This window comes from Oncorhynchus gorbuscha, linkage group LG09, assembly GCF_021184085.1.
Source record: "Oncorhynchus gorbuscha isolate QuinsamMale2020 ecotype Even-year linkage group LG09, OgorEven_v1.0, whole genome shotgun sequence".
NCBI lineage: Eukaryota > Metazoa > Chordata > Actinopteri > Salmoniformes > Salmonidae > Oncorhynchus > Oncorhynchus gorbuscha.
The window spans coordinates 76,996,131-77,068,219 of NC_060181.1; the positions used below are offsets into that span (position 1 = coordinate 76,996,131).

General features: G+C 42.4%; 2 protein-coding genes across 4 annotated transcripts; both read left to right on the forward strand.

Moving 5' to 3' along the window:
• Positions 1–5,877: 5,877 nt before the first annotated feature.
• Positions 5,878–30,189, forward strand: wars2 (tryptophanyl tRNA synthetase 2, mitochondrial). Of its 2 annotated transcripts, none has more exons than XM_046361132.1 (6): positions 5,878–6,021; positions 13,922–14,179; positions 20,011–20,091; positions 20,708–20,790; positions 20,901–21,019; positions 29,525–30,189. In XM_046361132.1, exons 1-6 carry the CDS (start codon positions 5,887–5,889, stop codon positions 29,971–29,973), a joined length of 1,125 nt encoding a protein of 374 aa, XP_046217088.1. In that variant the 5' UTR covers positions 5,878–5,886; the 3' UTR covers positions 29,974–30,189. The 2 variants fall into 2 exon arrangements, with proteins under 2 accessions (XP_046217088.1, XP_046217089.1); XM_046361133.1 differs by lacking the exon at positions 5,878–6,021 and adding an exon at positions 10,264–10,363.
• Positions 30,190–42,774: 12,585 nt separating this feature from the next.
• Positions 42,775–64,873, forward strand: LOC124044106 (T-box transcription factor TBX15-like). 2 transcript variants are annotated; one of them, XM_046363558.1, is made up of 8 exons: positions 42,775–43,295; positions 50,649–50,856; positions 53,851–53,952; positions 58,447–58,630; positions 60,244–60,411; positions 60,731–60,795; positions 62,414–62,511; positions 63,960–64,873. In XM_046363558.1, exons 1-8 carry the CDS (start codon positions 43,094–43,096, stop codon positions 64,784–64,786), a joined length of 1,854 nt encoding a protein of 617 aa, XP_046219514.1. In that variant the 5' UTR covers positions 42,775–43,093; the 3' UTR covers positions 64,787–64,873. The 2 variants fall into 2 exon arrangements, with proteins under 2 accessions (XP_046219514.1, XP_046219515.1); XM_046363559.1 differs by having other exon boundaries at positions 58,447–58,618.
• Positions 64,874–72,089: the final 7,216 nt, after the last annotated feature.

Here is a 72,089-nt window from a genome sequence, read left to right on the forward strand (position 1 = left end):
AAGACATGGAGCACCTGTGACCTCTTTTAAATGGGGAAATCAGTAAATGTAATTATTGTTAACGTATTTGCTCAGGCTGCTGCGGGCAAGGTGGACAGTTAGCAGAGGCAGTCTGTTCTGAGCCTCGGGCCAGAGGGTTGTGGGTGTGTGAATCTCTTGTGAGCTGAGAAACTGTTGAACCTGAGGTATGGACCCAGCTGAACAAACGCCTGGAGGAATGTGGAAGATGTTTGAAATGCTAAGTCAATAGAGTCATTGGATAACATACAGATATAGGATCTTCTGTTGTTGCTGCACTGCAGGATTTACATAAATTCACTGAAAACCCGCACTAACACATGTTATATTAACAGTTTTGAACTTTTCTTGTAGCCTTATTTTGCCCAAGCAACATTACAGCGGTGGGTGGAAAAGTGTGAATATGGATTAAACATTGAAATCCTGTTGCAGCAGGATTATTTTGCTGCGACAATGCTGGTCAAATGAAGATCCTGCATCTGTACAGAGGATGTGGGTTACAAAGGCAGGCCGTTTGGAAGCGGCACTGCTTAGATCAGGCAGATGTGCAGGATCCATTTCTCTGTCTCGCTCTCTGTGAGAATACTATCCCCCTAACTGTCAGTCGCTTTGAAATGTAAAAAGGCTGGTCCCTTCCGCTAGAAGACACTTTCTTAGTTTCAAAGAGAGATATTGTGGCTAGTTATTATTGATATACTACTTATATAATCCAAATTATATAATTATTATAAAAATTATAAAAAGATTTTCATTGATTTATCTGAGACCATACTGTAGATGTGAATCAAGTAATTAGTAACAGAATAAATACTGCTAAGAGTATAACAATACCAATGGAGAAAAGAAAGGTGTGTTAGCATGCTTTTTATTAGACTATTACAGTTTATCTATATTTATTTTTGCACAAATAATTTCAGAAAATGGGAAAGAACAACAACCTGTTAATTGAAACAGCAACAACCTGTGAACTTGTGACTTTTAGCTGGCAACATGAACAACAACGTTTGCGTTGTTAACGACATTCCTGCCTTACAACCAGTAGATATTGCCTTTCATCCCGCCACTACACAGCCACTACTAATGATCGTGTAATGATCTGTCTGAAATGTTTGCGGTTTGTTTTTACGGTTTGTTGCAGTCATATTTAGGATTTCAGGATGAACTCCAACTGGGGCGGGTATGCCTGGGCTCCTCTACGCTTCATTATCCGAGAAAGAACCTTAAACTAAGCTACCTGTAAAAGCAGCCGACAGCTATTGTGTGCTGTAATTAAGCATCTAATTACATGCCAGTGCTGGAGGACTGTAGGATTGTTTCTGTTGGTGGCAGTGTTTGTTGGACCTAAGCATACTCATCTTCTAGGAGAGTTTTAGGAGTGATTGGGCACATCAGTACCTTGAGAGAGAGAAGTAGAGGAAGATGCAGAGAGAGGCTGATGATGCAGAGAGAGACAATGTTATTTGCACGCGAGAATGTTAGATTAGTCCACCAACTTATAATTGAAGGTGGTGGTTACTACTGGTTTCAGATCCGAGGCAAGAGAAATTGTCTGCCATGTTTTGTGTTTTGGTCTCGGAGTGATGTCAAGCTCCCAAGAAGCCTCCCAAGAAGCCTCAACCCAACAGATATGAATGACTTTGCCTCCGGGTCTCCTACGAAAGGAAATGTTGCTTACTGTTCAGCACCGAGTTCCAATTTAGGTGCTTATCAGTGCCCAAATCTGCCATTTTCAACCCATACACGGGTACAAGTGTAAAGAACTACAACAGTCTACATCTTGATTTGTGCTTACTCATGTCTGATCCATGAACCAGGTGATGCCAGACTTTGCACCAGGTGAGCCTGGAGCAGGAACATTCTTCCGACCAAACAGTCTTATTCATATAGATCTTGTTAAAGGCCCAGTGCAGTCAAAAATGTGATTTTCTGTGTTTTATTTGTATAAAGTGATGCTCTGGAATGTTAGTATGATTTCAGCTGGGTTTGAAATCCCAATTCTTTTGTGTACATTTGTGTACATTTCGTGTGCTACGTTACGTCCTACAAAAAAAGTATATATATATATATTTGGTATTATATGTTATGAATCCAGTTCGTACAATATGTTAAGATTTTTTGTGCTTAAGATCTCAGACTGCATCTTTCATTAATCATCAATTAACGATCACTAATTCATCTAGATAATTCCAGCTGAAACTTTGCTGTAAATTGATGTGTTTTGAACATCTGTACAGTGAAAAAAACGTCTGACCTTTCCTTCACCCCTTCTCTGGCTTTAAAACTGGAGAAATTAGGTGTTTTTAGCAACCCTTGAAAATACCCACACTCCCGCTAGTACACACTAGATGACTGACACTTAAGCGAACAGTGTGTGCACTGTTCTGACGCTTCATCAGTCATTAGGTTGTGAGAGAGGCGGGCGACGCCTACGTCATTGCCGCCCTCCACCATGTGTTAATGCAGGGTAATTATAGCCTGAAACAATGAATTATTTAATCATCAAAGGCTTATAGGCCGAGCAAAAGTAAACCCCCTTCCATAGCTGGGCTTGACCACACTCCCTCGCTCCATGGAGAGTCTATTCGGTGTGTGTGTATGTGTGTGTGTGTGTACCAATCCACACAGTAAGCCAAGCAGGGCTGTTTGGCTACGATCTGGTAAACCCTCTTTTCTTTATTTTCCCTCCCTCTCTCCTCCCACATCACTGAATCCTTACTGAACCCCAAAACTAGCGAGACAAAAACAGAGGAAAATATGAGCAAGAAGATAGATCTTGGTAATCGGTCACATGGATGTAGTGAAACTACGAAGGGAAAAAAACTGTCAACAAAATTGAGTTTGGCTCTGTGGCACCCAGTCTCAGGGTGGATTCAGGAAGACCTCGCATCTAAAGAGACAGACATTATTTTAATGCATTCACACTAAATGAATAATGCCAGTCTGGCTAATGCTGGTCCTCAATTGTGGTAAAATCAGGAGAAGTCTTGATCTACTAGCGTCAGTCGTTTTCTGATAAACCCGAGCATTGATTTATGTAAGAAGCTGGCTTTGATTACACGCTAACTAACATGCAGTCATCCCCAGATCTTTGTTATTGTGGAGATGAGCAGCAAACACACCCCCTTGTGTGTTGTCTTAATCCGACATGATGACACTCTTGTAGAAATAGCTTTCATGGAAATTCAGATCTATTAAACAGACTTAAAATCCCACTAGAGAGAACTTACTGGACACAAACTGGTTCAATCAATGTTGTTTTCAAAATATTTCAACAAAGAAATATACATGATGACAATATATCATCGACAATATACCAAATGTTACCATCGCCATTTTTCAACCACAATGCAAAACATGCCTAAGGGTTTTGTAGGTTTCCTTTTTTGCTGTAGACATGCTAAAGTTACAGTACCCGCTCATTGTATACTATATACCTATCCATAGGAGATGCCAGCAAATCAGAGGCACACGAGAGAGAGATAGAGATAGAAAGAGAGACTGTGTGTAAGAAAGAAAAGAGAAACTCTGAGTGTCTGTCTTGCTCATGGTGGTTAGTTGATGTCCAGGCCCAGATGACCCCTGGTCGTGTGATTGGTGTTCTGGTGTCAGTCACATAAGATGCTGTGACAGAGACAACTCACTTAAAGCCCCTTTCTGTCAGGCCTAGGGGGTTCTGCCCAGCTGCTCTACCTGTCTGCTTGTCTCTCTGTGCTGCCTGCCTGCCTGCAGGCTACAACAGACAGACAAACACGCTGCTGCCTTAATGAAAGCCAGACCTTCCTCAGGGAAGCAAACATTGCTTTACACAAAATACTTTAGTGCAAAAAATGTTTATTATCCTTCCAGAGACTTTCACACTAAGAAAATAATAAAATGAGTTTGGGGAATGTTTCTGCAGGCCTTACACACTCACTCCATAGAGACACCTTCCATTAAATAACGCAGAGATTTTCATCTTCTCCAATTTTCTGACCCCCTCGGCCCCCTCTTTTTCCTCAATCCATCCACCCCTCCACTCATCTGTCCATCCACTTGGGTGGCGGACACCCCATGGTCTCAGCCGGCCGCTGTGTCAGAGGGGAGGGCCTGTCTTTCAGTGTCAGGATACAGCCGTGTCGGGGATCCGTTGATCCACACTGAGGCCCATACACAGTGCTGCAGAGCCCCAGGCTTCCCAGCCCAGGCCCACGGTGGGCCGCTGCCCCCTGCCTGTCTTTATTATCACAGGTGGGCCGTCGGTCGCCACCACCCTGCCCATTCTCTGTTCAGCTCAGGAGGGGCGGTCAATAGGTCTCGGGCCAAATACATATGTCTGGACAAGGGGTTTGGCCCAAATACATAGCCTATTGGAAGGGGAAAGGGCCCCAATGTTGCCTATTGAAGGGGTGGTGAAGGAAGGAGTCAAGTTGTGGAGGATCAAAGATAAATCCCCAAGATGGATGTGTGGGGAAAGGACAGACAATTAGTGATCTGTGGAGAGTGATGAAAGGGTGAGGCTGTCACTCAGCAAGCTGGCAGCTTCTCACCATTTCTCAGCAGGCTGCTGGACATGCAGGAGGGGCCTCAGGAGATCTGCTGACTTTGGCACAAAATGGCCCTCGTTGTTTCTCCCTCCATTTTCCACAGATGGACTGTCTGAAAAGTCTGCCAAAAGTCTGTAGATGGCAGTGTACACAGTCAATGAAGGAAGGCCCATTCTTAATACATTTACTTAAAAACTCTAATTTGACATGGGTGTTAATTTAACAAACCATGTGTGAAAAGAACAGAAGAGGACGATAACAAAAAGAGGGGATAAAACAAAACCCTCCTTCCCCGTACCAATAGAGATGAAGAGGAATAACCTGCAGACACACTTTGGTACTTTGAAACAAGGGTAGTAAATTCCTCTTGAGTGAGGGAGAGAAGGAGGAGAGGAGAGACAAACCTCAAGTGGGTGGCCAGGAAACGGGGCCAGAGGCTTCATTGGTGAAGCGGGAGAAACCAGCCAACACACACCAGGCCCATCACACACACACACACCAACCGCTAACTCAGATTGGAGAGGATCCCCACAGAGACCTGGTGCATTAGGAGCTCAGAGCCTCAGGAAATAATAATGAATATGGAATTATATTTGTGCAAATACAGCCAGATGTAAAGGTGGGAAAAACCAGGAGCAGATGTTGATTGGGGCAAAACAATGGGTCTGAACTCTGAGGACTTGGAGGATCGAGCGTGCCCTCCAAACGTGTGAAATCCAATCCACCTCAGCATATAATCATATATATCGCCTCTCGTAATTAGGGAGGTATGGAGCAGAGTTCTGCAGCTGCTGGGGAAGTTTTAGGAGCTGGCTAGTCACAACACCCACCAATTAGACATAGGTTTCAGACAGAGAGGAAACCACACATGTCTGTCACACAACTATACATATGTATACATATATATGCCGGGTCTACTATACTGTGCCTTCCCAATACATACTAAAAATACAAAGACAAACAATATCATAGGAATTGAACATGTATATAATATACATAATATATAATGTATATAATATAATATACAGAATCTTCACATTTGCACTATTATAACTTTTAACTTATGTATGTCTATTTGTTAAATCAAATACTATTTTCCCACTTAAAAAAGTAGCTACATGTTTCAGAAAGAGTTTATCTATAGTAAAAGGGCTCGATTAAAACAATTTTACTGTGAAAAATATCTTACATTAGAGTAAATATATTATAGTAAATATTATATATATAATATTATATTGAATATGCAGGCTCCCCAGCCATCTCATACAACTCAAATTAGTTCTCAAAAGGCACATTTCTGAGAGAAGCCGATATTGGAGTACATTATGAACGCGCTGTTTGGCCTATGTTAGCCACCGTAGTTCCTTATTCTAAGATGGCGCTCCCGATCAGGGGTAATATGAAATATCTCCTTCAATTCATTCAAAAGCGTCGTTCTCCAAAAAGACTATTCCGCGTTGGACAATGTGCGGACGGAAAGGTAGTGTGTTTCAAATGCACATGTACTGTATATTAATTTGTTATTGTCCACCTTGTATATTAGCCTCGTTATTTGTTTGTGTTACCATTTCCTTTTCCAAATTGATCTTATTGTTTTAACTCTGCATTGTTGGGAAATGGCTCGTAAGTGAACATTTCACAACGATCCTCTACATCTTTTCTATTCGGCGCATGTGACAAATCAAATTTGATTTGATATTATGTTTAGACCAGGGGATAACTGTAGGACGCTGTTTTTGACAGTTCATTTTCATGAAACAGTGCTAGTTGATGCAAGGCTTCCTGACATTATCTTGTTGGGAAAATGCATGGTTTATAAACGAAAACGATGTAGTTAATGTATTTAAATTTGTTCAAAAATCCCCCCGCCGCGTAGGCTGTATTAATTCAATGTTAGTGCTATAATAATGATGATTTCGATCGTTTGCATGAGTTCTATAATAGCAACTAGTAGTTGCCTACTATTATTTTCCTAGTGGTAAAATATTGAGATTCTGAGCAATGTGGCTGTGTAGTATTATCCTGCCATTTGTCATATTTGATACAAAACGCCATTCATCCCGAACTGCTTCAATCAACTTTTTAATCCATCACTCTTCAATTTCCTAAATCGAATTATTTCTTCAATTTCTTGTCTATCATGTAATTAAGCTTTTAGCTGTGAATGTGTACAATATCAAATAAACCTAACTACTAAAAACCTTACACTTAAATAGGCAATTAATGTAGTAGTTGTTCCTGGAATGGTGGTCACCAACTCTGGTCATGCAGGCTTTTGTTCTAACTCCCCACTAATGAATTCAATCAGACAAAAGTCTGCACACTGAGTAGGCTATTGAATAAGGCCATGTGTGAAAGGCTCAGCAGTTGATATAGTCTAGTGCTTTAGACTGCTGTTTCACGAGGAAATGTGTCCAAATCTAGAGGTCTATAATTATTACATATTTGATCTCCTTAAAATGCGTAATTTATTCTAGGATCGTTTACTATTTTGAGCTTGCGCTGCACCCTTGACTTGCAATGACACGAGCCCCCTTGGATAAATGAATATACTGTTAAATCCAACAACAATCCGCGAACAATAGTTTGCGTTTTGGCACAGTAAGGATGCTAATTATTGTGTTACGACCGAGTTATTTTTTTTTAAAACTGATGTATGAGCTGTGGGGCCTTAATGACTGGCCAGTGGTACTGAGGAACGGAATGCGCGCTCACCGCCGCTGCATCTGTGTTTTGTTAAGGCTAAGTCTCTCGAGATTTTGGAGAGGTGTGTGCGCGCCGAGGCGGAAGGCTAGATGGAAGTGGAGGAACCGAAAGCATCATCACAGCAGTGCTTCATTACCTGAAATAACATCAGAAATGAAGTGTTGGTTTTCATTTGTTTAAATCTTCTCCAAACGTCGACGGCAGTGCGCAAATCCGGACACAATGCCCCGAGGTGTGATGTGCGTCAAGACATTGAGCTCGAAAAAGTGTGTTAAATCACAGAACCTCTGCAGACCAATAGAGATGAACTATAAACGGTCACTGATCTAGAGCAGCCCATTACATTTGACTTGGCCTTTTATAAATCTGAGACTATTTAACACATTTTGTAGCCATATTTTCTTAGTAACCTATCCACACATACAATTTATAGTGAGATAGTTTAACTCTTGTGTTTACACAGCTCTGTCAGTCTACAAAGTCATGGAAAATTATGGAACCTTTAAATACTAAGGTCGTATTGTTGAAGTATAGGTGTAGATCTGTATTATAGCTCAATTGACATTTAAAGGCAATGTTCCCGCATTCACGGAGACTGCATCCATGGTAAACGGTGCATCTGTCTACTCGTTTGGAAATTACCTTTAACGTAAATGGTTAAATGCAATAACACATTTTCCTTAAATCTGCAATATGTACATTTTTGGGAGACTTGACCAAATTCACATAGAAATGTGAATTATAGATCTGTCAGGGTAGCCTAGTGGTTAGTGTTGAAATCCCCGAGCTGACAAGGTAAAAATCTGTCGTTCTTTCCCTGAACAGGCAGTTAACCCACTGTTCCTAGGCCGTCATTGAAAATAAGAATTTGTTCTTAACTGACTTGCCTAGTTAAATAAATGTAAAATAAAAAATAAAATTGAAAGCAAATCTAAAAAGCAGTAGATCTGTTCATTGTGCTATTCTATGCTTCCTGCTCTTAAATTTAGTTTTGCTTTGGATTTTGTACACTAGCTGAAGATACAATATTTTTGGTTATTGAAATGATATTTCACAGCAGTTTAGATGGTAGAATAATTCTCTACAATTGCTTGTTTTGTCACATAAAGTGAAATAAGGCGAACTATTCCAATTTTAGCAACCAGGAAATGGTGGAGCGATTTCTGCATATTATACCTTTTTGAAGTATTTTGCAGCATGAGAATGTGGGCAGTTGATGCACTTGAATGTACAGCTGGCCAGAGAAGACTATAATGGTGCATCTATTTTAGGCTAGGGTGTGGTGTAGCAGAACTGATATTACATTCGTTGTTAGGGGCAGAGAGCGAGTAACCTGAGTACAGACTTGTGGCAGCAGCTTTGGGCAGCCATGATTCCTCCTAGCATTGTGTAACATGGTATTCCCTCCCTTCCTCTCTGTCCGCTCCTTAACTCATCTGTGCTCCTAATGGCTGATATCAGTCATCTCAACCCCACGCTCCAGGAAGAAGGAAGTGACTTCTAATTCGCCTCTGCTCTGCTCAGTTCCAAGTTCACTCACTGTGGTGTCAGCTAAAACCATTAGAGCAGCTCCCTAGCCCCACACAACAGGGAAAGGGGAACAGGGAAACATCATGGACTTCAAGTTGAGTACATTCATTCATTGCTCTATTTATTTGAAACTGTCAGAAAAACCCACTAATTCTCACCAGTCTCCTCCATCCAGGATAATTAGGTGTGTCAAAAGCCTGCTAGGCCCACCAATGCTTTGCAAATCAGCCATTTGTCCAAACTCCCCCGAATGTCAGCATTTTTTAAAAACTTTGATGTACCTAAACTGAATTACAGAATAAGTCTGTCTCTAATATGTCTATGTTAATACCCTGGGAGCCTTAAAAGCTTTCCAATCCCATGTCTTAATCTGTGGAGACCCAGACGTTGGACAGAAGGTCTGATGGTTTTTAATTAAGATGTATCTGAAATCGTGCTTTTGGGCCGCACTCAAGTCAACAGACGCTGCGTGTGCGTGTGTTTCCTGGCAGAGGTTGGCCCTGGCCTCAGTGTTACCATCATTATAGATTGAATCATTTATGAAGTGTCTCCAGGTTTTTTTTGGTGTGTTTATGGTATTATTATTTCTAGTCTGTGGAGTAAAATTACACCACTCCATCATTAACTCATTCAGCAATCTTTTTATAGGCACATTTAAAACACTCATTACTTAATGCAAAGGCCTATTAATGGTATCAAATGCTGTTGACAAGGACCTAATTTATCCAATGTCTTGATTTGTCCATGGTGTGCCCAACAAAGCTGTAGCTGTATCGGCTTAGCTAGGCCAGGCTCGTAGCTGTATCGTCTTAGCTAGGCCAGGGCTTTATTGGGTAGGCATTAAGCTTGGTATGATATCCGACTGTAGCCATAGCTCTGTATTGGGGTAGTCCTGTGCTGGGCTGCCTCCTAGTTATTTTTGGAGTGCTGTCGGTCTCTGTCTGCAGGGAGCACTGTTTTTGAAGGGCCTCCAGTCCCATTAATCAGCCAGGGGACCCCATGGTCTGAGCAGGCCCTGTTCCCTGTCCCGCCTCACTGACACATTCTGTTCCTCTCTCCCTTCTCCTCCCCGCTTTCTGCACAGTATGAAGCACAGAGGAACCTCATCAATCTCACCTGTCCCACACGTCAACCACAGATTTAATCAAACGCTCTGTTTGGGCACCCCACTCCTCCATCCATACCCCTCACAACCCCTTTTTAGAGAACAAATAATCTCTCTTTCACCCAGACCTACCTTCTTTCCCTCTCTGGCTTCTACGTTGCTCTCCTTCACTTTGTTAAGTTCTCTCGGTTTTTTAATATCTTCCTTCTCGCTTTCATTCTACCCCTGTGTTTTCTCTGTGATCATTCACACTTTGTGATCTGATACAGGCTATACACACACACTGCCCTATCACCCTCTAAAAGTGAGGGTGTACATTAAACACCATTTCCTGCTCAATAGCTCACTGAAGTGGGACTCTGTTGGTCGCCTGCCTTAACAGGTCCCTATACGAGAGTGGGATGGAGAGAATAGAGGGATGATGGAGAGGGGGGAGACGAAGGAGGTGGTGGGAGCGGCAGGACCGAGGCCTGTTTTAGAGGTTGGTTCAGCATGGTTTCTGTGTTTAATGGGATGCCTGGGGTGAGGGTGAACACTGGACCCTGTGTGTCTGTCTCAGTGGGAGACCGAGAGGGACTAAGGCAAATGGACACAAGGACCAGAGAGCATCTAATCCCCACCGCTTAGGCCCAGCTTGAACCTTCCCATGCTGTGACGGATCTGGTCCCACGGAGGGGCTGACGGTACCCTGTGGAGGCGGCCGGTGCCCCCGGTGGAGACTGAGAAGTGTTGAAATTGGTATGGTGGATTTGTGGCCACTGCAGGGGCCGGTCCTCTGGAAGCCCTGTGAGGGGGATGTCAGTGAGCCACTCATATGATGTGTGAGGAGAAAAGTCCGGAAGAAAATCAGTTTCCCAGCATTTTGCCCAATGGCAATCAAGCTACTCCAGTGATTCATGGTGTTGGCTGGCTGGACACAGACTTATACAGACAGGCTGCAAGTCAGCAGCCAGTCAACTCAACTGAGATTGGAAGTCCACCTAGATGAAGTAGCTCAAGTGATGTAGACCTACACAACATGCTTGGAGGACTGTCAGGAAAGCAGACTTGTTTTTGTGGTAACTTGGAGGACTTCCCTTTGGAATGCCTTTGAGAGCACAATCCTTCATTCAATTAAAAATGATTTCTCTCTCCTGTTGTAAAGCAATATATTTGTCATCTTTTAAACATTCCAGTGGAAAGATGTCACAGCACTGTACTTTGCACACAATTAATAAGGATTTCTGGCATTCCTCTTTGCACATATGCTGTGATCCACATGTGGTCTGGGGGAAACTAGGAGGAAAATTTGGGGAGGAGAGTTGTGATGTTCTGTTGAATTTAGGCCACAGGTCTTCTCTGGTTAAATGAATCATAAAGAAAACAGTTTTTCTAATTAACTGAATCTTTTCCAAAACTTCCATCGATGATTGTTGATGTTTTTCTGCTTAATAGAAGCCGTGCGTTGCATTTCTGTAATGTCATTAGTGTGGTTTCAATGTCAGATGTGATTCACTTTTTCCATCTGTGATGAGTTCTGTCATATTCCTGCTGTGTGTGTGTGTGTGTGTGTGCACAACCTCCATCCCTCCCTCAGTTTATTTCCATCATTCTCTTACACACTCACACCTGTTATACGAACACGCATCCCGGAAAGTGTCTGATTGTGGAAACATGGCCTGAAAGTATACGTAACCCTTCTAGCTGTTGGCGTTAGTCACACTCGGTGTGTAATGTAATCACCATATGTTAGATGTGGATGAAGAAACCTTTCGTCACCTAGGCTACGCTGTGGTAGGACAGCATCGTACCCCTCATAGTAAAATATGAGTAGAGGTTACCGATTCTGCTACATGTCATCAACAGGCCCACAGCGGGTGGGAGAGAGGACGAGACGCACAGAGAGAGGGCGAGACAGGTTGGGGGGGGTTTGGTTACGAATGGGAGAGGTATTCTGCATCGTTGACTATTCACCTAGCATCTGGTCATTTCAGTTCCTCAAAGAACAGCCACTTTCATGTTCAATTTTTGCCTTAATTATCCCGATATTGTCGCGTTGTCAGCTTTTAGCATACTTTCCTACGTATCTTAATGTCTTTCCTCAACTGTAGTCGCACATGTTAAAGAAAGTTTTAGAATTTTCTCTGACCAAACGCTAAACTGAGCAGAGGTGTCAGGCAGGCGTCTGTGATGTGTGAGCCTGATTACCCAGTGGCTAGTTAGCAGTTAGCGTTTACTCTGTTAGTCTGCGATTGTCTCAAATAACACCATTACCATGTCTGCATGGCTAATAGCCTCCCCCAGGGTGAGAGTAGGGGGGTGCATTTGGCATGTCAACGCGAGGTGAGAACACATGAGCCATATTCAGGCCGTCCACACCCAAATCACTCCTGACACCTCTGAAGGGGCCCTCAGCATCAATGGCTCTCTGCTGAAATTACCGCCTCAGTAATAATGACATAAGCACCCAGTTCCTTCCTGCTGGTGCTGAGTGCTTGCCCCGTACTGACCTGGAATCTGATCCCAGAGGGCTGGTCTCAGAGCAGTTATCTGATCCCCTAGGCCGAACAGACAGAGACGACAAACAGGATGGGACTGGTCTAGGAACTGCTGTTATCTTATCCCAGAGGTTGTGGAAGGCTGTCTGTCCATCACAGAAACTGATTGGGATTCCGACTACTGCTGCTGTTTGCTAAACGTACAAGAAATCCTTTGAATGTTTTGGTTTTCTGATTAGTTATGATAACCCAAAATACTGTACAATTACCTGCACAATATCTGAGAGTAAGTTGCTAAAGATTTGTCAAGATAAAGAATTTCGGGCCTCCCGGGTGGCGCAGTGGTCTAGGGCACTCCATCGCAGTGCTAGCTGCGACCGGGAGGTGGGCCCTGTCGCGGCCTAGCATCGTCCGGGTGAGGGAGGGTTTGGCCGGTAGGGATACCCTTGTCTCATCCCGCACTAGCGACTCCTGTGGCGGGCCGGAAGCTGTGCACCCTAACCAGGTCGCTAACCAGGTCGCCAGGTGTTTCCTCCGACACATTGGTGCGGCTGGCTACCGGTTGGATGCGCGCTGTGTTAAGAAGCAGTGCGGCTTGGTTGGGTTGTGTTTCGGAGGACGCATGGCTTTCGACGTTTGTCTCTCCCAAGCCCGTACGGGAGTTGTGGCGATGAGACAAGATGGTAACTACCAATAAAAAAATAAAAATAATTTCAAAGATTGCAGCTCAAGCTACACAGCAAGAGATTTCAACCCAATTTTGTTTGCAAGGTATCCAGAATTGATTTTTATGACACCTGTTTTCGCTTGTGGTGTGAAGGGTAGTGCACCGATACAATTTCAAGCACTATGTATAACCAAAACTCAGACAGGCATAGCAGAGTCAGCAGACAGTCCCTCCTAACATACTAAAGCAAATTGTTTATGCTTTTCTGCTGAACAGCAATGCTGTATAATATATTTAGCCAAGAAACCCCTCAAGTCATAAGTGAAGTTCCAGGTCCCCTTCCATGCCATCTCCGTACCGCAGTATTTGGTGCAAGCCTGGCACAATGTCATATCTAGTAGGAATGGACTAAGGCCAGAACCTAGCAGACTTTATCGATGCCATGGATCAATGCAATAAGTCAAAGCCAGACCTGAGCATGACAGAACCCAGCAGAACCAGAAACACTATTTACCCACAGATCAGAAAGGGAAGAGTGATCTCTCTCTTTTAGAGGGGAAAGGGCCCATTCCATGGCTTTAAAATAAGGCCTTTGTTTCTGATACACTTTGGTTTATGGCGATCTTGAGTATGACCCCTCTCTCTCCCAAATTTGATTTGTGCTCTGACTATATACCTACACTAAATAGGAGGAGCATTTTCTAAATTACTCTTATTGGTTTTATAGCCTGCCCTGCTTTCATTGGCAGTTTGTAGTTGTTCATGCTCTGGCCTCATTGGCTCATTTCGTTGGCTGTTCTGTTCTCCCACTGACTGATAGAGGTGCTAGCTATGGAGATAATTCAGCATCTTAATAACAGCTATCAATGACAATCAAATCTCTCTTCCACCCCAGGAGCCTCCAGGTGGGCGTGTGTTCTCAGGAATCCAGCCCACGGGTGTGCCCCACCTGGGGAACTACCTTGGGGCTCTGGAGAGCTGGGTGTCCCTGCAGAACCAGTACCCCTCAGTGCTCTACAGCATAGTGGACCTGCACGCCATCACCCAGCCCCAGGACCAAGCCCTGCTGCGGGTTAACATACTGGACATGGCTGCCAGCCTGCTGGCCTGTGGCATCAACCCAGAGACATCTATCCTCTTCCAACAGTCACAGGTTAGTCAAGACACGCACAAACACAGACCACCATACACCTGCAATAGTGTTCACCCCCTGCCCCACACACACACTGCTCTATTAAGAGTTTGAACCTACAGTACCAGTCAAAAGTTTGGACACACCTACTCATTCAAGGGTTTTTCTTTATTTGTACTATTTTCAACATTGTAGAAAAATTGTGAAGACATCAAAACTATGAAATAACACATATGGAAACATGTAGTAATCAAAAGTGTTAAACAAATCAATATATATTTGAGATTCTTCAAACATACAAGTATTATACAGCATTTTCATTATAAACGTCTTGTTAATCCAACCAGTGTCTGATTTTAAGAAGGATTTACGGCAAAAGCCCACCATGCGATTTATGTTAGGACAGAGCCTAGCCACAAAAAACCATAGACATTTTCCATCCAAGGAGAGGGTTCACAAAAGTCAGAAATAGCAATTAACTAAATCGCTAACCTTTGATCTTCATCTGGTGACACTCCCAGGACTCCATGTTACACAATAAATGTTTGTTCTGTTTTCAATAAGTCCCTTTTTATGTCCAAAAACCTCAGTTTAAATTGGCGCGTTGTCTCAAATAACATCTGGTGAAATTGCAGAGAGCCAAATCAAATTACAGAAATACTCATCATAAATATTGATGAAAGATACAAGTGTTATACACGGGGTTAAAGAAACTTCTTGTTAATCCAGCCTCTGTGTCAGATTTCAAAAAGGCTTTACGGTGAAAGCAAACCATACCATTATCTGAGGATAGCACCCCATCAAACAAACACAGACAATCATATTTCATCCTGCCAGGCGCGACACAAAACTCAGAAATAACGATATAATACATGCCTTACCTTTGAAGATCTTCTTTTGTTGGCACTCCAATATGTCCCATAAACATCACAAATGGTCCTTTTGTTCGATTAATTCTGTCGTTATATCTCCAAAATGTCCATTTATTTGGTGCGTTTGATTCAGAAAAACACCGGTTCCAACTCCCGCAACATGACTACAAAATATCTAATAAGTTACCAGTAATCTTTGTCCAAAAATGTCAAACTTTCCTAATGCAACTTTAGGTATTTTACAATGTAAATAATCGATCAAATTTAAGATGGGATAAACTGCGTTCAATAGCGGATAAAAACTAAGTGGAGCGAGCTTTCGGGTCACGCGCCCCAACCACAACAGTACACTTCACTCGACCCTCGTTCTGAACAGGGCTGCTACTTAATTTCTCACAGGAAAAACATCAACCAATTTCTAAAGACTGTTGACATCCAGTAGAAGCGATAGGAATTGCAAGCAACTGCCTTAAAATTCTAGATTCCCATTGAAAAACTATTGAAAAGAGTGACCTCAAAAAACACATTTCCTGGTTGGTTTGTCCTCTGGGTTTCGCCTGCCAAATAAGTTCTGTTATACTTAGAGACATCATTCAAACAGTTTTAGAAACTTCTGTGTTTTCTATCCACATCTACTAATAATATGCATATCCTAGCTTCTGGGCCTGAGTAGCAGGCAGTTTACTTTGGGAGCGCTTTTCATTCGGACGTGAATATACTGCCCCCTAGCCTAGAGAGGTTAAAGTAGACACCCTTTGCCTTTGACAGCTTTGCACACCCTTGGCATTCTCTCAACCAGCTTCATGAGGTAGTCACCTGGAATGCATTTCAATTAACAGGTGTGCCTTAAGTTCATTTGTGGAATTTTGTTCCTCAATGCGTTTGAGCCAGTCAGTTGTGACAAGGTAGGGGTGGTATACCAAAGAAAGCCCTTTTTGGTTAAAGACCAAGTCCATATTATGGCAAGAACAGCTCAAATAAGCAAAGAGAAATTACAGTCCATTACTTTAAGATATGAAGGTCAGTCGATCTGGACAATTTCAAGAACTTTGCAAGTCTTCAAGTGCAGTCACAAAACCATCAAGCTCTATGATGAAACTGGCTCTCATGAGGACCGCCACAGGAAAGGAAGACCCAGAGTTACCTCTACTGCAGAGGATAAGCATGAATCAGGCCTTCATGGTCAAATTGCTGCAAAGAAACCACTACTAAAGGACACTAATAAGAAGAGACTTGCTTGGGCCAAGAAACACGAGCAATGCACATTAGACCGGTGGAAATCTGTCCTTTGGTCTGATGAGTCAATTTTAGACTTTTGGTTCCAACCGCTGTGTCTTTGTGAGATACAGAGTAGATGAACGGATGATCTCCGCATGTGTGGTAACCACCTGAAGCATGGAGGAGGTATGGGGGTGTTTTGCTGGTGACACTGTAAGTGATTTTATTTAGAATTCAAGGCACACTTAACTAGCATGGCTACCACAGTATTCTGCAGTGATACGCCGTCCCATCTGATTTGGCTTAGTGGGACTATCATTTGTTTTTCTACAGGACAATAACCCAACACACTTCCAGGCTGTATAAGGGCTATTTGACCAAGAAGGAGAGTGATGGAGTGCTGCCTCAGATGAGCTGGCCTCCACAATCATTCGACCTCTACCCAATTGAGATGAGTTGGACCTTAGCGAGAAGGACAAGCAGCCAACATGTGCTCAGCATATGTGGGAAGTCCTTCAAGACTGTTGGAAAAGCATTCCAGGTGAAGCTGGTTGAGAGAATTCCAAAGCTGTTAGCCACCCTTTGCCTTGATATTTGAAGAATCTCAAATATAAAATATATTTGGATTTCTTTAACACTTTTGGTTACTACATGATTCCATATGTGTTCGTAGTTTTGATGTCTTCACTATTATTCTACAATGTAGAAAATAGTAAAATTAAAGAAAAACCCTTGAATGAGTAGTTGTGTCAACTTTTGACTGGTACTCTACATTCTGTGGTTTACAAACTGGACTAAAAGCTGAGAGTGTTTTTGTGACTTGGCGGTCTGAGCAGGCTGCCTTGGATCTGTTTCCCAGCATGTCAACAAGAGACTGAGCTGGAGCAGCAGCCATTTTGGAACGTATGTTTTATCATGGCAAGCTCAATGTTTACGTAATGCAGCAGCTTTAAAACTCGTATTCTATCACTCTGATCTTTATCTTTGTGTGCTCTGCAAATTCACAGGGATTAGGAAAACGCATTCACAGAACACCATTTACTTCAGAGGAAACAACATGAAGGGGGGATAATGATAGATTAACCATATGCACCACTTCAACAGATCAGTTTCAGGGAGGTGTTAGGAATAGAAGTGAATCATGGCATTTTATTTTCCCTGGACAGCTAAATTGTGTGTTTGTGTGTCTATCTCTGGAAATGCCTTGTCTGTTTTGATAGTGTGATCATCTGTGATTTTCCTCACACACACACACAGCCCTATTTTTATTCCCGTTTTAGCTTCATGCCACATCTTGGCAGCGAAGGGGACCTCCCATCGAACACATGAGCCGGAGTCTGTTCCACATGTACAAATACCACTACCACCCAAAGAAAACACTTGACTTCATTGAAAAAGTGGTTACAAGCCGAAATCAATAGTGTCTTAAGGGAAGGGCCCTCATCTTGAGAATGGAAAAGTGTGTGTGTGTGTGTGTGTGTGTGTGTGTGTGTGTGTGTGTGTGTGTGTGTGTGTGTGTGTGTGTGTGTGTGTGTGTGTGTGTGTGTGTGTGTGTGAAAGACCATAGTAAAGTTAGACCCTTTCTTACTGGAATAACAGCAGCAGATCGACAAAGCTGTGAGTTTTATAGGAATATCTTGGCTCCCACCCGCTAATGAAATGAAAGAGCTGTTGATCTACTGTGTAATGACTAAATCAGTCGTCCTATAATGACATAGTCCATAACATTAATAGTAGGGTCTTTGTTTCAGCTACTATGAAAAAAGATCACATTCAATATGAATGCAGTTGTTGTTCATTGTGAACCTTCTAAAAAGTATTTTATTTAAACTAGAGCCGTGTCGGTGTGTCCCTCACTCTGCTGTCATCAACCTCTTATCTCACCTTCATCGTCTGGCTGGAATTCTCTACTTACATTCATTCAGTTTAAAGTCCTGGTTTAGTTCTGTGCTGTCCTAAATTTAAATCCGACTCTTTAGAATCCATTTTAAATGGAGAGGGATGGCAGCCACTTTGCCAGTGCCAATAAACTTTAATTCTCTGAAGCAGAATTTTTCTCACACCAATGAGTTGTTGGCCAGGCCCATTGATTTGAGAGAGGACCATGTCAGAAAGAGAGAAGCATAGGATGGTTGTTGCCTTGTGCAGAGAGGAAGTCATTAAACCAGCCCTGCTAAGGCTTAGGTTATTGGAGTTATTTAATGGCTCTAATGCCTTGATACCGATGTATAATAAAGTATGGCTATTGGCTATGGCCTCTAGGGCAAAAGAGCACCTGCTAAGGCGTGCAGACTCAGAGAGGGGGGGTGGGGGGAATCCAGTGTAGTTCCTATCTCTGCCACATGGTGGAGCTAGGCGTCACCCCCACCTGTCCCCAGAGAATCTGAAAGGTTTTTAGTTACAGTATGTTTTGTAGTGGTGGAGAAGTAGCCTGGCTGACTTGACCCATGGGGTCAACAAGACTAGTGGAGAAGAGACTTTGATTTTCATTTTACAGGTAGGCTTTGTCTAACCCCTTACACTTGGCCTATAGGGATGAATTGAAATATGTATTACAGAGGAAATATGGAGGCATATGCATAACCATGCTCTCCTAACTGTCCCAATGAGGAACTAGAGCAAGCACACTTTTGGAACACAGCCCTGCATCCCCGTCTTTACACAATTACTGTTGGCGCAATCCGAAAACAATCTATTATATAACGCAATCTGAGTCAGGTGGGCATAATTTGAAAGCTTGTTCTATTGCCAACATGACTAGCTAAGTTATAAAATACGATCTTAGTGTCAGGCTTTCGCAAGGCAATTCAGAGAAGCAGATCGTAATAGAATGCAGTCATGAGTCCATTCATATGTGTGATCCATGGCAAATTTTCTTAGCAAACAGGCTCGTTCTGTTCAGGACAACCCAGAGTATAACGGCATGTCATCTTGTAACTGTACATCAGACATAGTGATCATAAATGGTGACACTGTATATTACATGTGCTTTATGATTTGGAAATGTGAAGTGCGCATTTGGACTCATAGGTGTTTGGCATGTTTGTATGACATCAAAGCGGTATTTATTATAATCCTCAACTTATCTTTCAAAATATATAGAGCCCTTATAATTTACAGCATTTCCTTCACCCAGACCTAAGACAATGTTGCCAAATTAGCCGGAGGATGGGGGCAACTTCTTGATGTGTGCGGTACTCAAGTTCAGAAAGGCTGTCAGTCAAAACCCATACGGCGCTGTGAAGCGCAGAGCCTGGGGCGGCAGGGTAGCAGAGCCCGGGGCGGCAGGGTAGCAGAGCCCGGGGCGGCAGGGTAGCAGAGCCCGGGGCGGCAGGGTAGCAGAGCCCGGGGCGGCAGGGTAGCAGAGCCCGGGGCGGCAGGGTAGCCTAGTGGTTAGAGCGTTGAACTAGTAACTGGAAGGTTGCAAGTTCAAACCCCCGAGCTGACAAGATACAAATCTGTCGTTCTGCCCCTGAACAGGCAGTTAACCCACTGTTCCCAGGCCGTCATTGAAAATAATAATTTGTTCTTAACAGAATTGCCTAGTTAAATAAAGGTAAAATTTTTAAAAAATACAAATAAAAAATGTATAGCATATTACTGTACAGACACTGCGTTCCAATTCCTGTGCTTATCTATGTCCAAAGTCTTTCATTTTTCAACCAGTATACGGATACGATTGGAAAAGACTACAGACGAACAATATTTGGGCTTCAATTATGTTGACTGACTGGTTGTGATGTCTCTCCCCCTCTTCTACAGGTCTCTGAACACGCTGAACTGTCCTGGATCCTAGGCTGTCTTACCAGTATGCCCAGACTCAGACATCTGCCTCAGTGGAAGGTACAGAACGGCTTGGGAATGCTGTGGACTTTGAAATACAGTGGTAGAACCACTGAATGAGTTTACTTGGGGACAAATCATGAGTTTTTGTAAATTATACATTGATTTCAATGGGAGAATTGTGCTGCGCTCAGTAAATGGGAGAATTGTGCTGATACGTACAATTATTTAGTCAAGTTACAAATGGTGGAAAAGTCTATGCTTTTCTTCAATCTTCCTCCATTTTCAGCGTCCTGACTATTGTTTTAGTCCTGTTTGTTTCTCATACCTCACCTGCCAGATCTGTTTTATCGTTCTCATAATGACAGTGATTTCCCTGGCCACATGCAGTTTTACTAGGATGCCAGAGGGAAGGAAGGGACAGCCAGCAGTGTTCTGGTTCCACTCAGAAAACACCTTTTGTTTACTCAACAGATGAGTTCATGTCAAACGTGGCAGAAAATGTCCCTTGAATTCAGCCATGTTGGGTTTGTGGGAGCACTCTTCACTCGTAAAGAGAAAATGCCTTCTTAAAAATAACCCAACACGTTTTTCTTTTCTTGTTCCCTCTCTCCCCCTCCTTTTATTTCTCTTCCTGCTCTCTCTCTCCCCCTCTCTTTCTATCCCCTCTCCCCAGATGAAGAGTAAACAGAGGAATGAGGGGAGTGTGGGGCTGTACACTTACCCCGTCCTGCAGGCTGCAGATATTCTCCTCTACAAGTGAGCTCAGTCTCTACAGTACCACATTGTGTGTTGCTGCTGCCTCAAATGAATAAAATATTTAAGACAACGTTTAGTAAGTTTGAGTTTTCTCCTTTATGTTCTGACAGGTCCACTCACGTCCCAGTAGGAGAAGATCAGGTTCAACATCTGGAGCTGGCTCAGGACCTGGCACGCATCTTCAACAACACCTATGGAGACTTCTTCCCTGAGCCACGTGCTCTGCTCAGTAAGTCAGCACACTGTGTGATCATTGGTTATATTTGCAGGCAGAGTACTCAACATTTCTCTCGCTCTAGCTCTCTGTTTCTCATACACGTCCAGATGCAAATATATAAACATACAGAAAGACACATGGTCAGCATGTTCTACTGATGGAGACTGACAGAAAGACACATGGCCAGCATGTTCTACTGATGGAGACTGACAGAAAGACACATGGCCAGCATGTTCTACTGATGGAGGCTGACAAAGACACATGGCCAGCATGTTCTACTGATGGAGGCTGACACAGACACATGGCCAGCATGTTCTACGGATGGAGACTGACAGACACATGGCCAGCATGTTCTACTGATGGAGACTGACAAAGACACATGGCCAGCATGTTCTACTGATGGAGCATGATAGAAAGACACATGGCCAGCATGTTCTACTGATGGAGGCTGACAGAAAGACACATGGCCAGCATGTTCTACGGTTGGAGACTGACAAATACACATGGCCAGCATGTTCTACTGATGGAGGCTGACAAAGACACATGGCCAGCATGTTTTACTGATGGAGACTGACAAAGACACATGGCCAGCATGTTCTATGGATGGAGACTGACAGAAAGACACATGGCCAGCATGTTCTACTGATGGAGCATGTTATAAAGACACATGGCCAGCATGTTCTACTGATGGAGCATGTTATAAAGACACATGGCCAGCACGTTCTACGGATGGAGACTGACAGACACATGGCCAGCATGTTCTACTGATGGAGACTGACAACGACACATGGCCAGCATGTTCTACTGATGGAGACTGACAAAGACGCATGGCCAGCATGTTCTACTGATGGAGCATGATAGAAAGACACATGGCCAGCATGTTCTACTGATGGAGCATGTTAGAAAGACACATGGCCAGCGTGTTCTTCTGATGGAGACTGACAACGACACATGGCCAGCATGTTCTACTGATGGAGCATGTTATAAAGACACATGGCTAGCGTGTTCTTCTGATGGAGACTGACAGTAAGACACATGGCCAGCATGTTCTACTGATGGAGACTGACAGAAAGACACATGGCCAACATGTTCTACTGATGGAGACTGACAACGACACATGGCCAACATGTTCTATGGATGGAGACTGACAGAAAGACAACATGGCCAGCATGTTCTACTGATGGAGACTGACAAAGACACATGGCCAGCATGTTCTACTAATGGAGACTGACAAAGACACATGGCCAGCATGTTCTACTGATGGAGACTGACAAAGACACATGGCCAGCATGTTCTACTGATGGAGAATGATAGAAAGACACATGGCCAGCATGTTCTACTGATGGAGCATGATAGACACATGGCCAGCATGTTCTACTGATGGAGCATGTTATAAAGACACATGGCCAGCATGTTCTACTGATGGAGCATGTTATAAAGACACATGGCCAGCATATTCTACGGATGGAGGCTGACAGAAAGATACATGGCCAGCACGTTCTACGGATGGAGACTGACAGAAAGATACATGGCCAGCACGTTCTCGGATGGAGACTGATGGAGACACTGACAGAAAGATACATGGCCAGCATGTTCTACTGATGGAGACTGACAGAAAGACACATGGCCAGCATGTTCTGGACTGATGGAGACGGATGACAGAAAGACACATGGCCAGCATGTTCTACTGATGGAGACATGATAGAAAGACACATGGCCAGCATGTTCTACTGATGGAGACTGACAAAGACACATGGCCAGCATGTTCTGATGGAGGCTGACAGAAAGACACATGGCCAGCATGTTCTACTGATGGAGACTGACAAAGACACATGGCCAGCATGTTCTACTGTTGGAGACTGACAGAAAGACACATGGCCAGCACGTTCTATGGATGGAGACTGACAGAAAGACACAGGGCCAGCATGTTCTACTGATGGAGCATGATAGAAGGACACATGGCCAGCATGATCTACTGATGGAGCATGACAGAAAGACACATGGCCAGCATGTTCTACGGATGGAGACTGACAGAAAGACACATGGCCAGCACGTTCTACGGATGGAGACTGATAGAAAGACACATGGCCAGCATGTTCTACTGATGGAGACTGACAGAAAGACACATGGCCAGCATGTTCTATGGATGGAGACTGACAGAAAGACACATGGCCAGCATGTTCTACTGATGGAGCATGATAGAAAGACACATGGCCAGCATGATCTACTGATGGAGCTGACAGAAAGACACATGGCCAGCATGTTCTACGGATGGAGACTGACAGAAAGACACATGGCCAGCACGTTCTACGGATGGAGACTGGTAGAAAGACATGGCCAGCATGTTCTACTGATGGAGACTGACAGAAAGACACATGGCCAGCACGTTCTATGGATGGAGACTGACAGAAAGACACAGGGCCAGCATGTTCTACTGATGGAGCATGATAGAAGGACACATGGCCAGCATGATCTACTGATGGAGCATGACAAAGACACATGGCCAGCATGTTCTACGGATGGAGACTGATAGAAAGACACATGGCCAGCATGTTCTACTGATGGAGCATGACAGAAAGACACATGGCCAGCATGTTCTACGGATGGAGACTGACAGAAAGACACATGGCCAGCATGTTCTGATGGAGGCTGACAGAAAGACACATGGCCAGCATGTTCTACTGATGGAGACTGACAAAGACACATGGCCAGCATGTTCTACTGATGGAGACTGACAGAAAGACACATGGCCAGCATGTTCTGATGATGGAGACAGAAAGACACATGGCCAGCATGTTCTACTGGATGGAGACTGACAGAAAGACACATGGCCAGCATGTTCTATGGATGGAGACTGACAAAGTCACATGGCCAGCATGTTCTACTGATGGAGACTGACAGCAAGACACATGGCCAGCATGTTCTATGGATGGAGACTGACAAAGTCACATGGCCAACATGTTCTATGGATGGAGACTGACAAAGACACATGGCCAGCATGTTCTACTGATGGAGCATGATAGAAAGACACATGGCCAGCATGTTCTACTGATGGAGGCTGACAGAAAGACACATGGCCAGCATGTTCTACGGTTGGAGACTGACAAATACACATGGCCAGCATGTTCTACTGATGGAGACTGACAAAGACACATGGCCAGCATGTTCTATGGATGGAGACTGACAGAAAGACACATGGCCAGCATGTTCTATGGATGGAGACTGACAGAAAGACACATGGCCAGCATGTTCTACTGATGTAGACTGACAGAAAGACACATGGCCAGCATGTTCTACTGATGGAGACTGACAAAGACACATGGCCAGCATGTTCTATGGATGGAGACTGACAGAAAGACACATGGCCAGCATGTTCTATGGATGGAGACTGATAGAAAGACACATGGCCAGCATGTTCTACTGATGGAGACTGACAGAAAGACACATGGCCAGCACGTTCTATGGATGGAGACTGACAGAAAGACACAGGGCCAGCATGTTCTACTGATGGAGCATGATAGAAGGACACATGGCCAGCATGATCTACTGATGGAGCATGACAAAGACACATGGCCAGCATGTTCTACGGATGGAGACTGATAGAAAGACACATGGCCAGCATGTTCTACTGATGGAGCATGACAGAAAGACACATGGCCAGCATGTTCTACGGATGGAGACTGACAGAAAGACACATGGCCAGCATGTTCTGATGGAGGCTGACAGAAAGACACATGGCCAGCATGTTCTACTGATGGAGACTGACAAAGACACATGGCCAGCATGTTCTACTGATGGAGACTGACAGAAAGACACATGGCCAGCATGTTCTGATGGAGGCTGACAGAAAGACACATGGCCAGCATGTTCTACTGATGGAGACTGACAGAAAGACACATGGCCAGCATGTTCTACTGATGGAGACTGACAGAAAGACACATGGCCAGCATGTTCTATGGATGGAGACTGACAGCAAGACACATGGCCAGCATGTTCTATGGATGGAGACTGACAAAGTCACATGGCCAACATGTTCTATGGATGGAGACTGACAAAGACACATGGCCAGCATGTTCTACTGATGGAGCATGATAGAAAGACACATGGCCAGCATGTTCTACTGATGGAGGCTGACAGAAAGACACATGGCCAGCATGTTCTACGGTTGGAGACTGACAAATACACATGGCCAGCATGTTCTACTGATGGAGACTGACAAAGACACATGGCCAGCATGTTCTATGGATGGAGACTGACAGAAAGACACATGGCCAGCATGTTCTATGGATGGAGACTGACAGAAAGACACATGGCCAGCATGTTCTACTGATGGAGCATGTTATAAAGACACATGGCCAGCACGTTCTACGGATGGAGACTGACAACGACACATGGCCAGCATGTTCTACTGATGGAGCATGTTATAAAGACACATGGCTAGCGTGTTCTTCTGATGGAGACTGACAGTAAGACACATGGCCAGCATGTTCTACTGATGGAGACTGACAACGACACATGGCCAACATGTTCTATGGATGGAGACTGACAGAAAGACAAATGGCCAGCATGTTCTACTGATGGAGACTGACAGAAAGACACATGGCCAGCATGTTCTACTGATGGAGACTGACAAAGACACATGGCCAGCATGTTCTACTGATGGAGACTGACAAAGACACATGGCCAGCATGTTCTACTGATGGAGACTGACAAAGACACATGGCCAGCATGTTCTACTGATGGAGAATGATAGAAAGACACATGGCCAGCATGTTCTACTGATGGAGAATGATAGAAAGACACATGGCCAGCATGTTCTACTGATGGAGCATGTTATAAAGACACATGGCCAGCATGTTCTACTGATGGAGCATGTTATAAAGACACATGGCCAGCATGTTCTATGGATGGAGACTGACAGAAAGATACATGGCCAGCACGTTCTACGGATGGAGACTGACAGAAAGACACATGGCCAGCATGTTCTACTGATGGAGACTGACAACGACACATGGCCAGCATGTTCTACTGATGGAGCATGATAGAAAGACACATGGCCAGCGTGTTCTACTGATGGAGACTGACAAAGACACATGGCCAGCATGTTCTGATGGAGGCTGACAGAAAGACACATGGCCAGCATGTTCTACTGATGGAGCATGATAGAAAGACACATGGCCAGCATGTTCTACTGATGGAGACTGACATAAAGACACATGGCCAGCATGTTCTACTGTTGGAGACTGACAGAAAGACACATGGCCAGCACGTTCTATGGATGGAGACTGACAGAAAGACACAGGGCCAGCATGTTCTACTGATGGAGCATGATAGAAGGACACATGGCCAGCATGATCTACTGATGGAGCATGACAGAAAGACACATGGCCAGCATGTTCTACGGATTGAGACTGACAGGAAGACACATGGCCAGCACGTTCTACTGATGGAGACTGATAGAAAGACACATGGCCAGCATGTTCTACTGATGGAGACTGACAGAAAGACACATGGCCAGCATGTTCTATGGATGGATACTGACAGTAAGACACATGGCCAGCATGTTCTATGGATGGAGGCTGACAGTAAGACACATGGCCAGCATGTTCTACTGATGGAGACTGACAACGACACATGGCCAGCACGTTCTACGGATGGAGACTGACAACGGCACATGGCCAACATGTTCTGTGGATGGAGACTGACAAAGACACATGGCCAACATGTTCTATGGATGGAGACTGACAAAGACACATGGCCAGCATGTTCTACTGATGGAGCATGATAGAAATACATATGGCCAGCATGTTCTGATGGAGGCTGACAGAAAGACACATGGCCAGCATGTTCTACTGATGGAGGCTGACAGAAAGACACATGGCCAGCATGTTCTACTGATGGAGGCTGACAGAAAGACACATGGCCAGCATGTTCTACTGATGGAGACTGACAAAGACACATGGCCAGCATGTTCTGATGGAGGCTGACAGAAAGACACATGGCCAGCATGTTCTATGGATGGAGACTGACAGAAAGACACATGGCCAGCATGTTCTACGGATGGAGACTGACAGAAAGACACATGGCCAGCATGTTCTACTGATGGAGACTGACAGAAAGACACATGGCCAGCATGTTCTACTGATGGAGACTGACAGAAAGACACATGGCCAGCATGTTCTACTGATGGAGGCTGACAGAAAGACACATGGCCAGCATGTTCTACTGATGGAGACTGACAAAGACACATGGCCAGCATGTTCTTCTGATGGAGGCTGACAGAAAGACACATGGCCAGCATGTTCTACTGATGGAGGATGTTAGAAAGACACATGGCCAGCGTGTTCTTCTGATGGAGACTGACAGAAAGACACATGGCCAGCACGTTCTACGGATGGAGACTGACAAAGACACATGGACAGCATGTTCTACGGATGGAGACTGACAAAGACACATGGCCAGCATGTTCTACTGATGGAGGCTGACAGAAAAACACATGGCCAGCATGTTATACGGTTGGAGACTCTGACAGAAAGACACATGGCCAGCATGTTCTACTGATGGAGGCTGACAGACACATAGCCAGCATGATCTACTGATGGAGCATGATAGAAAGACACATGGCCAGCATGTTCTACTGATGGAGCATGACAGAAAGACACATGGCCAGCACGTTCTACTGATGGAGACTGACAACGACACATGGCCAGCACGTTCTACGGATGGAGACTGACAGAAAGACACATGGCCAGCATGTTCTACTGATGGAGACTAACAACGACACATGGCCAACATGTTCTATGGATGGAGGCTGACAAAGACACATGGCCAGCATGTTCTACTGATGTAGCATGACAGAAAGACACATGGCCAGCATGTTCTACTGATGGAGACTGACAGAAAGACACATGGCCAGCATGTTCTACTGATGGAGACTGACAAAGACACATGGCCAGCATGTTCTACTGATGGAGGCTGACAGAAAAACACATGGCCAGCATGTTATACGGTTGGAGTGTTCTTCCACTGGATGTCATAAGGTGAATGCACCAATTTGTAAGTCGCTCTGGATAAGAGCGTCTGCTAAATGACTTAAATGTAATGTAATGTAAATGGAGACTGACAGAAAGACACATGGCCAGCATGTTCTACTGATGGAGACTGACAGAAAGACACATGGCCAGCATGTTCTGATGGAGGCTGACAGAAAGGTACATGGCCAGCATGTTCTACGGATGGAGACTGACAGACACATGGCCAGCATGTTCTACTGATGGAGCATGTTAGAAAGACACATGGCCAGCGTGTTCTTCTGATGGAGACTGACAGTAAGAGACATGGCCAGCATGTTCTACTGATGGAGACTGACCGAAAGACACATGGCCAGCATGTTCTACTGATGGAGACTGACAATGACACATGGCCAGCATGTTCTACTGATGAAGACTCTGACAGAAAGACACATGGCCAGCATGTTCTACTGATGGAGACTCTGACAGAAAGACACATGGCCAGCATGTTCTACTGATGGAGACTGACAGAAAGACACATGGCCAGCATGTTCTACAGATGGAGACTGACAAAGACACATGGCCAGCATGTTCTACTGATGGAGCATGATAGAAAGACACATGGCCAGCATGTTCTACTGATGGAGCATGATAGAAAGACACATGGCCAGCATGTTCTACTGATGGAGACTGACAGAAAGACACATGGCCAGCATGTTCTACTGATGGACACTGACAGAAAGACACATGGCCAGCATCTTCTGCTGATGGATCCTGACACAAAGACACATGGCCAGCATGTTCTACGGATGGAGACTGACAGAAAGACATGGCCAGCATGTTCTACTGATGGAGCATGATAGAAAGACACATTGCCAGCATGTTCTACTGATGGAGCATGACAGAAAGACACATGGGCAGCATGTTCTACTGATGGAGACTGACAGAAAGACACATGGCCAGCATGTTCTCCATCCTTATGGCCTTCGTAAAAGTATAAGATGTAACCAACCATGTGTGTAATGGGGCTTTGATTAAAGGACTGTTCCTGTCATCTTATCTGAGAACTAGAGAGATAATCAAACATTTTTTGGGGGGGGTGCTCTGTCCTCAAGACTTGGTGTGTGTGTTTATTCTGTGTGTGTTGAGATGAATAGATGTGTGTGTATTACAGGGCTTGTCAGCAGTTTGACACCTGTCAATCATCAGCTGCTTCTTTGAAACCAAATCAAAGATGTCCTCTTAAATCACCCTGAAACTAAGAGCTTATCAGGATATGGACCCTCACACCCCCTCTTCACCCTCTATTACCACCCCCCATGCACACTGACTTCTCTGCTCACAGCATACTGCCAGGACCTGTTTCTTATAGTGACATGATTCAAAAGGGATTCATTTGAAGCAAGGATATTATGCATACATCCATTTTTAATAAGAGGCTATAGCCATATCGCTGCCTAAACACAACCCAGCCTTAACAAGACCTATTCTCTTTCATCCCAATCAGGCTCCACGCGGAAGGTGAAATCCCTCCGTGACCCCTCCTCCAAGATGTCCAAATCAGACCCCCAGAAGATGGCCACTGTCAACCTCACTGACTCTCCCGACGACATCGTCCTCAAGATCCGCCGCTCCGTCACAGACTTCACCTCTGAGGTGACATTTGACCCTGAGGTTCGTCCGGGCGTGTCCAACCTGGTGCTGATTCATGCGGCAGTGGCGGGGTGCACGGTAGAGGAGGCAGTAGGGTGGGCCAAGGGGCTGGACACGGGAAAGTACAAACAGCTGGTAGCGGATGCCGTGGTGCAGCGGCTCACACCAATCAGGGAGGAGATTGAGAGGCTGAGGGGGGACAGGGGGCACCTGGAGAGGCTGCTGGCCCACGGAGCCCAGAGGGCCAGGGAGCTGGCTGCACCTGTACTCAAGGAGGTCCGCCACAGAATAGGCTTCTGCTGAGGGGAAAAGGGGGGGATCAAATTGCCTGTTTTCTATGGTTTGTCAATTAATGAATTTAATTTACTTCTGAATAATCCCAATCCAGAATGTGTGTGTGTGTGTGACTGGAAGATTGGCTATGGTGCTTGACTATGGGTTGTCATTTATGAGGCTCTGTGCCTTGTTTCATATTGCTGATAATGCTTTTTTTTTTTAAGAATAAATATGTGCAGTATGCTCTGTGGGTTTCTCAAGCTCTATCACACACAACACACACACACCTTCCCTTCATGACCTTCGTCAGACAGTCTGGGTAGTGAGTAGGCTAATGCCCTGTCAATAGTAGGCATTCTGCCTGTTCAGTTATGGGGTCTGGTCTATAGAAGGAGATGGAACATGGAGAAGAGCTCAGCCTCACTGTGATACTTGGATAGACTAACCTGCGATCCGGACTGCGTAGGATAATATTTTTACACTCTGTGGTTTATCCTGATATTTTCTCCCACAGTCCTGGTGATGAAAAACAAACCCTCTGTGGGAGCTGGACAAATATGGCAGAAAATAGTCTATTCATAATAGCCAATAATAGCCTACAATGACTAAGGAGTAGGCTACCAAATTTAATTTAATACATGAAATATATTTATATATTCAAGGATCTTTCAGTATAAAACGTATAATATATTTTATAAGATCATTTTAATCTAATCTAGCATGAGAAATAAAAATGGGTTTATTCAAATTTCTAATGTTTTTACGAAGGAGGTCGACTTGATTTTGTATTTTTAGTTTACCTCTGCTGAATCTCCTCTCTGATTTATATTTGATCCAGATGTCATCTGTGCCCGGAATATGTCCTGGTTTGTAGGCCTATCCGATAGTTGTGTTAAATGGAGTGTATGCCCAATTTGTCCATAGGAAAAGCTGTATTGTATCTCGATGGTATAGGCTAAAAACTCATAGGAAAATAGCCTGAACCTCCAAAGCTGCTGAAATACTCTGAAAGGACGGAAAGGCACTTTAATCCGCAACATAAGTAGCCGGACTCAGGCTACTTTATGAAGTGTTAGATGAATTTCATTAAAATAGAAAACAGTAATGGAGGCAAATGCAGGTTCAAGTATTTAGTATTAATCGTATTTGACACTAAAAACAAACATTGAGGTTTTGTATTCTTGTTTTATTTTAAATTGTTTTACTTTTGTACTATAATAGTTGGCTAATTGATTTAGGCTACTCATAAGTACTGTTCCTAGGCAGTCATTGAAAATAAGAATTTGTTCTTAACTGACTTTCCTAAAGGTAAAATAAATAAATAAATACGCCAATGGGTTTCACAGCCCTATAATGATGATATATCACCTTAAAAGGGGTTTATTTTTACGGGGTATAACATGTTGTGCGAAGTGGTACAGGAGAGTCTGACATATAACCCCTAACTTGAGTTCAGTCTTTGCCAATGAGAACCAAGAGGGGGCTAGCTTTGTTCTTCATGAAATAAAGGTAAGATGACTTGGAAAGCCCTTGATTCTAGGCTGTAGAAAACCATCCATCCATCTCATCAGAACAGGATGGATCAACAGTGATTCAAATTACTGGTTTGCATCCTTAAAAGGATAGTTGTGTTTTGCTGCATAACACACATTATTTGTCTACCATTTGTCTACTCATTGTCAGGTTATTAGATACAGTATATAAGCTTCAGTAATAACAGAACACCATGGTTGTAATAACACTTAAAACCGGTAGTTTGTAAATGTGTAGAATGTGTTTGTTTTGGGTCCACACTGGTAAATTACCTTACAGTGCCTGGATTAAATTAGTTTTTTCCCCCTCATCAATCTACACACAATACCCAATAATGACAAAGCAAAAACAGGGTTTTAGATTTTCTTTGCTAATTTATATAAAATAACAAATGGAAATATTACACTTAGATAAGACTTCTCCCAAAGCCACTTTTGTGTTGTCTTTGCTGTATGCTTAGGGTCGTTGTGCTGTTGGAAGGCGAACCTTAGACTGGGGCAGACATCTTAAGCGCTCTGGAGCAGGATTTCAAGGATCTCTCTGAACTTTGCTCCGTTCATCTTTTCCTCAATCCTGACTAGTCCCCCATTCCCTGCCACTGAAAAAGATCCCCGCAGCATGATGCTGCCACCATGCTTCACCATACGGATGGTGCCACGTTACCTCCAGACGTGACGCTTGGCATTTAGGCCAAAGAGTTCAATCTTGGTTTAATCAGACCAGAAAATCTTGTTTCTCACGGTCATGAGTCTTTTTAGGTGCCTTTTGGCAAACTCTAAGTAGGCTGTCATGTGCCTTTTACTGAGGAATGGCTTCAGTCTGACCACTACCATAAAGTCCTGATTGGTGGAGTGCTGCAGAGATGGTTGTCCTTCTGGAAAGTTCTCCCATCTCCACAGAGGAACTCAGGAGCACTGTCAGATTGGCCATTGGGTTCTTGGTCACCTCCCTGACCCAAGACCCCTCTCCCCCGATTGTTCGGTTTGGCAGGGTGGCCAGCTCTAGGAATAGACTTTGTGTTTCCAACATCTTCCATTTAAGAATAATGGAGGCCACTGTGTTCTTGGGGACCTTCAAAACTAAAGACATTTTTTGGTACCCTTCCCCAGATCTGTGCCTCGAGAAAATTCTGTCTCGGAGCTCTACAGGCAATTCTTTCGACCTCATTGCTTGGTTTTTGCTCTGACATGCACGGTCAACAGTGAGACCTCATGTAGACCAGTGTGTACCTTTCCAAATCATGTCCAATCAACTGAATTCACCATAGGTGGACTCCAATCAATTTATAGAAACATGATGATCAATGGAAACAGGATGCACCTGAGTTCAATTTAGACTCATAGCAAAAGGTCTGAATAGTTTTTTGTTTGTTTGTTTTTTTCAATACATTTACTAACATTATCAAAAATGTTTTGTCATTACAGGGTATTGTGTGTAGATTGATTGAGGAAAACATTTACTTAATCCATTTTAGAATAAGTCTAACAATGTGGAAATATCAAGGGGTCTGAATACTTTCCGAAGGCCACTGTATGTAAATGATAGTTACAGAGGATTTTCTTCTGAATAACTGGTCAGGGCATAACACTTTCCATTCAGCTTCAGGCAACTTGGATGTAAAGGCTTGATCACACCTGCTGTGACTACCTCTATCTATCATGCCCATTGATTTATCTCGTAAGCACCAATGTAATTACACTCAACACAATGTTGAAAAACAGAATGCTTAACACCACTAGATCACATAATTGGAAATGAGCAGGGACCAGTGTAGCATAAGATAGTGAAAGCTGGGACTCTAACCAGGGCTCATACGTGGCAAAGTGAGCTCTAACGGCTGTTGCCATGAAAGCCTAGTAGGCCTCTGGGCAGAGGTGGTAGGACTACAATGCTGGCATATGCCTAAGTATATAACATGATTGACACAACTATAATAATCATCATGAAACAGCCTTGGAAGTGCCATAAGTGTAAGCTAACATAATTCATTATTTTACATTAACCTGTTTAACCCTTTGGTGCGTACGATCACATATTTGTGATCATTGTTGACTGGTCCCTGCAGCGTACCATCACAAATCTGATTTGAACAGTAGCAACAGAAGGTATAGTTGAAGTCGGAAGTTTACATACACCTTAGCTAAATACATTTAAACTCAATTTTTCACAATTCCTGACATTTAATCCTAGTAAAATTCCATGTCTTAGGTCAGTTAGGATCACCACTTAATTTTAAGAATGTGAAATGTCAGAATAATAGTGGAGAGAATTATTTATTTCAGCTTTTATTTCTTTCATCACATTCCCAGTGGGTCAGAAGTTTACATACTCAATTAGTATTTGGTAGCATTGCCTTTAAATTGTTTAACTTGGTTCAAATGTTTCGGGTAGCTTTCCACAAGCTTCCCACAATAAGTTGGGTGAATTTTAACCCATTCCTCCTGACAGAGCTGGTGTAACTGAGTCAGGTTTGTAGGCCTCCTTGCTCGCACACGCTTTTTTTTTGTTCTGCCCACAAAGTTTCTACAGGATTGAATTCAGGGCTTTGTGATGGCCACTCCAATGCCCTGACTTTGTTGTCCTTAAGCCATTTTGCCATGACTTTGGAAGTATGCTTGGGGTCATTGTCCATTTGGACATAACGATGGTCATTATGGCCAAACAGTTATATTTTGTTTCATCAGATTAGAGGACATTTCTCCAAAAAGTATGATCTTTTTCCCCATGTGCAGTTGCAAACCATAGTCTGGCTTTTTTATGGCGGTTTGAGAGCAGTTGCTTCTTCCTTGCGGCCTTTCAGGTTATGTCGATATAGGACTCGTTTTACTGTGGATATAGATACCTTTATACCTGTTTCCTCCAGCATCTTCACAAGGTCCTTTGCTGCTGTTCTGGGATTGATTTGTACTTTTCGCATCAAAGTACGTTAATCTCTAGGAGACAGAATGTGTCTATGTCCTGAGTGGTATGATGGCTGTGTGGTCCCATTGTGTTTATAGTTGCGTAATATTGTTTGTACAGATGAACATGGTACCTTCAGGTGTTTGGAAATTGCTCCCAAGGATGAACCAGACTTGTGGAGGTCTACAATTCTTCTTTTGATGTCTTGGCTGATTTCTTTTGATTTTCTCATGATGTCAAGCAAAGAGGTACTGAATTTGAAGATAGGCTTTGAAATACATCCACAGGTACACTTCCAGTTGACTCAAATTATGTCAATTAGCCTATCAGAAGCTTCTAAAGCCATGATATAATTTCTGGAATTTTCCAAGATGTTTAAAGGCACAGTCAACTTAGTGTATGTAAACTTCTGACCCACTGGAATTGTGATACAGTGAATTATAAGTGAAGTAATCTGTCTGTAAAAAATCGTTGGGTAGGGATATCCTTGTCTCCTCGCGCACCAGCGACTCCTGTGGCGGGCCGGGCGCAGTGCGCGCTAGCCAAGGTTACCAGGTTCACGGTGTTTCCTCCGACACATTGATGCAGCTGGCTTCCGGGTTGGATGCGCGCTGTGTTAAGAAGCAGTGCGGCTTGGTTGGGTTGTGTATCGGAGGACGCATGACTTTCAACCTTCGTCTCTCCCGAGCTCGTACGGGAGTTGTAGCGATGAGACAAGATAGTAGCTACTAAAACAATTGGATACCACGAAAAAGGGGTAAAGATAAAATATATATACTTTTTTTAAAGAGCCACTATAATGATGATTGACACTTGTGTTTTTCTGTTGCTCTTTAGAAAACTGATATTTCAGTCTTGGAGCTGTTTCCTGACCGATTTCACGTTTGGTTAATGATGTTTGTCCCCCATGAAACACTGTAAATGTGGATTTTACTTCCTCAAAATAACCCAAAAACTCAAGAAATCTGTAATTTTTACATTTTTGCCAAGGATGTTTTAGTTTCACAACTGTACATCTAACTAAGGTGTTTGGTGCGGTATTTCTCAAGTAAAAAAACGCTCAATGTCTTGTCTTATGTAAACAAAGTCGGAGCTGCTGGAAAGGACTGTCTCATTGTCTATGCACTTGGATAGAGCGCATCACTGCAGCTGTTCACCCCATGTTAGTGGTTAAATGGACATCGTCAAATCAAAACTCAACCTTAATTTATCCGTTGTGATGCATGGATGTTCCAAACTCAGTTTTAAACCAGACTGACTTCATGACAAATTATCCTATTTACACATTGTAGTCAATTATGACATTTGATTAACTGTTTCTGACTCAAATTGATGCCACAGGCATTCGTTGCTTTTTAAAGACAGTCCTCTTTAAGGCTAATTTCATCATCAGAACCTTCAAGTGGTGATTTTAGCATATAAATCTTGGTGGGGCAAAAAATAATTAAGTGGGATGCATGTTAGCAAAGCCACTACACCACACAACACTAAACAATACATTAATTGAACTATAATGGCGACAAACTGTGCCCACAAACTGTTAGGGCCTACATAAAGCTGTCCGAACATCTTCCTATCAGCGGAATCTTGTCTGGCAGCGAAACAGTTCATTCAGCCTCATTTACTGCCTCTTTAAAAACATAGCTGATATAGCTGACTTGCTTAAACAAATGTTGTTTCTAATGAAAATTGAGATGAAAAAACTATGGCATAAGGGGACTACAAGCGGATAAGAGGCAATCCATCATTTCGATTAAGAGATTAATGAGCAAGCTACGACGGACGTAGTCAATATAACTATTTGTTTAGCACTTTTGAAATGTACAGCGACAGAATTCAGAACATGGTTATTACAGTTTTCTCCCTGTACACCAAGTCAGAACTGTAGTATAAATGAAGGGGGCATATAAGCACACAATGAAAGCTCTTACATTATTCAATGATTACATTTCTCTAAAACTGGTTATAGGCTACATGTGCACCACCAAGTCAGAACAGTGGGCGAAATTAAGAGGGGTAAATAGACCAAATTATTAGGGTGAGGCCCATGGGCTACTAACATCTTACTACATAACATACCCTTATGTATACTGTAGCTAATAAAGTAATACTATCTCCCTGGCATATTACATCATTTATGCAGCAGCATACAATACATGTTTGGACTTACCTTGTTGTGCTGTGCTCACATGAAAGGAAGATGGTGCGCCGGTCCTTCGTGGGCAAAGTCTGGCATTCTCTGGATTTATGGGGCTTTCAAAACAACTGGGATGTCTGGGGGAAAAAACAAGGTTGAATCATGATGATGCCATTGATCTTCAGTTCGTAGCTCTAGAAAGAGGCTGGATTTACTATTCCGAGTTAGATGACCGTTCAAAACATATTTTCCCAGTCAGAGCTCGTTTATTGCGGCACAAATCATGCTTCATTGACAACATGGCCAATGTTGAATGTTTATGATTTTAAACTTGGAAAAGAGCCCCTTAATCCTAGATTTGGGACCACACAGCCACTGTCACTGATTCGTTCCAAACCACTCATTGTTGAATTTGCTATTTCCAACTTGTTGTGTAATTTTTATGTCCTTATGGTTGATGAGTACCGATATGTTCTATCTATAATTTCTCTTCAATATTTATCTTCATATGACAAGGATTAAAAAGGATTTTCCAATAGATTGTCGACTTGATTCATGATGACTGCTAGCTAAGATTTTGAAAGTATGATGTTGATATGATCAGTCCAATCAAAGCTACTGTACATATAACGTGGCCATTTTATCTGTGGCCAATGACCTTGAGCCTTCTTGGATGAGCACTTCTAACGTATATCTATGGCAGCACCAAAGGGGCTAGAATTTTGAGGTGTCCCCTTAGACTTCGAGGTGACGTTATATCCCCATGAGTGACAGAACACTGAGCCAATCACAGCGCAATGCTCCTTATTTTCTGCTGGCTTGCCCCACTACCACAGAAAGCACTGTGCCAGGCTGAAACCCCTGCATTTGTGTCGCCATAATCAAGAAAAAAAAATAGACCATGTTTGTATGCGGCCTTATTAACTCAATTACATATGTTTTTACATTATTTGCAAACTGATATGTGACATGTATTAATGCCAAAATAACATGCAAAACAGGCAAGCCCCCAAAAATTTGTGCAAAAAATTTGGGACTCAAAACAGGTGGAGCAGAGCTGAATGACGGGTCACCACCAGAACCTTCATAGGATCATCTTAAATCTCTGAGCTGTTTCGCAAAACCATCATTATTAATGTTGCACTTGAAAACACTCAATCTAACGCCTGCCTCAGAGCAGTCGTAGAACAGCAAGAACCAAGTGCTTCCTTATAGGTTCTTTCTTCACTGCTGCATCAATTTATACACAAACATCTCTGCTAAAAATAGAATCACATAGTTTATCCGTCTCTGTGTTACTGCTGATAACTTCAGAACTATGTTCACTACAAATACAAAGTTTCCAATGTCTTTGCAATTGATACAAACAAGCAATGTGCGAAAATATGATTCAAATGAGCAGAGATGACTGCATTAATATATTAACAGTCTGCTATGCATATTTCAATCATGTTGAAATACATTTTATGTTCAATCAACTGAGTTCTGTAATTTGTCTCAATATATTTCATGATGTGTAGCCTGGCATATGCGCAATGATGTGCCACATCTGTGATTTAGTGAATTGTTATTGGGTAAGCATTAGAATAAGCACCTCAATATTTAGTGGTAATACCAGACGCCCACTGGGCACAGACATCAGTTCAATGTCTGGTTTTGATTTACATTTGGTTGAGTTGTCAACTAACGTGTAATCAACAAAAAATGTACAATGTCATTGGACTTAGGTTAAAAGTTTTGGGGTAAAATACGAAATTCTCTTATTTGCAGGGAGATCCTTGAAGATTGATGTCGAAGTGGACTTCTATCCATGTCCAGAGGACATCGGAAAATGCCTTCAATACCGGCCACTAGGGGCAAAAGTGAGCGCTATTACCATCAAGTGGGCTTGGGTTTTGCTAGGATGTTGTGGATCGGATGGTGGATGGGCGTACACCCATGACTCCGGATCACTGGTTTTACTTTTTTGGTTTTAACCCTATCCCTATCACAATCTTTAACTCTTACCTTAACCATTCGGAATGAGTGCCTGAACTTAACCCTTAATTTAACTTTTACATTTGGATAAATGGAAGATACAAAGCAGCAGGAGCAACAAAAACTTCGAAATTTGACGTTTAGAGAATGTGGATGAATGTATAATTCTGCAGTGACTGAGAGCTTGTTGCTAGATGAGTTTTTACAAATCCAATTAGTTTTCTATGTAGTTTCAAAGTCATCATATTGATTTTTTGGGGTTGAAATTACATCATTCAACCAGTTGTGGCCCAGTGGGTGATCCGTCGTCAGTATTGTGAAATAATTATAATATTAAGGTAAGATTTTAATGGAAAAAGCTGATCTGAGAGCAGAGCTCGATTTCTTTCCTTAGCGACATTTCTCTGTGTGGTGTTTTGGGAAACGCATGTTACATCTTCGGCTGTTTAAAAAAATGTATTTCACCTTTATGTAACTAGGCAAGTCAGTTAATAACAAATTCTTATTTACAAAGGCAAAAGGCCTCCTGCGGGGACAGGGGCTGTGATAAAACACACATAACGACATGAGAGACACCACAACACTGCATAAAGAGAGACCTAAGACGACGACATAGCATGGCAGCAACACATGACAGCGCACAGTAGCAACACAACATGGTAGCAACACAACATGGTAGCAGCACAAAACATGGTACAACATTATTGGGCACAGTCAACAACACAAAGGGCAAGAAGGTCCACACATCACGCGAAGAAGCCACACGGTCAGTAAGAGTGTCAACGAAAGATGCATCATTAAAACAGTCCTAAGCCTAAATTCCATCGCTATCGGAAACCGGGTCCTGGGCCTCGTTTCCCAGTTGTGACGTAACTTAACCTGATGATCGTGCCAGATGCATCATTATTTATGAGCCAAGTTTTTATGTGTTTCCCAAACAAGCACATAGAAAGAACGTTTGCTAAGTGTGTCGTTAGACTGTCCATATTGATAGGATCGAACGAAAAGCAGCGCTCTCAGATCAGCTTTCTCCATTTAAATATTACCTTTACATTATAATTGTTACACAATAATGACGACATATCAACTCCTAGAGATATATTACCACCTATGGCTGCAAATAGGCTATTGAGGCGGATTATTATGCTTAAATTTGATTTATCCAATAATAATTTACTTAATCACAGACAGGGTACATAATAGCGCACGTCACACAAACATATTGAGGAAAAAATTACAGACCGTAGCCTAGTAGCAAATTACAACTCAATTAATTGAACATGAACTGTATTTAAATATGTTTGAAATGGCCTATATAGGCCCATGTATTCTATGTATCTATTAATGCAGTCATCTCTGTTTTCATTTGAAGCATCATTTTATCCTTCACTTGTTTGTAACAATTGCAAATAGACCTACTTTGGCAACTTTGTATTTGTAGTCAACTTCGTTCTGAAGTTATCGGCGGTCACAGTCACAGCCAAAACATCTTCATTCTATGTTTAGCAGATATCTTCTGTGAATAAAGTGATGCAGAAGGGCACAACATTTTCTGATGCACTTTGGCTGCTCTACACGTGGGTCGTCTATAGCTTGAACTGTCAGTTCATTTGGAAGTGTTATAACAGCCGATATGTTGTCATTTTGGATGGTTTAGCCTACTGCACCCCGACCTGTTTCCTCCGTTGCATGGCTTATTTCTCCGGGGTCACGGGGTCAAACAACTTATTGCACTAATTGAAGGTGAACGGTGGGTATTGAAGTCGTTAACCCTTTCATAATCAACAAAATTACATCCGGCTAGATAGTGGAAACTAAGAAGTAACCTATTTTATTTCACAGATTAGCTAAAAGGGCTGTCATGTAAAACCCTCATGATGATCATCTGAAATGGACAACCCTAATTGGGTAGATTAGTGACGATATTTTACATTTAACATTAACATAAATTCGTTTAACGTTATGCTTTTAGAATCGTCAACAGGGCTCGAGTATGTTATTATTATAGGCCCAATTCTTCCCTGAGGCTCTGAGACAGTGCTTGATTTAGGCAGCACCTCGTCGAGCTGAGTACCGACACCTCACATTTTCTACTGCTTGAGGTCCTGTTCCTCTTATAGAATATTAGCTCAAACGTATTGTGAAGCTCCTGCACCTAAATGTAAACAATACCGGATTCACACTATTTGTCCTGGAATATTGGACATTATGCACAAATGTTGCATTGCGCCATTTTAGGGCTATGTGGCCACGGCAGGGGGCACTCTAAAAATCCAGGCATTTTAAGTATTAACGTTTGCACATCGCATAATATTGTTCATAACCTTATATCAAAGTTTGTTTGATGTATCATTATAATATTGTTATATGGTTAACCATATTCATCACAATGTTCTGTTATATCGGCCATCGGTTCGTTAATAAACTCGATAACAAAACCATTCCTTGCAAATATTGGCTTTTATTCACCCAACCTTAGACTCTTTCCCGTTTTACGTTTTTAATTATGGTTGACAAGTATTTTAATTTAATATGTAGCCCAATAGGACTGTAACCTATGTGATACGTTCATCTTTATACGAGAAAGGAACACAATAATTGACTGTTTTTGTGGTGTTGTTGTTCACATTTGTGTTTAAATATTTTCAAAATGAATGCATTGTGAATTTAAGTTTCACATTGATAGGCCTTCAGCCATCACATCTTGAATTAAAGTGATCTTCTTTAACTTCTCCTATATTTTCTAAAGAATTTAACGATTAATTGACACGTTTAACCCTTGTTGTCCTTTAATTATTATTTACTCTGAATTGATGTATTATTAACGATTAATTCTCAGCTGGTGATTGATCGGCAGTTTATTTATCTAGATCCCAAGGAACGCAAGGAACATTTAGACTATAGGATCATTTCATCATGAAATTATAGACTAATATGCAACCACAATTTTGTAATTTTGTAGGTCTATGAAATTATAATTTTACCGCAACTCCAACACTATTGTTTATATTTTGATATTAGTTTTAGAAAAATTATTTTATAATTCATTTAATTTGTTATTCAGCGCTTTTAATTAGAGGATCCTCAGATCTGTAGGCAGAAACATACAACAATACATAGCCAACATTAATTATAATAATCAAATAAATGTTATTGCTTGTTTGAAAATGAATGGTTTACCAAGCGACTTTTTATTTTCTGTACATGGGGTTTCTTGGCCCAAGGAAACCTCGTTTGATTAGAGTCAAGGGGTCTCAAACTAAAAACGTTCCTAATTATAAAAGTGATATATAAGTAAGTTTATTCATGGGATGTTTTGTGTACTGTTGTTTTATCTCTGATATGAAACGTTTGCACAAATGCTTTTTTGCTGGCCCACATAACAATATATTACTGCTTCGTTCAACATTAACCCACCATATATACGACATATTTCATACGTGTTTGTCCCGTATCTTTTTTTCTAGTGGCACACTCAGGTTTTCTGAAGAATCCTGTAATGTAATGATTAGGCTATAGTCTAATAGAAAATATGATTAAGTCTACCATACAAACCTTGTAATAACTCAAGAATAACATTTCTATTATGTTTGTCGAATCTTCTCCATTTGGAAAGATAGGATAAGCCAACCACTTTTCCGTATGTTTTGAGTGTGTTAACGTTATTCATTAGATAGTCTATTTAGATGGTTTTGCTAAACAGTTTTAAACATTTGGCCTCCAACTTGCTCCCCGACTCTACCAACAACATGCGCGCTTTAGGATGAAAATAATAGAGGCAAATAAAACTTATCAAAGCCTTGTTTTCAGTGTCTTCTAGTACACAGTGCACAGCTATAGATACAAAGTTTCAATAACTTGGTAAGGATACATATTATCTTCTATATTCTCCCCTCAAACAAATAATCTTGCTTCTGACCAGGCCACCTGTCATGGTCTTTGAGCTCGCTCTGATTTTCAGCTGTTCATGAAGCTCTAACACAATTTAATTAAATCTGCTAAAAAAAAATATTAAATAAAGCCCTACTCGTGCAGTAGGTTATGATACGTTCTGAATGATATTTATCAAATAAATGTAGTACTATTTTTTCCATAAATCCCTGACGATGTTGATTTAGTGTTGGATGGTCAGTTACGAGAGTCCAGTTTCGGATTCCTCTTCCAGGAGTTGTTATTTCTCTCATCTGCAATTGGTTGACACATTTTGGCTCTCTCTCTTTCTAGGCTTCTCATTGGACGCGCGAGGTTTGACAGTGAGCGAGAGGGTTGCACTTAACGCTTCGGAAAAAAAGTTATCCAGAAGTGAGTATCAATCAGAGAGCGGGGAGAAGGACAAAAAGAGAAGAAGGAAGAGGCAGAAAAGCAGGACGGAGAGACAAAAGCGACAGATAACATTACTTTCGAGCAATCAAACGCGCCGTAGAGATGGCATATCATATCGTTAGAGGTTTGAAACATAATTTATAGTCATAGTTTTTGGATTACTTTCGTCATTGTCGACTCTTTGCACTGTTGTAAACATTGACGTGCGCATTTTCCTTGTGCTCACTGCTTGGACGGAGTTTTTGTTTTCCCTCTTGTGGATTTGCCTTGGGAGAAATGAGTGACAGGAGGCGATCTGCCGCTGCTCTGAGCTCGAGAGCGCACGCCTTTTCGGTGGAAGCCCTGATCGGGTCAAACAAGAAGAGAAAGCTCCGCGCCTGGGAGGAAAAGGAGCTGGAGTTGTCTATGGAGAGCCTCGCCACCAACGGACAATTAGGAGACGGCGACGACCCTGCACATTGTCTAGATATCGACCCCGGTCAGTGCGTAACCACCATTACTTCATATTTTGGGGTTGTTGAATATTGTTATGCTTCCATCACAAAACTACGGATTATATCTCATGGAAAAGAGGAATACAGAAAAGGCAACCATTTCATCACCATCTCAAAGTTTACGAGTCATTCTTTTTCCTCAGATAACTAATGTGGAATAATATAGTAGCCTACTACTGTAGGCTAATAGTGCCCGTAAATAATATATGTTTGTAGTTTAACATAACTATATACCGTTGGCCTAATAGTGGTGTATTAACATTGTGTAAATTGTCAAAGAAGTTAACCACAAAGTATTGATTTTGTATAAGAACCATTGCTTTAACAAATTAATTGTCATGTCAGTAGAAGCACGCAGAAAACGTAGTAGCCTCTCGTGGAAGGTCACGGTTAATTTTCTTATTGCGCTACTATATTCATTCATAACGTAAATGGTTACCTTAAAAGTTGTTTTACCAGTGTTTTACAAATGACTACATATTGGTACAACATACAGGTCGCATGTGAGGCCAGTGCTCCCTCTCTATTAGGCCTAGCTGGGTAAAATCTATTTCACGTGTGCCTTCCCACTGAGCACAGACATCAATTCAACGTCTATTACACATTGGTTCAATGTCATTTCATTGAAATGACGTGCAAACAACGTTGATTCAACCAGTGTGTGACCAGAGGGTCTCTATTGATACAATACAATTGGCCATACAGGTGACGCCAGTGGAGACATGATCAATTGTAATTAATATTTACATATTAAGATGGTCTTGAATTGAGAGAGATATTTGGCAGAGATGAGATAGGCCTACATTAGCAGCAAGGTTACACGAATTAGTGTAGTTTCTGTGGTTCAATGCAAATCATGCATTTTTTGCATTCAAGATATCGTAGAAATAAGCCAAATCTGGGGTTTTTATTTAAAAAAAATCGTGAGTCCAAATATAATATAAGACAATGTGTGTGAAGAGAGTGTGTGTGTTGTTTGCACATGGTTAGCCTGTGTGTATTTTCTATTCCAATTTCGTGCAGCATATACAGACCTAGTCTGACGCCATAATTGTTCATATTTGGGAAACAATAGGCCAATGAAACGTACGTTTAAACAATTTGTGTTATTATGTTGTATTGGTTTATTTGTCCAATAATATAAACTATTTCGCTATATGAAATGAAGGACACGCAACCCCCGTCTGCGTTTGACCTATAGGCCTACTCAAAATGTGTTCAGTGGATTACTTTAAGTCTAAGGAAAACATCAACACAGCTTTCAGTCAATTCTTGAGCCATAATATTATTTTGAAACGTTTTAAATATATTTATTTTTACAGTGTATTCGCTATAGGAAAAACGGCGATTATGTAGAGACTCGGGCCTCAATCTCCAAGTAGCACTCACCTATACGAGCAATGGTGGGTATACAGAATAGCTTAAAACAGAATTGGGACATCAATGTATATTTAATTCAAATGGATGATTATGAATTTTGTATGCCTAAATCCCAAAATTGAAATGCCCAGCCTAATTGTAATGGCCTGCTATGAATCACGTAGGCTTTTTATTACTGTCAAAACATTTCATATCCACAAATCGCAATTCTCAAAATCTTTTCAAAATCTTTTATCGTTTTTTATTTGTTGGAAATGTTGTAATAAGCAAAAGAAAGTAGCTTAGCCTATCAGGATTTTCAATAGGTCGAAGTTATTGCAGGCCTAGGCCTACAGTGCGCATGTCACATTATATTCAAGTTAGGATAGGCCTATCTATTATTTTAAATGCTAGAATGTTCTAAATTATTAACGAAGACAGCTAAATCTGTATGAAAAACTTTTATATGTCACAAATGTATCGTATTCTTTACGTTTTGTGGGATTTGGGACAGGATTGAATTGAAGAACACTGCATTGATCTTATCGGAGAGACTAATGTCAAAAGCAGACAACAATGACACAATCTTGAGGCTTCGAGCTTGAGTATCCTTGCTTTATTAACTACATGACGATGAAGATACTCCATACCCTGGCCTATTCTAACCTCCTCTGGCCTCAGATATGAATCGTAGGCCTAATATAAATTGATAAATATCCTCTCAGCTCATTATAGCCTACATTGAATTTCAACAGACACGTAAAACCAACAATCCCCATTACAACTGGATTCACAATAGGTCTTGTAGCCTATAGACAAAAGGCGAAGTCCCTCCTGCTTTTTCTCGAATATGTAGGCCTGCATTAATGATCTAAAATGGTCTAAAACGTTTTGCATTACAGGCTATATGCCCATATATTATTTGGTTCATTAAAATCACTGTAGACTGATTTAGCGTCACGTGCATGGCTTTATGATCTACATATTTATTTTTAATTTTACAATACATTGTTGAGGCCTGGTCAAGCTGCATGGTCGAGAAGCCTTCCGCAAAATGACTGGACCCCCGCGCACAGAGGTTGCTGACTGAAATACGCCAGCCGCCAAGCGTTGGGCATTTGGTGGATGCCTCACAAATGAGGAGAACCGAACTAAATTAGTTCACAGCTGAGATGCAGGGTATCGGTACTACCATTGACAATTGGACAGCGAGCCAGTCAGTCAAATACAGGTTATATATCCTCCACGGTTTCACATGAGCTGTTCCAGTTGGAGTCGTCGTTAATTGAAAAGTCACGTTGTCTCGACGAACTCCATGTCATTATGAGCCAGATTCCTGGCAGCGTTGCAGGCAGTGTGTGAGAGTATCCAGCCTTGACTAGCCTCCAATTGACGCGTAGACCAGCCATCATTGAAAACAGCTCGTCTCTGTGGTCAGTTTGTGCGGTTTCGGCTTTTTGCTTAATGATTTTGCCTCCATGTGAAGCTTTCAAACCGACATGGTCATATAACATTCTTATTGAAAGACACGTCTTGGAAGAATATATAAAAATAGTGAGAACACCACACAATAGCTTAAACTGAATGAATCCCAATGTGTTTTCCCAGAGAACCAACATGTATGACAAACATGACCTTAGTTTCAGATAAGCACATGTAGGCCTGTCTGCAGAATTTCCACTCCAAAGCAAGGACTATTATCAATATTAAATGACTTGCCTGAAATGTAAATATCAGCACTGTCAGGTGTGTGGAAGAGAGAACATACAAAACCTGTAATAATAAGACAGAGTACTGTCATTGTGGATTTACAAATACATATATATAACATATAGCAGATTGCCTTTAATCTCACTCTTAAAGAAAGCCTATTACTGGCCTATTACTAAATGGTTTGTATAGCATCTATGTCTCACACAGGGAATCGGTAATTATATTATGGATAATAATTTAGACTTGTAATTTGTATTTTCACAGTCTATGGGGTGACACTGGATCTTAAGAGACAGGCATAGGCTACTGTCACTGAACTGTTGAATCTTTATTTTAACCCATATATTTGTGATTTTGTGTTTACTCTGTCCGTACTTCATTTAACTCTGTGGTTTAAATATGTTTTCGTATTCTGTATAACTATATATTATATACTGTATGATATATAAATTGTCACTTGGTACTGATTATCCCAGAACCATTTTCTACATTAGAGACTCAAATGTAAAAATTCTGCCTCTGAAAAGAAAAGCCAAAATGTAAGACAACATATGTGTGCGCTATTAAAATGGTTAAATCTGTATTTTATTGCCTCTCCCTAACATGGGTCTGAATTAAATTCAGGCAGAAACAGGTGGTTCTGCTTCTTGTGGATTGGGTTACTCTTCAATTTCATGGTTGGTAGATTGCTACTTACCCACTCTGTTACAACTGTATTAAATGCATCTTCTATTCATAAACCTGTTTCCATAGGAAGGACTTTACCTTGTAAGGCAAATGTGTAATGATCACCAATGACCAGATCAGTCTTACTCTTTGAATAGTCCATTGTTCCAATTCAATAGTCACACACACATTTGTTAGTTTCTTAACATGCTTTTTTCCAAATTAGATCATTACATAGTGATTGAGTTTGTGTGTGAGAATAAGAAGCTAAAATCCATAATATTCTTTGTGTTATAAAAGTGTTATAATTCACATTCAAACTATCTAGACTTCTTGTTGTGACAAACCGAAGACATCATTATTGTTATTTTTTTCAAACTTGGTAGACGTACAGGGAAAATCAATGTTCTCTGTCTAATGAGGTTCAACACAAGTTGATTTCTCTGTGCCTAACCACAAGTTAGTTTATAGGGTTTTGAAAAAGTGAGTGCTGTTCTCCATAGTTTAGTAGAGTCTGGTGCAGTCTTTATTGGACAACTGTCTATGATTGTAGTTGGTCTGCATTAATCACGCAGTTGAGGTTAGCGCCAGATTTCTGACTCTGCTTCTACCCTTTTCTCTATTAGCTGCAGCGAGGTGCTACTTCCTTAAATATATGTATTTGTTCCTCTCTTCCTCTCACTACGTCTCATTCATTGTCTCCCCATTTCTCTCTCGATATGTTTCTTTTTACCCAGCAATATCCTGTGTAATGTGGGATAGATGTGTGTCGTTTCTCTCACTTGTGTTGCTCAGCTGTACTGACTAGTTATAGTGGGTGAGACAGAGCAGGCTGTCAGTGAGTAGGGGGACAGTGGGATAACTGTGGTGGACAGGGACTGGTCTGGTGACATATGAGGGACAACGGGGTGACTCATTGAGGGCTGGTAGACGTACACAGTGCAGCTTGATGACAGCAAAGGCCTGAGATGACAGCAGCAACCAGGCTGTCATGGTTGCTCTGAGCAGGCACAGATATCTGGTTTGGCCTCTTCCGCTGTGTGGCTGATGGCTGTGGGGCTGTATGGGCCAAATCAACAGCCACTCTGTCAGCCTTGTTCTTCGGCTCACACATGGTGTGAGAGAGAGGATCATCACCGCCAGCCAATACGCTGAAAGGATCTCTCAAGTGGAAGACGAAAAGTCTTTCCCTTAAATATCTCACTCCTTTTCTCTGCACCTCTCTCTCGCTCTCTTTCTTCCTCTCTCTTTCTTCCTCTCTCTCATTACTCTCTCACCCCCCTCTCACACTAATCTCTCTCTCTCTCTCTCTCTCTCTCTCTCTCTCTCTCTCTCTCTCTCTCTCTCTCTCTCTCTCTCTCTCTCTCTCTCTCTCTCTCTCTCTCTCTCTCTCTCACCCCCTCTCTCTCACCCCTCTCTCTCTCTCTCCCTCCCTCTCTCACCCCCCCCAATCTCTCTCTATCTCCCTCCCTCTCATCCACTCAATGCTCTTGTCTCTTGTTTTGGGGCTGGTGATCACTTGGTGGTTAGTCCTGGGCCACACTCCAGTCTTTAGCAGTCCTGCATCTGCATAACCCTGCTTACCTGGTGTGTCCTTCCAAAGAAACCTACTCATGTCAGGGCTCTCAATAAATAATACAATATTACATCCCTGGGACTAAACACCTCCCTCTGCAACTGGATCCTGGACTGTCTGACCAGGTTTTCCCCAGGTGGTAAGGGTAGGTAACAACACATCCGCCACACTGATCGTCAACACTGGGGCCCCTCAGGGGTGCGTGCTCAGTCCCCTCCTATACTCCCTGTTCAATATATAATATAATAATATATGCCATTTAGCAGACGCTTTTATCCAAAGCGACTTACAGTCATGTGTGCATGACTGCACGGCCAGACACGACTCCAACATCATCATTAAATTTGCCGATGACACAACAGTGGTTGGCCTGATCACAGACAACGACGAGATCGCCTATGGGGAGGAGGTCAGAGACCTGGCCGTGTGGCGCCAGGACAACAACTCTCCCTCCTTTGATCAAGACAAAGGAGATGATTGTGGACTACAGGAAAATAAGGACCAAGCATGCCCCCATTCTCATCGATGGGGCTACAATGGAGCAGTTTGAGAGCTTCAAGTTCCTTGGTGTCCACATCACCAACAAACTAACATGGTCCAAGCACACTAAGACAGTCGTGAAGAGGGCACACCAAAACCTATTCCCCCCCAGGAGACTGAAAAGATTTGGCATGGGTCCACAGATCCTCAAAAGGTGCTACAGCTGCACCATCGAGAGCATCCTGGTTGCATCACTGCCTGGTATGGCAACTGCTCGGCCTCCGACCACAAGGCACTACAGAGGGTAGTGTGAACGGCCCAGTACATCACTGGGGACAAGCTTCCTGCCATCCAGGACTTCTATACCAGGCGGTGTCAGAGGAAGGGCCTAAAAATTGTCAAAGACTCCAGCCTCCCTAGTCATAGACGGTTCTCTCTGCTACCGCACGGCAAGCGGTACCGGAGCGCCAAGTCTAGATTTAAGAGGCTTCTAAACAGCTTCTACACCCAAGCCGTAAGACTCCTGAACATCTAGTCAAATGACTACCCAGACTATCTACTCTTTAACTACTTGTTACTTTTATCTCTTATTCTTATCCTTATTTTTTAAACTGCATTGTTGGTTAGGGGCTCGTAAGTAAGCATTTCACTGTAAGGTCTACCCACACCTGTTGTATTCAGTGCATGTGACTAATAAAATTTGGTTTGATTTGAATTGATATTGGCACAAACAAAGGAGACAGTACATTAATAAAAAATAGAATGCATAACTTTACAGTAGACTGTATAGAACTCTACCTGGAACCAAACAATTGTTGTCCTATGGGGACAGCCAAAGAGCCATTTTGGAACCCTTTTGGAACCCTTTATATGGAAACTAAGATCTGGAACAGTTAATCTGGGAAATTTTGTCAATACATGTTGTTTATGTAGGTTGCACTTCTTTTTCCATTTTCATTGATGTTATTGTGTTGCCTCTATTAGAGATTTCATGGGAAAAAATATAAGAACTTTGTTATAACTTTGTCGTGGATCCTTTTCATATGGCGTAGTAATATATGACATAAGACTATATACATCGTAATATGAATTCAAGTGTGCAGTTCGTGAGTATGTTTATTTGAATAATACGTCTTAAATTCATATGGGCATGAGTCTGTTAGTCATACTTTATATTTGTATGCTCCCATTGACTGTGGCGTGGCATTCAATTGGGTTCATTTTTCATATTTTTTTATTTTGTTCGTGGGCGTTTTTTTTCTCCATGTAAAAATACCCATTTCGTTTGATGCATGCTTTATCCTTGTGCTTTTTTGTATACCCCTGGATACTTTATGACATTTCAAACGTAAGTGGAATAGTTTTCGTCAGATTTCAATTTTCTCCAGTTTTGGTGCTTTCTTTGAGTTCATGCTTGCAGGTGATTTGGCCTCAACGGGCAATACCAGAGACCATACAAAACAGGTCAATACTCAACGCTAATTTTCCTAAAGCCCCGGCTCTACTTCTGGCTGCATTTTCATAATCTTGATAATCTTCACAGATTCGGAGGCGAGCCCCGGATCAGACGGTGAGGGTTTGGCGGAGAGGACGTCGTGCTCCTTCGGCTCCCCCGCGGACCTGGCCCCGGCGGCCTGCGAGCCGTCTCCCGCTGCCTCCATGGAGGATATTCAGGTGGAGCTGCAGTGCGCAGACCTCTGGAAGCGCTTCCATGAAATTGGCACGGAGATGATCATCACTAAAGCGGGGAGGTAAAGCAACTGCTGCATATTTATGATTTATTAAGGGACTCATCTGATATTATATTTCCTTCTAGGAATAGGCTGCGCTGAACACATGTTCTGTGTTCGCCTACTATAGGATAGACTAGGCATATGACCTAGTTTTCTATAGGTTTTACGACTAGGTGCATTGCCTCTGAAGACGCAAAATTGTTTATGAAGTTCTGTGCAAAATTGATTATAATTGCTACATTTTCCACGCACGCACACGCACACAGACACACGCACACCGAGCCTAGTTTTGCGCAGAAGATGCCCGTCCTCTATGGGAATTAACCCTGTTTTTGAGGGGTGCTAATGTGTTGCACATGGGGGAAAGGGCTCCGGACGTGCGAGGGCCGCTCCAATCACAGGCCATACATGAAGTGTGAGGGTATTCCATGGCTGATGTCAGAGAATAGCCGGAGCAGAAAAGAACTGTTTCCAATTCATCTCTTTGAAACATGTTTTCGGTTTTCTTGCCCTTTTGGGTAGCAATTACAACCTAAACCGAGCATATAACTAAACCTACACTGTTCTCAGGAAGACCTTTCCCCTGCGCGCTCTCACCGGGAAGGCCATGTATTTCCCGTCCATTTTGAATTTTATGATCAAGCAATATGAGAAGGGAACTTATTGCTTGATTTATTTTTTTTTGCCGTTAAGGAAATTTATTAAGTCCACGTATTCACAAAGTAAGCCTAAAAATAAAGCGGTCCAGGGTATAACTATTCCCTCCTTCAAACAAATGAAAAACATTGGGAAAGAATGTTCCTCTGTAGGTCTATAGTTTGTAATACATTAACCTATTTACATATATGTTTATTAGGGTATTTGCAGATATTAGGGTATTTGCAGATAGAAGGTGAAGAGGTTTATCTAACCTAGGCATAAATGACTTTAGTTTCAAAAGCCACTTGATTTTACAGTTCAGTTTTCTTTAAACTACCACTGCAAACTTCAGCTAACCTTAGCCACCACAAGCCACCAATCAATTGAAGTGATGGAGAATCTGAGTATGTTTAATTTAAAAAAAATGTCCAAATCACCTGAAATCAATTCAACTCAACTCCATGTTTGGTTTGATGTTTCCTAAAGGTGATTTGGCCATAAAAAAAACATGCTCACATGCCCCCATCACTTCCATTGATTGTTAGCTTGTGGTGGCTAAAGTTAGCTGAAGTTTGTAGTGGTTTAACGATAACTGAACCATGGATTACAGTTTCTCTTATTTTCAGGGTGAGGAACCATCTAACATCAAGTTCTAAAATAATGACCTACTCCTTTAATTAATGCCATTTCAGCACCCTGTTTTGAGTTCAGAGGAGGGGGGGCGCATCTACCCTCTTTCTTTCTACATGTCTTTGTTTTGTATGTCATGTTTTGTATTATTTGTTCTGCACCCAGAACTCTGGGTCTTGTTGTTCCTGTATGCTCTTTTATGTTTAGATAAGAATTGTATACCTGTTTATACACCATTCTTGTGTGTGTTTAATAAAAACTATTTTAAACAAAATACATATATATAGATTTCATTTTTTTAATGGATCAGAAATATTACTTATGTGTTAGGCTACCATTTAATGTCAATTAAGGAGAAATAGAGGCCCAGTAAAAACATCAGCATCAAACCTTTAGATTTGTCCCCATCTAGTCTAGGCTAGTATAGGCTAATATAGACCTACTACTTTTAACAACAAAAATATTATGATATTAATCACATTTATTAAACATATGATAATTCCTCTGACTATGTAACATGCATCAGAGGAGAGCGAGGGCAGAGCGGAATGTTCTATGGCCTAACATATGGATGCGCATATTTCCCTTCTCATTTGAAAATGCTTTCCATTTTGTTAAACTAGATATTCACTGATTATTTTTGTCGAACTTAATTTATTTGAAGCTGGCCAATTAGTCTACATGTTTTTATGGAGAAATGTTAAGGACCACGTTGTTTGCGTGTTGAATTTTCTTTTGGTAGGCCTAGGCCAATATCAAATTGCATAATATATATAAGTTGTACTGTGAAGTTGTAAAGTTGTATTTTCCGGTTTGCTCTTATGTTAATAATATATGTACGCTAATTTGACAGCTAACCCGTAAATCAGATTTACCTAAACAATATATGATCAACGTTGTTTTTATGATATTCATGAATCAGATTTACGTTGTTAATCGCCCCATGAATAGAATCAGTCCCTGTTTCAATGCAGTAGGCCTAGAGTTTACAGGACTGGCTGCGTGTATTTCATGGCTCTGCTAATAATAAGCCTATAAATTCAGAGGAGGAAGGAAGTAAGAAAACAGCCCTCTTTTCTCATTATGAGGGAAAAGATGTATGGCGTTTAAATGAAATAAAAATGCTGCTTTTGAAGTGTACAACGAGGAATTAACTTGTAAATGTATCTGTGTATGCAGTCCTGCTTTTAATATGGCGTCTGTTTGTGTTCTAAACTTATTTTCCTGGTTTGATTTGTGTCGAATAACAACAAAAAAACTTCTCATGATTGGGTACACATTGTCAAGGAAGAGTGAGTTTGTTGCCAGCTCGTGCATTAAGACAGTTTCAATCTTCTTTGATGATGAAATGACCTACTTTCTTAAATCAGAATAATATTTATTTAATGAAGACATGGAACTTTGATAGACATTTGAATGAATTATCATAAAGTTGTGCATCTAGGCACTGTTATGATGGGATGAGGGGTGAAAATGACCTCATATGACTGGCAAAACATTGGTCTAACTTCAAACCTTGTCTCTCTCTTGGGTGTTGTGAATTTTCTCAGTGATTTGCCCAGTGGTGCACTAGAATGTATTTCAAGTGACATTATACCTAATTAATTATACTTAATGTCTGCATGGTGCAGGGTTTCTTTTCCCCTTTTTATTGCTGATACTCATAATCCAATATTAAACTTTGCAAGCTAGTTTGCTAATATCACACACTCTCTCTCTCTCCCTCTCTCTGTCCTCTCATAGGCGGATGTTCCCTGCAATGAGAGTAAAGATTGTGGGTCTGGACCCCCATCAGCAGTATTACATAGCCATGGACATTGTTCCTGTGGACAATAAGAGATACAGGTATGCTCCTATCTTCTTAAGGTATGCTCACACTTCTTAGTGCTTCCAAACATTTCCTAACTTCCCAACTAATTTCCTAACTTCCCCATTCAGATGGGTGTGTACAATGATGTATCCACAGTGATGTACACATACAGTGTCTTCAGAAAGTATTAATACACCTTGACTTTTAGTTGTTTTACAGCCTGAATTCAAAATGGATGAAATAAAAATAAAAGTCACACCCATCTACACACAATACCCTACAATGACAAAGTGAAAACATGTTTTTAGAAATTGTTACTCATTTATTGAAAATGAAATACAGAAATATCTAATTTACTTACTTAACTATTCACACCCCTGAGTCAATACTTTGTAGAAGCACATTTGCCAGTGATTACAACTGTGAGTCTTTCTGGATAAGTCTCTAAGAGCTTTCCACACCTGGATTATACAACATTTGCCCATAATTATTTTCAAAATTCTTCAAGCTCTGTGGAATTGGTTGGTGATAATTTCTAGGCAAGCATTTTCAGGTCTTGCCATAGATTTTCAAGTAGATTTAAGTAAAAACTTTAACTTGGCAACTCAGTCTTGTTGTTCACTGTCTTCTTGGTAAGCAATTCAAGTGTAGATTTGGCCTTGTGATTTAGGTTATTGTCCTGGTGAAAAGTGAGTTCATCTCCCATTGTCTGGTGGAAAGCAGACTGAATCAGGTCTTCCTCTAGGACTGTTCCTGTGCTTAGCGCCATTCCATTTATTTTTATCCTGAAAAACTCCCCATCCTTAATGATTACAAGCATACCCATAACATGATACAGCCACCAGTATGCTTGGAAATATGGAGAGTGGTACTCAGTAATGTATTGTATTGTATTTTCCCAAAACATAACACTTTCTACTCAGGACAAAAAGTGAATTGCTTTGCCAGAATTTTTGCAGTATTACTGTACTTTAGTGCCTTGTTGTAAACAGGTTGCATGTTTTGGAATATTTTAATTCTGTACATGCTTCCTTCTTTTCACTCTGTCAATTAGGTTAGTAATTGTGGCGTAACTACAAGGTTGTTGATCCATCCTCAGTTTTCTCCTATCACAGCCATTAAACTCTGTAACTGTTTTAAAGTCACCATTGGCTTCATGGTGAAATCCCGGAGCAGTTTCCTTCCTCTCCGGCAACTGAGTTAGGAAGGACGCCTTTGTGGTGACTGAGTGTATTGATATACCACCCAAAGTGTAATTAATAACTTCACCATGCTCAAAGGGATATTCAATGTCTGCTTTTTTAAATTTGACCCATTGACGAACAGGTGCCCTTCTTTGCGAGCCATTGCAAAACCTCCCTGGTCTTTGTGGTTGAATCTGTTTGAAATTCACTGCTTGACTGAGGAACCTTACAGATAATTGTATATGTGGGGTACAGAGATGAGGTAGTCATTCAAAAATCATGTTAAACACTATTATTGCACACAGAGTGAGTCCATGCAACTTAATATGTGACATGTTAAGCACATTTTTACTCCTGAACATATTTAGACTTGCCATAACAAATGGGTTGAACATGTATTGACTCAAGACATTTAAAACATTTTTTTTTACAAATTCATTTGTAAAAATTCCTTAAATAAGTATTCCACTTTTACATTATGGGGTATTGTGTGTAGGTGTAAGAGTTTTGCTTCCGTTCTTCTCCTCGCCCCTACCTGGTCTCAAACCAGGGACCCTCTGCACACATCAACAACAGTCACCCACGAAGCACCGTTACCCATCGCTCCACAAAAGCTGCGGCCCTTGCAGAGCAAGGGGAACCACTACTTCAAGGTCTCAGAGCGAGTGACGTCACCGATTGAAACCCTATTAGCACGCACCCCGCTAACTAGCTAGCCATTTCACACTGGTTACATAGGCCAGTGACAAAACATCTCAATGTTATCCATTTTAAATTCAGGCTGTAACACAACAACATTTGGAAAAAGTCATGGTGTGTGAATACTTTCTGAAGGCACTGTTCATTAAATACAACACATTAATGGGACATGACACTCGCCATGTCTGAGATTGATGTTCTAATTCAGTCAAACAAAACTAGTCTCCTCCCCATCTTGGATGAAATAGCCTACTATTGATAAATTGTTGTTGTGTATTTTAAGATGGAGAATGGTTGAAAAAAAAAACCATGGACAGATCATTTCACATGGTGATAAGAAATGCAGATATACACATAAATCTGAATGGAACCTGAAACAATGTTCTTTACTGTATGTCCATCTTGGGGATAGGTTTTTATGATGGATATCTCCAGTTAAAGTATCTGAATGAATTTCTGGCATAGAACACAATGTCTGGCGCTCCAGAGAAGGACACCAGAGGAGAATGAAAAGTATTTATCATGATGTGTTTATGGTTCGAGTGAGACCATCAAATTGATAGCTTTATTCACTGAGTAAATGGCAAAGCATATTTTTATTGTAAACCTATTTGACCGTGGTGGAATAATAGTTTTATATATGTAAGTTATCTCCGCCATCTCAGGACGCAGTGTCAGAGCGACAGACAAAACGGCAGTGTCATAGTTGCAATAACGTTATAACAGCGCTATGGATGGGTTACCATGCCTTTGTTTGATTTTATCTCATATTGAACACAGAGTACATCTTCAGTTTATATATCAATAACATGCATTAATGATATGATTGTTACAGACATTTTTACTATGTTAAGTTTTATTTGATAAACAGAACTTGGCTTTCTTGAACGGAACACTGAAGAACCACTTTAACAATGCATTTTCAGTAGTTAAACTTTATGTTTTCTCTTCCCAAGTTGTTTATTTACATTTTTTAATTGAAGCACTGTAGAACCCTGGCTCTCTCACTGACTGAAGCATTTGCCTTAGAGTGAACGCTCCAGAAAACCAAAATATCATGGAAGATTTTTAGAAGCCAAAAGATCTTGTAAAATTAAATAGGATTTTCATCCCGGCTCGGGACTTTACCACAGGGCTTTGTAAACTGAGCTCCAAGCTGTCACTGGAATGTCTCATAGTTCTCATAGAGGGGGTCTGGAAATACAGTCGTTACTTGCTTTACTTAGGCTCTCTGCCTCTCTTTAGGAACTTCTTGTTTATTCTGGGCTCTTTAAATCTCTATATATTAAGTGTCCTTTATGTGGACAGTTGGTAAGTCTTAAGTTTGAATCACATTGCGCACACAGACCAGCAATGTCAAGCTCTTAAAATTGACTTTGTCCGCAATATGTGAACACACACACACACACACACACACACACACACACACACACACACACACACACACACACACACACACACACACACACACACACACACACACACACACACACACACACACACACACACACACACACACACACACACACACACACACACACACACACACACACACACGAAAACACATGTTTACATACGAAGACTTGACTTGATGAACTCAATCCTGTAGGGTAATGTAACAGTAATATTTACTCTGTCAGTAAGGTAACCCAATTTCCAGTCTGGGTTTGGCAAGTGTGTGTCAGTCTGAATTTCTGTTTGTCCATAAAAGTATATATCTGTTTGATGAGTTGCATGCATACATATGTTGTGTCGGTGGTCTGTGTGTGTGTGTGTGTGTGTGTGTATAGGAAGTGTGGTGTTGGATGAGGAGGCGTGCATACTCCCCACCCCCCCATCTGTCCAAAGGGTGTCACATAAAGTCAGATCTTTATTGATTGTGCTGGAGCCAGATGGCAGATTTATGGAAGATGAAAGGGGACTAATCAAATTTCCAGTCCTGTTTGGGGCTAAGGTTTCTCTCTTCCTTAACACTTTCCCTGCTACACCGAGCTTAACCCTAAACAGCACTCCAAACAGGAAATTACACAAACGCCTGGCATTCTGTGTGTGTGTTTGGTCTGGGGTCGGGTCTGTGTGTGTGTGTGTGTGTGTGTGGAGAGAGTGTTTGTAGGTGTGTACAGGGGGGTCAAGGATGTGTGTGTGTGTGTATGAGAGAGAGAGACTAGAGGGTTGTGTAATAACAAAGAGGCCAAATTAGAGTTTTGTCCATGTTTTACCGCTGAATGATGACTTTGGCAGAGGCGTTGCAAGTAAGCACTTTCAACTGTGCACATGGCCAGAACTAAAGGCAAACAGCTGTGCCTGGGGCTACAGTGGACTGGAATCCCCCTCGTGCTACAGTCAGTCAGCCAGTCAGTGAGGGGAATGCTCTATGGTGGGCGGGGCAGCCAAATTGTACCGTAACTTACAATCCAACATAAAATGTTATGACTAAGCTTAATTGGTAATATGTCATTAAAAGCATATGTAGTGTGTGGGGATATTTGATGTCTCTATTGTGAACAAGCCCTGCATCTGAAACACATGACACATGATGTCCAAGACTTCAATGCTTCCCAATAACATGCAAAACCTGTTGAAAAAAACTGAAAATGAAATGTGGTTTGGTGCTGATACGTCTGTCACTGTGTGTGTATCATCCAGGTATGTGTACCACAGCTCCAAGTGGATGGTGGCGGGGAACGCGGACTCCCCCGTGCCCCCGCGGGTCTACATCCACCCAGACTCCCTGGCTTCTGGAGACACCTGGATGAGGCAGGTGGTCAGCTTCGACAAACTCAAACTCACCAACAATGAGCTGGACGACCAGGGCCATGTGAGTGAGCCGGTGAGCCGGCTTAACTTGACATACCAACTCTTGCCTCCCTCCTACACCTGTACACTGTTACACCTGTACACTTGAACACTGTTACACTTCTACACTAATATAAAGATGTATTAGTAAGTGTATTGTTTCAGTATTTCTCAAAGTGCTTCACATTATAGCAGGGGAATTTATTTCACCCCACCCATGTATAGATGAGACTATTCTTAGAGAAGAAGAGAGACTGTTTTTGCTACTTCGGCCTTAATCGACTGATACTGAAACAGTCGATTGGTCGTGATGTAGTTATGGCACATGATGGATCTCCTCATGACATGAACTCAGTGCTGTTACAGGCCAGATTGGTTTGATTACCAAGTTGTTGAAACAGTCAGAAGCCGGTGCATACCCATTTCTCCATTGGGGTCCTGATTAGGGATGCCAGTGCGGCGCTGGTAGGCTGGCACACCCTGGTCCTCAATGTGGGCCTGTTTTCCACCCGGCCAGCTGATTCTATCGCAGCTCCGTTCTTCTGACAAATGTAATAACAGATGCAGCAGTGGGTGAGTATTTTGAGGGTAGTCAGTCAAGGCCCCTTTTTCCTCTCCCACAGCCTCGTTATAAGGCCTTTGTTCTCCTGGAGGCCTCGAGGCGAGAGGAAATTAACTTTGTAACTTCCTGTGTGGGAAACCTCACCGCATATAGGCTGGTATCTGACCCATCTCTCTTCTCTTCTTCCTCCGACTACTATCAAACCTCTCCATCAACAGCGGTGGCTATTGGTTATTAATCATCTGTTTCATGTGCTGCTGATTTTTCAAGCTGATTGGCTTTTGGTTGTGATTCATGAATTAGATAGAAATATGTCGCTGAAGTGACTGCATTGCTATAGAAGGCTGTCAGGGACATTACAACATGTATTGTTTTGACAAGAGATCTGTCAGATAATACCCTTGGCTGCTCCGTGTTGTTGTGAGCTCAGTGTGTGTACGTGTGACGGGGGCAGGGTTGACCTGACTCAGGCCCAGGCAAGACTCAGAACCCTTGGTCATAACTGCAGGGTCCCGTGAGCCGACCAGGGGGGCAAGGGGAAGGTGATGGGGGGCCCTGGCTAGAAATTACATTTACTGTCACTGTTATTCAGTACTGTTTCCCCAATCTCTGTTTGAAATGACCCCCTTAGTTGTCTGCGGCTCCAAGGAGGCTTTCTCACTCGGGCTGTAATCAAGAGCAGACAGAGAGCCGGAGGGAAGGCTGGGCCGTCGTAACCTGACTCCTCGGCTCTGCTCTCTGGTGTTAAATACTTACCTCACCACCTCTCTCATTAGAAGTGTGGACTCATGTTCCTCTTAATTATATAGCTCTGATATGAATTCAGACTTACTTAGACACTTACACACACACACACATATATAAATACACACACACACACACACACACACACACACACACACACACACACACACACACACACACACACACACACACACACACACACACACACACACACACACACACACACACACACACACACACACACACACACACACACACACACACACACACACACACACACACACACACACACACACACACAGAGAGAGAATGTAACCATTACGATCTCTCTGTGGTTTCAGATCATCCTTCACTCCATGCATAAGTACCAGCCTCGTGTCCATGTGATCAGAAAGGACTTCAGCAGTGACCTGTCCCCCACAAAGCCTGTTCCCAGCGGAGAGGGAGTGAAGACCTTCAGTTTCCCTGAGACTGTCTTCACCACTGTCACCGCCTACCAGAACCAACAGGTCTGAGACCAGACACCTTTCTCTTTGTTGCTACAATGGTATGTTGCCACTCAATGGGTCTATCTTCACCAGGCATAGGATCAATTCATTTTCATTTCTGGAAGTGAACATCAATTCAATTTATGAATGGAAAATGACCAATTATTAATATTATTAACTCAAATTCAGATTTTCATGAAATTCTTTCTTCATTCATACATTCATTAGGTCCCTCTTCAATAAAAAAAACGTTATGTTGACCCGTTTTTTCCCTCTCCAACATGTCTATCTGTCATCACTATGTCATGTGTTTTGATTGTAATGTTTTTCTTTCCTGCAGATAACAAGACTAAAGATCGACCGCAACCCATTTGCTAAAGGATTTCGGGATTCAGGCAGAAACAGGTATATATTTCCCCAGTAACCCGAGGTCCGTGTAATGCAGCATGATTCAGTGTTCGCCATGCTGTGTGGCGCAAATATTTCATTTTCTCCAACGTGGCCTTTAATATGGAAATAATCCCCTGGAGATACCTCCTAATCCCATATGCTGCTCCATATAAAATCAGTCACTCTCTCCCCTGCCAAGAAAACCCCATTACATCTGAGATAGAACCACATGTTTTGGGTAGGGCTCTCTCTCTTTCCCTCCTTTTCTCTGTCTGCCTCTCTCTCTGTGTGCCTCTTTCTGTGTGCCTCTCTCTCTCTCTGTACGTCTGTACGTCTGTGTGTCTGTCTGTCTGTCTGTCTGTCTGTCTGTCTGTCTGTCTGTCTGTCTGTCTGTCTGTCTGTCTGTCTGTCTGTCTGTCTGTCTGTCTGTCTGTCTGTCTGTCTGTCTGTCTGTCTGTCTGTCTGTCTGTCTGTCTGTCTGTCTGTCTGTCTGTCTGTCTGTCTGTCTGTCTGTCTGTCTGTCTGTCTGTCTGTCTGTCTGTCTGTCTGTCTGTCTGTCTGTCTGTCTGTCTGTCTGTCTGTCTGTCTGTCTGTCTGTCTGTCTGTCTGTCTGTCTGTCTGTCTGAATTATCATATATAGCGGGGGAAACACTGAACCAGACCCTCAGCACATGAAAGCTCCCCTCCCATCTGGAGCACATTTTCGGCACAGATATTTGAAACATCTTTTTTTCATTTTTCAAACAATAGAGTGCCGGGTTTATGAACTAGCATTAGAATTTCATTGCAGAAAATGACAGATTAAAAGATTATGCAGGAATAGGATATTTATAGACAGAAAATGTATTTATCTTTACATATCCTAACTCTGCTCATGGAAGTAATTTACCCCATTACTGTTAAACTGTGCAGAGTAATGCCACATTAAAGCGATCTGAAATCAATAAAAACAGGGACATATTACACAAGCTAAATTGTACAATTACCTACTGAGTTGGTTCTCTATGTATTTATATGTTAATACAGATCCATCTCAGGCATTAAATTATGATTATGTCGTCAATTGGATTTTGGCTGGTGACACATTACTTTATGAGGTAAAACAGGGCATAGCTTATTTGTTGGGTTTTGATCCTGAGCACTATGAATGAGCGCACTGATGGCCAGGGCCAGTGTGATTAGCGTAGTGCGCTAACGAGCTGGAATGGCCCGGGAGTTACTGGCCCTAAAATAACATGGTCGGGACAGGCCCTCGTTTCCCTGGGATAGGGCTCAGCAGGGCACACAGGAGTAAATCACGCAGGAAGGAGAACCGTGTTCAAGATGAAATGTCACCCAGATTTATGTTCACAGTAAAAACCTGCTCATTTTAATGGCTCCAGTTTCCTCCGTCTGACTCCACTTCTCCTTCTCTGCCTCTCTCTTTCCAACCTCTCTCACTCATACTTACACTCCCTCCTTTCTCTATGTGCCTCTCTTGTTCTTTTGACTATCTGTTTTCCTGTCACAACTCTTCCTTCCTCTTTCTCTTGCCCCGCCCTTGTTATGTTTTATGTACCCAACCCTTCCCTCACACTGACCCTCTTTTCTTCTTCTTCCACTGTTTCAGTCTCTCGTTCTCTCTCTCACACAGGACTGGTCTGGAGGCGATCATGGAGACCTATGCGTTCTGGAGACCGCCTGTGAGGACACTCACGTTTGAGGACTTCACCAACATGCAGAAACAGCAAGGTGTGTAAAACTGTATTTAAACTATGTCCTAATCTCCCATCTACACTCTCTCACTGTCACTGCATACCTTTTCCTTTCCTTTCCCAACACATCAATTATCTATGTCCTTCATCAGTCTGGTCATCACTGGTCATCACTTTTGGCATGTCCGTCTGACTTGGAATGTACTGAACTTTTCACATTCTACAGGACCTTAACAATAAAATAATTAAATGACCCCTGTGGCTTTTGGACGGCTTTGTGACGTGAGCGGTATCAGTGAAAGTCTCATGCGTCTCTCCCCAGCGAGCACAGCCCAGTGTCTCTACTCATGGCTCGTATCACAGGCCCAACCGATGCTTAAAGCAAGTCAATTTCTTCAGCACTCCTTTCTCCGAGGTCATGATGACGTTACGTCACTCAGTATTTTGTCTGTGTCGACATCTGTTTGTTATCACAAACTCCTCCAAACCGATTAGATGTTAATTAAAGTCCTCGCGCCTCTGATGAACTTTGGGCACGCCGTAAGGACTGAGCACCCCTCCCCCACCCCCCCAGCTCCACCAGACGGCCTTCCAGTGGGGTAATCAACCGTTCCCCTCAGCAACACTAACGCTGCTCTAACCACTGACGACCAGAAAGGAAAACATGACATCACTGTGATATCTTCCTCTCCTTACCAACAAAAACTTGCAGAACTGAGCTGAACAGAACAGCTGTATTATCAAAGCCATATGGCGTAGTCAGAATCACAACTCTGGCCAAGAGAGAATCCTGAATTAGTTAGTTATGCAGTGTTTTTTTTTCTTTGGCTGGTTTCAAATGGAATTTTAGTGAATGCGGCCCAAATTCTCATTAATAAAGAAATATGTGAGTGATATCCCACAGCGATCGGTTGACTCCAAAAGCTTGACTTATTGCATGTTAACCTGTGCCAAGATGAGTTTTTTATATTTTTTACGGTCATACATGTCTAAATTATGAATGCATGATTCTTTGAGAAAAGGGGCAAGCTCAGAGCTCTGTTGACCCGACATGTAATGTACCAAACTGAAGCCACATTTATGCTCAGAAACAATTACTGTAATTTACGAGAGGGTTTAAGATCCCATAAATAGTACAATTTAAAAGAAGTAACGCGGTCATGCAATTAGTCCTTAAAATCAGATGTTGAGCAAGTCGAGGTGGTGAAGTCAGCTGCAATTTACAAGTAAGTGTAATATCGAATTCTTCAATACATATGAATTAAGATGCTTATGCACCAGTCTTAAACAGCACTCTCTTATTTGACCGGTTAAGATCAAACGGCAGCAGTTGCTGGAAGGAGACATTCTGGCGGCGAATGGCTGAAATGAGAGATATTGTCAGAGTGTGATTGTTGGCCAGTGTTTGTGTTGATGTTTCACTCTGTAGCGCTGGTTCTGTCTCACTGTCTTTGCGTTGTGTGTGTGTCTCTGTGTGTTTTTTAGGAGGAAGCACGGGCACCTCTCCCACCACCTCCAGCACAGGAACCCCCTCCCCTTCTGGTGCAGCCCACCTCCTGTCCCCCTCCTGCTCACCGCCTACCTTCCACCTGGCCCCCAACACCTTCAATGTGGGCTGCAGGGAGAGCCAGTTGTGCAGCATGGGGTTGTCTGAGTACCCGGCCTGCGCCCGCAGCAACATGGCGGCCCTACAGGGCTATGGGGGCCTGGCTGAAAGCTCCTACGGACGCCTCCAGGCAGCAGGGGGCACTGTGGCCTCCACCCAGCAGTCTGAATCCTTCCTGCCCCAGAGGACTTCCTCCCTGATTGCTGCGGGAATGCAGGGGGGCGGCCATGGCTCTCTGTCCAGTGGCAGCAGTGGAAGTGCTGGCGGAAAGATGGATGCCTATGGAGGTCAGTTGACCTCGTTCCCGGCCTCCCAGCTGCAGTATGTGATGCAGGCGGGCTCTAGCTCAGCTTCTGGCTCTTCCTCCTCTGGCTCCTCCCCCTCATCCGCCCACATGTTCAGCGGGGGCCACCACCATGTGCAACAGGGGTCCTACAATGCCTTCTCACTCCACAACCCCTACAACCTGTATGGATACAACTTCCCCACCTCCCCGCGTCTGGCTACCAGCCCCGAGAAGCCCCAGGGCGGCCTCCTGTGTTCCTCTTCCCCTGCCGGGGCATTTGCCGAGCGCCAGTACCTGTCCAACGGTGGCATGGACAGCATGCACATGATCGGCAATCCCTCCACTGGCCAGCAGGGGGCAGGCTCCTGTGATGGCCGGCAGTATGGCTCCTCCTCTCAAATGTCTATGCACATCGTGTAAAAACTAGGATCTCACTTCTGACCCATTTTCGCTGTCCCATTATTTCAACAAGTTATGTTTCTTCTACGATAAATCTGTTATCTCAGATGTGCTATTGATGTTGAGTCATTTTACGTTTAGCGTTTGTAATACTGAGGTAGTGTACAAAGTTAACCTTTCAAAAAAATGCCTTGTCATCTCATGATGCTTGTTGTTTTGAATTTCCCCCCAACAGGCTTTATTCAACGGAATGAAACTGTTATTTAATTGCCACAATAGTGTTAAAAAGGCAAAGTGAAACCGTATACCTGACTCTCTCAGTAACTGTTCAGAACACTAACCCCATTATTGGGGACACACAGAGGGATCCGTGAAGGAGAGGGGCCCATATACTCTTACTGTGCAGGGATTCTCAGGAGTGAACCCATGAATTTGTTATGGTGCAATAGTAATGACAGCCTCTACAGTAACTCAGCCCTGTTGCTATGGATTATATCCAGCCCCGGACATGATGTGACAGGGGCTTCGTGAGATCCAGACACTTCCCCTCCACTTCCACATCTCTAGTTGTAACAGGACAGTTATGCAACATTATTCTATAGCATTGTGGCAACATTGAGAGAGAACTGGGTTGTGGATATTAACAGTGCCTGATCAATATGGTTTTCCTTCTGGCCACTCAGAGGTGATGAAGGGAGGATGATGGATGGACAAAGGGTGAACATAATATAATACAGCACATACTGGAGGGATGAAGTCAAAGACCTACAGGTCAGGGTGAGGGATGAAGTCAAATACCTACAGGTCAGGGTGAGGGATGAAGTCAAAGACCTACAGGTCTGGGTGAGGGATGAAGTCAAAGACCTACAGGTCAGGGTGAGGGATGAAGTCAAAGACCTACAGGTCTGGGTGAGGGATGAAGTCAAAGACCTACAGGTCAGGGTGAGGGATGAACTATGTGTGTCCAACAGGGGCCCAGTTGTTGGCCCTGCATCTCTCAGTGGACATGCTGGATGAGAGGCTCTGTTCAAGGGGACACTGAATATACAGTGAAATCACCACAATCTTATCAATTCCTTTCCCCACAGACTGGAATGGCTTCACAATTTTGAGTGGATTACCTATTAAAAAGCATATATAAGATGGTGAATGCAAGTAAAAACCATACGCTTTAACATTGTTGCGTGAAATGTTTTAAATATACAATAGGAGAACAGAGTAATTAAAGTATGTTTTGGTGTGTTGTAGATAAGCGTATTTAAGTGCCAAGCAATAATGCTATTATATTGGCCAATCTATCATGAAGACAAATGTGTGGAAAAAGGGAAATATCAAAAAGATTCTTTAGAAAGGCCAAGCACAGTAATGTTCAATAAACATTTGAATTCATTTCCATGGTTTTGATTCATTTACAGCCGTCACTATAAGATGCGCGTACCATCAGAGTGGACCACTAACAAAAACACAAAGAATAGAGCATCCTCTGACATTTTCTTATTCAAATATCACTTACTAGCAATTACAATGATATTCTACCATTTGGTATCATACTATTCAACATCCATGGGGTTTATTTAATTCGTTTAAATAACAGGAATCATCAGAAATCTGCAATACTCTAACTATGCATGTATGGAACAGTAAAGATGAAGAAAGATATACCCGCATATCGTGTGTTTTACAAAAAGTATCCAAGAATGGTCTTATTTATTATCCCAAGGTCCTGTAAACACATCTGCCCTGGTTGGTTTGAACCAATGACTCATCACATCTATCAAACTGAAATAGGGAGAAAAAAACAGGCAGTCCTGCAGGTTCTGCCTACCAGAGAGAAAAGGAATGTGCATGATGTAACTATTGTTGTGGACGACTGGACATAAATATGCCACCTGTTTCAGAGGAAAGCAGCTCGTAATCAGAGAGAGAGCGAGAGAGCGAGAGAGAGAGAGAGAGAGAGAGAGAGAGAGAGAGAGAGAGAGAGAGAGAGAAAAAAACCCATACAGTATTTACGATGATTCTATTCTTGCTCTGCGGTGCCCCTCATTACAGATCCATGTGCAGACCCCAGTGATTTAGCAGACCAATCAGCATGTAATGGATGTCCTCCGAGGAGAAAGTTCCTGCCCAATCACTTCCTATCATGCGTACGGTTCCAACCATGAAATATCATATCTGAACCATGATCAGAGAATGAAGTGGATCTGGGACCATGGAGACAGGGCTCAGTATCGGAAACACCTGTTTTCCAACCATGACTACAGCAATGAGTGGATGAACCGGAGAGGAGAGCAGCAATGATTTCATAATTTGGCAAAACTCCATATATCTGGACATTATTTCCAATAATTATTCACGTTATTTGTCTGATATCCCCCAACATCTTTTCCGCAGCATTTAAAATCAACTTCTCCTCACTGCAAAATTACCTCAGCTTTACAAAGAAAAGGCACGCACGTGGTAGGAATAACAAAGAGTAGAAATCTACAAAGCATATGATATAATACACAGCAGAGTCTGTTATAGCTCTGTACTACCGTATCAAAACATTGCCTTCTAGCGCCAGATTCAGAACGGCTTGAATAACAAACTTGAATAACAAGGCTCACATCCTTTCATCTTGGCTTCTTTCATTAGCAGTAAAATATGCAACCAATCCGATTGATTGGTTAATAGATGTATATGCCTGCCATATAGCAAAATATGAAACTGGAACAATTTAAGATTCCCAACAAACTTCTGACAGGCTGGATATTTTATGAGACACTCTGACAAAGTTGAGAGGGTTCCAGTGCCTATTGCTGGGCACTCATTTTGAGTGACAGCATGTTTACTGGAAGGTATCTGTTCCATAATCGTCTCTGCGGTCATTGATCTTTCTCTTTGAGCAGATTTCAGACATTTTACAGATTCCCAAATGTGATATCTGTCCCCAGGGAACCTTACTGGGCAGGATTCTGACTGATTCTGACCATTATTGGACCTGTGCAGAAAAAGGTATGAAAAACGTCACTTTGAATGAGGACTAGGGGGCTGTTTTCTTTTGATAGGCTGGACCGCTCGTTGTGTGTATCACCATATAAGATACGATTTCTGGTAAACTATTGCCCTCTTGTGTTTATACTCCTATTTGCCGTTGATTCCTAAGCTTTGGCCGATCATACTAACTGTCAGGAGATTCACTATCTCAATGTGATACTTTACAACTGACAAGTGCATTACAACATTAAATCACCTGTGTGTCACAACCAAGATTCCAATTCCTTCAAATACCTTGCATACCTTTTTTATTTTACATCTTGAAGGTATTTTGAGAGTAACACAGGATGTATATCTGAACCCTGAGTTTTCAACTAAAGCAACACGTTGATTTATTGCCAACTGCATGCGTTTTTATTGCACATACATGCAATGTTTTGAGACCCTTTTGAAATACTTTTTATTTCATTGTTTTATATAGGAATTTACAGCCAGCTATCAAATTTGACTTAAGAACTAAAAAGCAGAAATAGAGAGGAACACAATGACTAAAGGAATACGCTTTTTAGACACCTCTTGTATAGGTATGAGAAAATAATTCCTCTCTATTTCTGCTTTTTAGTCCACATGCATGGAGGAGAGAGGAGGATGTGTTCTGGATCCAACTGGTGGTGATTCATGGTTTCCCCTTGCTCTGTGTGAGAAAAACAGCATTGAGCAGCTCATATGTCAGTATGAAGTAACACACACACACACACACACACACACACACACACACACACACACACACACACACACACACACACACACACACACACACACACACACACACACACACACACACACACACACACACACACACACACACACACACACACACACACACACACACACACACACACACACACACTCTCTCTCTCTCTGAAATGTGGACGCATAGGTCAAAAGGAAATACTTAAAATGTTTTTTCCCCTTCTGGAGGGAAAAGAGATGTTTGAGATACCATCACCCCCGAGGCAGGTTTTTCTGATCAACCTGAGGGCCCAGATGGAAGCGGTCCGGCCGGGGGTCTCCTGTGGCGGGTGGCCTGCTGAGTACAGAGATACCCCACCGTGTCACCTCCATGGCTAAATGAGAGAGGTCCGGTCCGGAGCGGCTGCCTCCTTAGAGGGCCTGCGGATAGTGTGACTGACCTGGACGGCTGACCCGGATACCGACCCGGAACTCCAACCAGACTCAGCCAGACTGAGCTGTGTGGGAATAGGGATGGCCTGGGTTTGAGAAGGGGCATGAATGTAGAAGGTAGAAATGTTGAAGGATTTAGGTTTTGTCGGTTTCAAATTGCCTTTCAATGCTGAGCAAAACCTGGGCTTGAGAAAAAGGCCTGGTGTTAGGGGGTTTTGGGGTGGTTTGGAGGGTGGTAGCGGTTGATTAGCAGAGATAGGGTTAGGGTTAGGGTTAGGGTTAGGGTTAGGGGTTAGGGTTAGGGTTAGGGTTAGGGTTAGGGTTAGGGTTAGGGTTAGGGTTAGGGTTAGGGTTAGGGTTAGGGTTAGGCTTGGAAGGGGGGGGTTGGGAGGGCCCAGATACAGAGAAACAGGTGTCACAGTGTCTCCAGCAGGAGAAAAGAACATTAGGGACGGCGACTCATTTTCAAAGTTAACAAAGTTAACCTTTCAAAAAAATGCCTTTTCATCTCATGATGCTTGTTGTTTTGAATTTCCCCCCAACAGGCTTTATTCAACGGAATGAAACTGTTATTTAATTGCCACAATAGTGTTAAAAAGGCAAAGTGAAACCGTATACCTGACTCTCTCAGTAACTGTTCAGAACACTAACCCCAGCCTGAGCAGCTCAGACAGGATCTGAACATGAGTGATGGGGCGGTTCAGGTCTTCAACAAGACAGACAGTATCTCTTAGCAGGGATGTGAGTATGGCAGACAGTGTTACTGCACAGTAGTAAATAACAGTGTTATCTAGGACATTGAGAGTTCTCATCAGATATTCACCCAGAGATCATGGGCTAAACAATACTAATGGTTGTGGATGTATAAACAGCGACACAGGGGTAAAGCAAAGGCCTTGCTTTTAAGTGGCGAATTTCCCAACTCTTTGGCACGGCATGCGTCTCTTGTCTTGACGGGCCTTCAGAGTAGGCCTTCTGAGTCGACATTCGCTGCGCTCGTTATTTTCACAGGAAGTTTGTTTAACGGTCGATAGATGGACTCGGTGTACAACCATCATTCAAGCGATTTGAAAATGCCCAGCTAATCCCCCCAGCTAAATATTCTGGAAAATATTCTGCCAACACACATGCGTACTATAAATCACCTTTATAATGCTTGTCACATAAAATGTTACTACGACTGTGGACTTAAGAGCGTGTCCGTTGTGTTAAGGCCAACATGGCTGGCTGGGGCTGATTTTGGGACTGCCATGCGGCGCCCCCACTATCAATCTATCTATGGAGGCTGCATATGCCCTGGGTGCGTGTCTGAATGCAGGTTTGTGGGTGGCAGCTGCATTCCTTTATGGCTCTCACCTGGAACTATTGGAGGAGGGCTTCGAATACATTTCATGGCGACCATTTCCAAACAACCCCTAGGCCTATGTCTAAGCAAAGGCCTGACTGATTACTTGGATAAAACAGTATTCTATTCTGGTCACGATGGCACTATTAAACAACACAGGCATAATCCCCGGTAACAGGGCTGCTGAAAGCTCTCTCTGCACCCGTTATCATCATGCCTGTTCAAGGGCTTGGCCCGGGTTGCATTGCGACGTGTGACGTGTGCCGGGCAAGGAAAGCAGGAAGCTTGGTTAGCTCTCTCCTTTCCCAGATGGAATTTGGCATTGCTACACACACTCAGTAAGTGGCTGAAACCCACGTCTTTCTGAGAACCACGCTGTGACCGTGCTGACCAACTGCTTTCCCTCAGCCAAAGCCCATTTAAAGTCCTTGACATGCAGGCGGTTGAAAAGGTTGTCTGTGCATGTGTGTGGTGTCTGTCAGTGCTTACCCACTGGGCACAAACTGGTTGAATCAGTGCTGTTTTAATGTAATTTGTCAAAGTATTGTGATGTGGAATCTAGGTGGAAAATACATTGGATTTCTAACAAGTCTGTTGTTTTGACTGTGAATATTCAACCACAGGATTATGTCATCATAGTAACACAATTTCAACATTGACAAACCTTGCATAACATATGTTAAATTTGTATCTTTAGAACAATGCGATCTTCAAGGTTATATCCACTATCAGAAAATGAGTTGTAGGCTGGTTATAGGCTCTCCTACTGGAGAGTTCATGTATCCATAGCTACTCATTGGTCTCCCATCCAGGGATTTAACCAAGCCCAGCCCTGATTAACTATAACAGTTATCACTGACAATTACCAATGCGCTATTGTCAGATTGGTTGTTGAGAGATATCCATTCAACTAAATAGATTCACTGTTGCGAAAGCCATTGCAAGGTGTAGGTTTAACAGAACAAATGAAATGTAGATTTAGGATATAGCGTTTGTAAAGTTATCAACAGCTGTTGTTTCAATTCAGCCAAGAATTCAGCAACAAATAGGCCTAGGGGTTAAAAAAATTATAGGACTAAATCAAATCAAATGTTATTTAAAGTACATTTAAGTCCTATTCTTTAACTTAGATTTTTGGTTGAGATGGAGATGTGAATCCAACATATCAATTATTAATTTGTCGAACAAGTGGAATTAAACCCAGACAAGTCAGTGGCACAGATGGAAATATCCAAGCAGTAGATACTGGAAATCTCCTTTAAATGTTGACATTTGGTTGCGTTTTGACCTTCAAAAGAGGAACACATCCATGGTCACAGTTTAAGGTTACTGTATCCTAACTATACATTTATTTTTATGTAATCATATAAAGCTTGCATGTTTAAGATAGTATGCATAGGTCTTGTGACATTGTATTCCCATTTTGAACTTTGCTGTGTTCTCAAATGGTTGAAAGCGCAGTGATAGACATTTAGGTGACAACTAAAACAAAAATCTGACATTGTTTTTTTCCATTGGAATTTGGTTGTGCTTTTAGATAGTTGAAAGCATAGTGATTAACTCATTGTAAATTCAACTAACTTTCGGGGGGTGAATATAGGTTGTAATCTCATTGATCAACGTCTCAACAAAATGTTACCCAATTACAGCATCCACAGTTGAAATAACGTGGTGTGAATAGGAAGGGAATATTGTTAGAGCAAGGATCAAATTAATATGGGTGAAGGATAATGTTTGCTCTTTGAACTGTCATATCTTTGTCACATTGCTCTCTTCCTAAGTCATGTATGTTTCATGCATTCCTTTCAAAGCAATGCC

What these genes read in the sequence shown, in the direction of transcription:
- wars2 (XM_046361132.1), top strand. Translation starts at nt 5,887, where the DNA reads ATGTTAGCCACCGTAGTTCCTTATTCTAAGATGGCGCTCCCGATCAGG. An exon ending in GACAATGTGCGGACGGAAAG is followed by an intron (nt 6,022 to 13,921) that starts GTAGTGTGTTTC and finishes CTTCCACCCCAG; the next exon opens with GAGCCTCCAGGTGGGCGTGT. An exon ending in GCAGATATTCTCCTCTACAA is followed by an intron (nt 20,791 to 20,900) that starts GTGAGCTCAGTC and finishes ATGTTCTGACAG; the next exon opens with GTCCACTCACGTCCCAGTAG.
- LOC124044106 (XM_046363558.1), top strand. Translation starts at nt 43,094, where the DNA reads ATGAGTGACAGGAGGCGATCTGCCGCTGCTCTGAGCTCGAGAGCGCAC. An exon ending in ATCATCACTAAAGCGGGGAG is followed by an intron (nt 50,857 to 53,850) that starts GTAAAGCAACTG and finishes GTCCTCTCATAG; the next exon opens with GCGGATGTTCCCTGCAATGA. An exon ending in CGGGATTCAGGCAGAAACAG is followed by an intron (nt 60,796 to 62,413) that starts GTATATATTTCC and finishes TCTCTCACACAG; the next exon opens with GACTGGTCTGGAGGCGATCA.